This window comes from Gastrolobium bilobum, unplaced genomic scaffold (assembly GCF_033153095.1).
Source record: "Gastrolobium bilobum isolate Gb01-03AN ecotype WA unplaced genomic scaffold, APGP_CSIRO_Gbil_v1 utg647, whole genome shotgun sequence".
Taxonomy (NCBI): Eukaryota; Viridiplantae; Streptophyta; class Magnoliopsida; order Fabales; family Fabaceae; genus Gastrolobium; species Gastrolobium bilobum.
Window position 1 is genome coordinate 5,804 of NW_026899122.1, and position 72,089 is coordinate 77,892.

The following is a 72,089-nucleotide window of genomic DNA, read 5'->3' on the forward strand; positions in this document are numbered from 1 at the left end:
TAGAAAAGGACTGGATTCCTAATATATAGTCTTGCCTCTGACATTCTAACTTCACTAAGCTAAAATAATATAAATCCTCATGCGCTAATAACCCTCCAATAATATTCTCCAAAAAAAAAACCAACCATCCAATAATATAAATATTGAAAATATTCAAGTGTGAGTAGTGATAAGAAAATCCTACATCAGTTATAAATTGTTAAAGAAGTATACAAACCATTAATGAGCTTAGCTCAAACTTAAACTAAATCATAATAATATAAGGAAATGGATATTTACATATATTCTTTCCAATAATAAAGATATTCTTTCCAACACTCTCTCTCAAGCTGGAGCGTATAAATCGTAAGCACCAAGTTTGTTACATATAAACTTTATTTGAGGACCCCTCAAAGACTTACATGTGGGTGTGTATAAAAATATATATATATGTTAATTGATCATTAGAGGGTACAAAACTAGTTGTAATTTCATCAGCAAGGACCTTCTCTCGAACAAAGTGACAATCTATTTCGATATGCTTGGTTCTTTCATGAAACACTGGATTGAAAAAAATGTGTAGTACTACTTGGTTATCACAAATGAGAGTTACTAGTCTAATGTTTTCAAACTTAAGCTCTCTAAGAAGTTGATTCAGCCAAATGAGCTCCAAGTAGTAGTAGCCATGGAATGGTATTCTGCTTTAGCACTTGATCTGGCAATTACATTCTGCTTGAAAAAAATGTGTAGTGCTGCTTGGTTATCACAAATGAGAGTTACTAGTCTAATGTTTCCAAACTTGAGCTCTCTAAGAAGTTGCTTCAGCCAAATGAGCTCCAAGTAGTAGTAGCCATGGAATGGTATTCTGCTTTAGCACTTGATTTGACAACTACATTATGCTTCTTACTTTTCCATAAAATCAAGTTGCCTCCAATGAAGACACAATATCCATTAGTAGATCTCCTATTAGTAGGACAATCAGCCCAATCAGCATCAGAGTATCCAACAACTTTAACATGACCTTTATCTTCATATTCAAGGTCTTTTCCTGGATATGCCTTGATATAATTAAGAATACGAATGACGACATTCCAGTGTTCTTGACATGGAGTGTTAAGAAACTGACTTGCCACACTAACTGCAAATGAAATGTCAGGCCGAGTATCTGTGAGATATTTCAGTTTTTCAACCAATCTTCTATACCTCTCAGCATCTTGAAAGGGCTCCCCCTAATTTGGTATAAGCTTGAAACTTGGACCCATAGGGGTATCAACAGACTTAGAATTTAACAAAACAGTCTCATTAGGCTTTTGGATTGAATTGGTTCTTTACATGTTATCAAAGTCTCATGTCCCGGGTTCAATCCTCACTGCCCCCACTTTCTCTTTTGGAATTTTTTAGCACAAGTAGGTGGGTTTGTGCATTGTCCACCCTTCAAGCCCAGTAGGCTTTCGTGTGAGGGGAGCGTGTTAGAGAAGTATATAAACTATTGATGAACCTTCACCTAACCGCTTAAGTTTTGGGTTGAATTAGTTCTTTACAGAAATAAACTTAGTGATGATCATATAAGTGCAAAAGACCCATAAACTTATAGCGGTTTTAGGTTTAGATATGGTGTCAACTCATTTATTGTGGTTTATTGCTTGGCCCATTAATAGAGGTTTCCTTTGTAAGTGTTTCGGGCTCCCCCATACTATTCTCAACAATGAAGACCTCTACTTATTGTTTGGAGATATTCTAATCGGTTCATCGCTTTTCAGGATGAGTCCCGGGATTAAGGCTTTAAAACCCTCCCAAAGATGGTACTGAGGAGAATCGAACACATGTTCTTACCCTTATCTGCTCAATTTCCTGACGCCAAATGAGATACCATCATTTGGTAAAAATATCCTACTTATGTTTGTACAATATTCGATTGGTTATTATTAGGTGCTAGGTGGGTTAACTAGTTTATATAATATACACATTAATTTATTACGCATAGTTTACCATGCGATTAATTTTAGTTTATTTCTCATCGCCCACCTCCCCCTACCACCAAAAAAAAAAACTTTTATCATTTTTTTAAAAACTTTTATAATGTTTCTTTAAAAAAAGTTGTGAGTTGACTAAGTTTTAGTTCTATCACATACATCACCAAACACACACATACAGACACACAATAGCCTCGGTGATGAAGAACTGACTAAACCAAGCTAATTTTAAGAGAGTTCTTACTTGATGATTCCATTATGTAATTTATCTACTGTCTGTTTTTATTCATTTAATCTAATAATGAAATATACAGTAAAAAATTAACAATTAAGAGAAAATATATTACATTCAAAAGAGATATTTTTTTTATATTATAATTTTTCAATTGAATTTAAAGATAAAAAAGAAGACAGAAATAAAAGGACATCAAATTTGAATCCTGTTGTCGTTCATTATAGTGCACTTTCGGTTCTCTCCCTTTACACCACATGCCCTGTGTGACCGCATGCTCGACTCATCTGTTTATCAACTTGCTTTGATATTCATCCATATGGTCATAAATAGCGCAATTGCATGCATAAACCAAACTCGGCCCTTCGAAAACGAGTTTTGGATGTGTGTGTGAATGAGAACTGGGGATGACGACGTAAGGAAAAAGAGAGAGAGAAGAAATCAGGGTAGAAAAGGTCCATATTGAAAGAAATAAAGCAAAACTGATAGCTCAGAGTGTACGTGCGACGGGATAAAAGTATATGCTGATTTCTCTTTAGTATTATTTGGAAAGGATTTAAAGCCCGCTCCAAATAGAATTACCTCACATGAAAGGACACTTGTGATTTATTCAAAAAGAAAAAAGAAAAAGAAATAAAGCACGTGATATTATTGGAAAAGTTATACATACTATCAAGCAATGTTATAAAATTCGGACCGACCGACCAGGTCGATCCGGAAATCGGTGAACCGGTTATGTAATCGGTCCGGTTTTCATATTGGACCAGCCATGTTACAGAACCGGTGTGACCCGGCCGATTTTCGTTAAAACCGGTGACCCGGCCCGGTCTATAAAAAAAACTAATTTATTTTCATAAATTAATGTCTTCTTTTTTTACTCCCAAACAAAATATTTGTTTTCTTTTGAAATATTTGAGAGATTTGTAGCTTATTAACTTACATAGATTATGTACCTACAACACTAATATTATCTTGATTATGCAATATGCAGGAAATTTTGATTTGATTTATAGTTAGAGATGTCGTTTACTGAACCTGAAACATAGTATCACAAATATTATATGTTTGATTGTTCTTTAGTTGGACAATGATATGTAATTTATTATTTTCATATTAAAATATTTGAAATCGGTATTTTTTTTTTACAAGTATTTAACTATATTTATAATTTTTTTAATATAAATTGTAGATTTACATATACTTTCTGAGTTATGCGGTTGCGGTTGAATCAGTGACTCACAGATTGAACCGATAACCCAATAATTTAATACCTAGATCGGGTCAATAAACGGGCCGAATTTAATAATATTGTTATCAAGTAGGTTTACAGTTTATCAAGTAGGTTTACAGTTTACTATCTGTTAATGTATTGTACCATCTTTTTCTATATTGTTTATAACCGTTGAATAGTGGTCAGTAAAATATAATAAAAAGAGAAAAGTAAGAGAGAACGGGGATAGTCATTGAAGAGAGAGAAAATCTTATATCAAATGATATCCCTTGATTTGATTTTATATGACAATTATAAGAAAAGTAGTAAAAGATGATAAACTTCCTTGGTCTCTCACCGGTATTATTGCCAAATTGTGAACACGATCTTAGGGTTATCTATATAACTCGAGTACGTGACCATGAAGGCCACGCCATGTCTTGATTTGTCATGACACTTTGTCATCATCTGCATATGTTAGTGCCGAGAGAGAAAGCACTTTAAACGCCATCGATTATTTGATTTGAATTTGTGGGTAACTAGAAAGAGAAGAGAATGGTAAAGTAGACATCATAAAGTGGTCATCTTTCGAGGACTTTGATATGGATCCGAAAGATACTTTTTTTTTTTTTCAAAGGACGAGGGTGGATTGGAACGTTGTGGCATTCTTTTTTGGATGCTTTCTGATGTGGAATAGTTTGGACAACAGACAGACAAATCTCTAAAAGAGATTTGGTTCTATGCATTTATTATATATAGCTAACGATATATACAAAAATGGAATCATAGTTGTTTGTCCAATGAGAACAATTACTATATATTCCAGAACTCACTTATGATGCTTCCAACGAAATCAAATCATATGTTTATTTTTCCTTTTTTCCCTTATTCAATTACAATTATCAGAGAAAATATTATTATTTAAAGAAGATAAAGTTTTTACTAAGATACCATTTTTAATTGAAAGGATACAAAAATGTAAATAAAACAGATGATTTAAATCTCTTTTCAGGTGGGGTTAATACTTTGATGATTGAAGTTGTCAAAAAATAAATTGTGATTGTATTCAAAATAATTAATATTAAACATAGAGTTTAGTATTTATCTGTCACATGAGATAAGATTATTTCCTATATAATCTTAAAATAATATCATTTTGAAGTTAAAAAACATACACGATATTTTGAGAAAATTAATATTGTAATCTGCATTTTTTTTCACGACCCTAAAATTATATTATTTTCAAGTTGGAAGAAATAACTTCTTTTTTAGTAGGTTGGAGGAAATAACTTTACCCGTGGAAAAATACTTTTTCCCTCAATTATATATGCAAAAGCCAAATTTATCCTCTTAAATCAATAATTAATAACAATGTTACTTAACTAACACGAATGCCACTATCAAAGGCATACAATGGGACTCCACTGCATCAGCTTCCCCTTTAAATTAATTGTCGGCCATTTGTCCCTTCTACCATATGCCACACGTCACATAGAATTTTTCTTCCCTTCAATTTATTTCCCTTCTCCTTCAAATCATTTATCGTTGTTACCATGTCACATAAAAAGCATGGCATTTTTAAAAGGAAAATTTCTTAAAAGAGTTGCAAAGGGACAGTCTAACAACAACTGGGGACATGGTGCACTGACTGATGGACTTTCAAGTACAAAGGAAAGTTTGTTTGGTGAGTAATTGTTCTACATGACAATGTTTTGCTTTGTCTCCTATATGATATGATTAAGCTTACTTTGAAGCCGCGCGTGATCGCATCACTTAATAATCTTCTTCTGGTCCTTGCCACGATCACATAACATATATGGACAAGGGGCTTACTTAACATGTTGGTGTTGATAAGGCAAAGGCTCAAAACCATTCAATTCATGCAAACAAAAACAAAAACTAAGTAGTCGACTATTGAAAAGTACTATACAAATTAATATACAATGAAGGAGTCTCGGTCTACATTGGAACATCGATCAAAATGTTATTGTTCACCAAGTTTTTTATCTAAATGTCATGCGAACAATGTTATTTTCCAATCTGCCACGGGGGCAAGTTTGCTACCTGGTGTAGCGAACTCAGTTTGCTGATGTGTCACATTTTTAGTGGATAACAAGTATAAGTTTTTTAAATATATATATATATATATATATATATATATATATATATATATATATATATATATGAAGTTCGCTACTCCGTGTAGTGAATTTGTTGTCCACTAGAAACGTGACATGTCAACCAACCGAGTTCGCTACACCGGATAACGAACTTGCCCTCGTGTCAGTTTGGAAAATAATACTGTTCGCGTGATATTTAAGTAAGAAACTTGGTAAACTTGGTCACTGTTCTGTCTATACAACCAGCCACATGGTCGAGTACTGGACTTTCAATCAAAGTCAAAAGTAGTGTACAAAACATAAACCCATCATTTCTAGCTCCTCCTAGAGCTATACCACTGTTACAGTTTTGACCTTTGAGAAAATAAAAACTTAACCTTATTCCATATACAGATGATAATATAAATAATAAGAATAAAGCATGTGTCTCCTTCATATACTCCTCTCTTTTTCCATTTAAAGGTAGATCTCATGAATCAACAAGGAAATTACTCTGCAATGAAAACACTGAGTCACGTGCCTTATCACCACCGTGATAACCTAAGTATCCTCTCTTCTCGAGAGGCTCCTCCAAGTCCAAGTACACCATCGCAGAATCCACGGGAAAAGAAACTGCAAACTGCAGAGGAAGAAGAAGAAGAAGAAGAAAAGAAGGAAACAAAGACAGATACTTTATTGGATCTGAATGTCCCTGGCGATGAATCTGCTATTGGGTGCAGTCAACAGCACAATCTCATCAACTTTTCGGACATGGATTTGTCCAAGACTTCATTAGAAAGCCCTTCTGGTTCTGAAGCAGAGCCACGAGTCTTTTCTTGCAACTTCTGCCAGAGAAAGTTCTACAGTTCTCAAGCGCTTGGGGGACACCAAAATGCTCACAAGAGAGAGAGGTCAATAGCGAAAAGAGGTCAGAGGTTAGGAACAGCCTTTGGGGTTCCCTATCTTCATAATCACCTTCACCGCTATGCGAGTATGGCGTCTCTACCCCTCCATGGTGCTTGTAGTAATAGACCACTTGGAATTAAGGCTCATTCGATGGTTCAGAAGCCTTCTCATCATTTTTCATCCAATGGATTTGGAAGCACTTATGGACATCATGGTTGGTCAAGACCCCTTATTGATCAACAACCTCGAATAGGGAAGCTAGCCATGGAAACTTTCCACAAAAGAGAATTATCATCACGAGGCAGTACTGTTGGTAAATTCCAAATGGTAAACACTACCATGCTCAATTCATCAGCCAATGAAGATATCAGCGGAAATCTTGTTAGTGAAACTCGTTTGAAGACTGACCAAGAAGAAATTAAGCACCTTGACTTATCCCTGAAGCTCTAACTCAAGCGTGGGCTTGTGCTGTATGTAGTTAGTAGTACTTTTCGATCAGTTAGGGATTAACATTTTGCCGAATTTATTTCCCCATTGTTTGTAATAATATATATATTGTGTAAATCTGTTTGTGGGAGGATCAAAGTTCTTTATCTGTTAATGAATTCTCAATTATTCAACTCCAGTAAGTTCGGGTGTGCAATGAGTTTGAGCTTTTTAAGTTTGTTAAGTCCTTAATTTCCTTCCCAAAATACGTTTATTTTCATTTTCTGTTCTGTACATAGGTTGATCTAAAAAGGGGTTTAACTTCTTATAACTGGTCAGTCTCAAAACTGATACAATTAATTGGTTCAAATTTATAAATCAAATTACAGCCCTACTAAAATTATCCACGATTTGAAGTCTAATCTGTAAAATAATGCTAGACTATAATCAATTCCCACTGTGTTAGCGGTTGATTAATCGATTCCCATGCACTGTGTTTTGATCACCCACGTAGGATCACAACTCATGTGTCTGGCCAATTGCTAAACGACAGATATATATCTGGTTAATTAGACTAAATTGTTTCAAAAAATAGATCTGATCCAATAATTAGAAGCACATCCATATGTACCCAAAACCCAATTTATCCTTCTGATAAGAAATCCATCAAATGGTATTAGAGACGCAAACTAACTAATTCCTATGATAAATGTACAATCATAGTGTTGTAGACCCATATAATGGGGCCTTCCAGCCATATAAATTGGGCCTAATCCGTCAGCAGGTAAAAATCTTGTTATATATTAGGGGTGTTCGCGGTCTAGATTGGATCGGTTTTGAAAGTAAAAATCATCCGATTCAATTCCTTCGGTTTGATCAAATAATCATCCATTCGGTTTTGATTTTTTTTCAAATCCGATCCGATCCAATCCAATTTTTTTCGTTTTGGATTGGATCGGTTTTCGGTTTTTTGAAAATCCTAAAATTTATTTCATGATTATTGTGCAAATAACATCTTTTACATCTATTGGCTTTGTAATTTTTTTTTTTTGAAATACAAAAGCAATAGTAAACTATAATATAGTTTTTTCATTTTTGGCAATGAGATATGAAGCTCTACAAAGATAAAATTTTGTTGATGAGATGTGACTAGATTTTTTTTTGAGTTTAGTTGATGGGTTAATGAGTCTTGAGTTTAGAAATTTTTAGGCTATGATTAGAGAAAGACCCAAGTAGGTAGAGGGAAATTAATATATTGGATTGGATCGATTTTCATCAACCCATCCAAAAACCGATCCAATCCAATTAAAATTTGCAGTTTTTAATCGGTTTTCGGTTTTTCGGTTTTCGGTTTATTCGGTTATCGGTTTTTCGGTTCGGTTACCGCGGTTTGGATCGGTTGATGAACACCCATATTATATATAAGTATAAAATTAAATCTCATAGATATAGATTTTATTGTCACTGTACACACACTACATCACATTTAACTTTATGTCTACTCGCAATGCACAATAATGTGTCATAATTGGCGGCCATTTCCTCCATAGACACGGCTCAACTACAGATCCTACAGTAACATTGATCTTTTGGGATCAAATACATAGATTCATAATATATTATTATGAAAGTATAACAATTTAAAAATAAAAATTGCTATCTCGAATTTGAGTATTCTTTAGAATTTAATTAGATTCAATAGTTATTCCTTCTTGAACAATATATGGGTCTGCAGATTAATTTCATGTATATATAACTGAATTCAGAAGTGGTAGGGCAAGGGCAAAGTAATACATTTAAAAAAATATTATTATAACAAAAACCAAACGAGTGGGTTGGACTGGATAATATAACAGGCGTACGTATATTATCTGATTATAAACAATGGCTGATTGTTTGTCCGCACATGGAGCAGTAGATTAGACTTGCTCTATATTAACGTAGTATAGGAAGGCATGTTTGTCCCACTTGCTGGTGCATCTACTCGGTCTCAATCATTATATGATCTCAAATCTTGGAGAGATTCGTGTGTTTTCATATTTAATAGTATAACGATAAATCTAAAGAATAAAATTGCAACCCAATTGCATTAAAGGACAAAATCTTCAAGTTAAATAATTAACTTGTAAATTAATGTGTCTGTTAGTCATCAAAGCCTACCGTCCCATATTCTCACAGCTGCAAGCAAACCAGATAGCACATGTTTATTTTCACATGGCTCATTCCTAGTTTTCCACTAATTTTTATTACGGACCCCGCCAAATCTACAAAAGCATACTTTTTCGTGATTTATCTGATTCTGTTAGGACATAAAAATCTATCTTTCTGATCTTTTAGTCCCTTTTACAAACAAACATGTAACTGCAAACAATATTGCTATGAGGATAGGTCAGGCATGTTGTTAATGAACCTTGAAGCAATTGTACAATCACTATTACAAGCTGATCCCTTGAAGCAAAACTATAACATATGAAAAGGAGGAGGTTAACATTGAATATATAATGTTAGTTTGCATAATATATCATATTTATAAATCATAAAATAAGAATATGATAACTGATGTTGGGAATACATGATTTTCATAAACACATAAGAGATAAAGACATACCCGGAAACAATGACGAAGGATTAACCGCATTCATCATCTTGTGAGCAATTGTGTTGGGCTCTCTCTAAGCCTTCTTTACTTTGATATTTATTCTTATGGAGAGAATCACATTAGGGTTGAAGGGGAGAGAAGACCATCCCTAATATATATATTTCATAACTTATAATCTGGTACATCCATCATATACCAAATCATTGATTGAGATTAAATGCATCAGTACTTAATTGGGTCATATAACGTTTAATGGGTAATATCAAGAGTCTTAATATTATAATTATAATAAAATTCTTTTAATATTATAATTGACTCTTAATATTTCTAACATATAAAGCCTAAAAAAAACTAAATGATGATAGTTCAGTTGGTGCATAAGAGCTATAGGTGAAGGTGAGAACATATATTTCATTCTCCCCATTACTATATTTGAGAGAAGTTTAGGGCTCGTTTGGTGAACAGGATAGGATAAGTGTAGGATATGATATGGGGTTGATGAGCCCATATCATGTCCTGTGTTTGATGAGCACCCGATTAGCAATATGATAAAATTATGTAGAAGGAAAAAGGAGAAAGAAAAAACAAAATATAATGCAATAAATACAAATATATTGGATAGCCTGGGAATATATTGGGTAGCCTGGGAATATATTGGGTATCCAATATTGGTATCCTATCATGTTGAATCCTAACCCAGCTCTCCCCGTAGGATAAGAAATCATGTATTGGATAGGATAAAATGAGATAAAAGTTAATCATATCTTATTGACCCACCAAACAAGAGATAAAAGTAGGATATAATAACTTATCATATCTTATCTTCTTTATCAGGTACTCCAAACAGACCCTTAAAGTCTTAATTCTGGATTCGTCTGAACATGATTACCTCTCGTTCTCGTGAAGAATATATATAATTTATCCAAAAAAAAAACTACTAAAAAGAGTAAAAAGGATGAAAGCTCTCTCTCATTTTTGGGCCTGTTTCTTTTTTTGAAAATATTCCATCGGTTCATCGCTTCGTGACTAGTCCGATTCGGGGCGGGTCCAGGATTAAGACTTTAAACTCTTCCCAAATATGGTACTGGGGAGGTTCGAACACATGCCCTCACTCCCACCTGCTCAGCTCCCATGCGCCAACTGAGCTACCACTATTTGGTTGTGCCTTGTTTCTTTGAAACGGGCGATGATGAGCCTACTACATGGCTTCGGCTGCAGAACCAGCCCAAAAATTGCAATGGAGGATTGGCTTCTGCGTTTATATGCCGTTATTTTATAGCAAAATAAAACCATCCCAATGATCAATGACTCCCTTTACCCCTTTTTCTAGCTTTTGCATCACTCCTCCACGACTGCTCATATCTCTGCCTGATATCATTTTTTTTACCCACTATGCATTTTATTTCACAATTAAAAATAGTATCCATATTTTTTTAATTTAATAATTTAAAAAAAAAAACTACTAAATTTCCTGTAACACTATTTATTTCATTTTTAAATTTTTTTCCTTCAAAATAATAAAATAAAATAGAAAAGAAATTCGGATAAAGGAATATGTGCTTTTAACCTATTTTGGCAATTGACTATCTAAAATGATTTGATCAAAATTATCCAAACAACATTACTTACGCTAAAAATTACTTTTCAGATAAAGATATCCAAACATGAATTACTTCACTTTAACACATTTTTAACAAAAGTTAATTTTGTGAAGTTTAGATCATTCAAATCAAGTTTGTCAACGTTCACCCAAACACACTAAAGCGACATACATCACAGACAGTACATGTGAGTTTGCTTGTGACAATTAGAGAAAGAATCAAAACAAATTCAAAGTCCAAGCGGTTGAGTTGGAGTTCTTCGCATACATGACCAAAACTATAATAGATGTATACTTCATGCAGATGATGAATTTTTATTTTATTTTTGGGTTGGGGGTGTGTGTGTTACATTTTGGGGGGTCCAAAGAAAGATAGATTACAACAGGTAGACCAAATACTAGGGGCATTCTAGCCCCTGCATAATCATTATTCACCAGCTAAATAGAGATGGAAATATCAAGGAGAAGTCATCCATTTCTTAAGCCTAGTTTCACTGGTGAAATTCTAATTAGGTTAAATGTTATATTAATAATTTTATATTATATTTTTCTAACACATAACTTCACACAAGTGTTTATTGGGCTTAAAGGGTAAATAATGAATCATGTCCTATTAGGTTAAGCTTTAAGTTAACAAGTGAATGTCTCATTAATAATTTTATATTAAATTTTTCTAACAGGTCCTTTTATACAATAATAGTCCAACACATTCACTCACATAAGAGTTTATTGATTTTAAAGGGTGAATAATGTATCAACACTATTTTTTGGTATTAAAAAATTCCATAATATTTAATTATTCATTTAATTGAATATGGGCGATGAGTATGGAATTTATGACCACCTAATCTTTAATACCATGTAAACAACTATTTTTTTTAATATGTAAACAACCAATTTAATCCAAAATAAAGAATACATTTATATTTTTTTTATTATATTTCTATAATAGTTGCAAAACGGTACATGAAAAGGGGATTATTTGGTAATAAATTAAACACCTAATCATATGTGTAACACTCATCTCTAATTTAGTCTTTATTAAAAAAAAATTGTTAAACTGGTCGCTAGGCGAAAATTGTGCACCCACTCTACAATCGTGATAATTTGTTAATACGCACTACTTATAGCCGAGTTTCTTTTATTAATCTCTTCCTTTAATTGTGACTTGTGAGTTTAAAAATGTCATAGGAAAGAATTGAGGATTTTCAGAAAATCTTTCAAAACCTTTCTTGTTTTTAAAATTAAAGATTCTCCAATTTGGAAGTTTGAGGGGGAAAAATATTAAAAATTACTTATCTATCATCAGCTTTAAAATGTGAAAACTACATAAGTGTGAATCATTTTTTAAATGTGACACTACTAGAAAAGTCCTAAATACCAACAGAATTTGTCTACAGAAAATCGTCTGTCTAAAATAGTGACGTAATTTATAGAGACAAAAAATTTATCATCGAAACTAAAGACGAAATTAGAGACGGAACAAGATTTGCTCATAATTACTTACAGTAATTTTTAACAAAAAAAAAATTCCTTCAAAACTCTTGATAGAATCCAAATTTCGTTGAAACTTTTCCGTCAAATTTTTCAACGAAAAATATTTTCATCAAAATCGACGGAACACATTTTTGTTTAAAATTTTGAAAGAAAGAAATCTGTCAAGAATCTAAATTCCTTCGAAAGTTTCGACGAAAATATTTTTGTCGAATTTTTCAATGAAAAATATTTCCGTCAAAATTTTTAACGAAAAATATTTCCATCAAACCTGTCGATGGAACAATTTCCATCAAAAAAATTCAACCTAAAGCATTTACATAAAATTTTTTAAAAGAAAATAACTTCGTTAGAAATTTTGAAGGAATTATTTTTTTCATCGAAACTTTCGATGGAATATTTTCTGCCACAAATATTTAAGAAAACATTTTTGTCAAAACTTTTGACACAAAATTATTTCTTTCAAAATTTCGTCGGATAACAATTTTTGTCGCCTTTCGACGAAAAAATTTCGTTGAAAACGTATTTTTCGTCGTTTGAATGTAGAAATTTCATCAAAAATATTATCTTTTTTAGTAAGGGGAAAAGTAAATAAATAATTTCTTTTAAATTTAAATTTATTTGTAAAAATAAAAATTATATTAATTTTTAAAATCACATTAACCTCTCATTCTTCTTCCTTGTCATTTTTTTAACTCACAAACAAGGGAAGATAATACCTTCCATTTTTTTTTCCCTTCCCTTTGTTTGAGAGTTTGAAGGGGAATGAAAGGAAGGATATCAAAAAATGAGGGAGGAGAAGGAAGGAAAGCTTCCCTTCTTTGAGAGTTAAAATATGGTGAGGGACAAAAATTGAACGTTAAAGAGATATATTTACCATTTTAAAAAATATTAATATAGAAACAAAGTATTAACAAAATATTTATATAATGATTTTAGTTGAAAATTTTCACGTGTATTGATAACATGTATTTTTTTAAAAAAATTGAAGGAAAAAAAAATCTATAAAATTTTTTCAACTGCACAGTCCCATAGGAATTTTTGATAGAAAACAAATTTCATCTAAAAGTTTCACGCGGATTGATAACATGTTTTTTCAATAAAAAAAAAAAGATTCCAATTGAAATTTTCAACAAAAAAAATTTCGTCAAATTATTTTACGAAATTTATTTTTGTCGAAAATAATTTCTTAAATATTTTCGACGGAAAAAGGAATTCCATTGAAATTTTTAGCGAAAATGTTTTCCATTGAAAATTTCGACCGAAATATTTCGGTCGAAACTTTCGACGAAATTTAAATTCTGTCAAGAATTTCAACGAAATTTTTTTTTTCATTGAGTTTCTGTCAGTGGTTATGACCAAATCTTTTTTCGTCTTTAATTTTGATGTAATTTTTTTTCAGAATATGATTTTCGTCAAAAATTCTGTCACTATTTTCGACAAAATATTTTCCGTCGATAAATTATGTTGGTATTTGGAAATTTTCTAGTGGGGTCATATTTTAAAAATGATTAACACTTATATAGCTTTAACATTTTAATGCTAAGGTTAGATAATTAATTTCTAATATTTTGCCCTCGAGAACTTTAATTTTATGAGTGAGAAGAGTTTTGGAGAATCTTACAAAAATCTACACCTTTTTCCCATTTTTTTAAACTTATAAACAAGAGAAGGTATAAATAAAACCCTCTTATTTCTTTTCTTTCGCTCCTAAAAGTGACTTCCAAACAAATCCTAACGTTTGTAGCGTGTCCTTCTTCCTTGACTACAATAATTTTTTTCGTTTCCCTCATCTTCCCCCACAAAGAAGAAACATAAAAGCACTGTTTGGTTATTTGGTTCACCGTTAGACTGCAGTTCTCATTACTTTTACACTTGTTGTGATTACATTGGTTAAGAAACACAGCACCTCAAAAAAATCAAAGATAATGAAAAATCCTTCGCTGGCGAAAAGGAAGAACAACGTTGAAATGGATGTGAAGATGGAGAGAAATTAATGTCTTGATGCACAGAGATGCAGTAGTACACACTGGAGTAGTTGACCAGTAACAATTGACCATTCTTGGTAGTTTTGATCTCATAAGAAAAAGTCTAGATAATTTTTTTACAAAGTTTTTGTGTTGTTGATTCCTAAACTTAGTACTTCTTCCTCCGTGGTGCCTATTGGCAATAGTGGAGTAGGGTTGGGCTAACTCCATAAGTATAACCTTTCACTTAATATTATAAACTTAAAATTGAAGCATATCAAGCTACATTAATCGGAGATACGTGACATGATGAGAGATTATTTCCCTCGAAACAAAAAGATAAAAACCCTCCACACCCCATGTGAGATTTATGGATTGTACCCTTCTAGTTAGTCATAAGGTTCGAACACCCATATTCCAAGACCATAAATGCACCGAAACCAAAACAAGCCACCCTTGCAACAACAACAACAAAAAAAAAAAAAAGTGGGAAAATGTTTCAGTGACACATGAAGACGCTGTTGGGTGGGCTTTGCAAACCCAATTTAGTTCCAACACAGGCTTATTTTCAAACCAAGGGAGAGAGGCTCATCATCTATAATTATCAACCCAATAGTAGCCTATTTAAACGCGTGAAGCATTAGCATATATATTCCGTTTAACTTATTGTTTCTGTGTTTTTTATCTTTTGCTTCATACAATCAAATTGATAGAGTATTAGAGTTTCTCGTCAAACCGAGCAAACAATATCATGTACAAGGACCAATTTGAAATTTTTTTCACATAAGAACCAAATTGAAAATAAAGGTTACTTATGAGGATCAAAGTTTAATTTAACATACTTAGTTAAAAAATAAACTAGTGCCACCTTACAATATGATAATAAAGTAGGATGAGTAAATAATGTGTTATCAAGATTATGCACTATAACTAACAAATTAAATTTTTTGAATTTAGTGATTGATTTATCAATTACTCAACTAATCCAGTTCAAATTGGGTAAAATTGTCAGTGTGACAAAGTTTTCCTTTACCAAGTTTTTAATATAGTTGTGTGCTTACTCATGACTCAAACTCGATATAACTAATTAAGTTAGAACAAGTAATTAATTTTGCATATGGGATATGATTCAAATTTTTTTGGTGTAGTAACTGAATTAAATAAATATTATGTATAAAATTAAAAGTTTAATTGATCAAAAAAAAAACTAATATTAAGATTTTCACCATCCCTTGACTAATGACTTGGCTAATTGACATTATATATCTTGTCTCATTAACATTAATTTGTTTGTATCCAATAATTAAAGTCCTATGATATAAACATGATAAATGATTAAGATTAAAAGTGCAACTTGCACTAGTATAAAATGATATTGCCTCTATCATGATATATTTAAATATTTGTTTAAAATATTTTTTAAATGAATAAGTAACTATATATTTACTATTAATTGATTGAATTCATTTTTTATTTTATTTTTAAGATTTTTTTTCCTGTACATTTGTTGTCATCGTTCCGAAACCGAATCTTAAAAGTTAAAACTCTGCATTGGTCCTAATTAGAAGTCCATAAAGTTGGCTGTTACGCTTGGCCCAACAGCCAACACTACTTAAAATGCGAAGAGGCTTTTCATGTTTTGAAGAGAGCACAACTGTCATGGGGGAATCATGACTCATGAGCTAAACAATGACACGCATGATAAGATTTTCTTCTTGTTGCTGGGTTCAAAAGTGAAAACTATAAGAAATATTATATTTATAAATTTTTTATTTACAGACTCTTATAAATTATATTAAGTATGATCAGTCATACTTTAATTAAGAGTGTATGACTGGTCACACTTAATGTTATTAGTAAAAAAAGTTTGTAAATAAATATTTCCCCAAAAACTATATAATATATGAGAAATATATCTTTTATATTCCATGAAATAACTTTATCTTGTGTATATATAATAAAAGGAAGAATTTTTTTTTCTCTTCTTTTTAACGGGTCTCATATTTGTGTGTGTTAAGAGAAACATATAACATATAATATAAGAGAAAACACTTTCTCTATTAATAGGAGAGTTGTTTTGTAATGTCAGTGAGAGATCATTTTGTGTGTAATATATTTATTTATTTTGTTTATAGTGGGACCCATTTGAATTATGTATGTGTAGAAATTTTTTTAAACTCATGTTAAATGAGAAATGCAAAGCCCAAAATATAATACTATTTTGGATATGTAAAAGGAAAAAATGTATGTCATTTTAGAGGATGTAAAGTTATGTCATTTTTAAAAAGAGAAAGAGATAGATAAAGGAAGAGAGATAGTTGACAAAAAAAAAAATACGAGTCCCACTTTTTATGAAAATAAAAAGATATAAATAATGAGTTTTATTATTCTCTTTTTACATAAGATAGGTATCTTATGTTGTAGAGAGAAACTAGGTGAGTCCCACCATTGCAAGAAAAAAAAAAAAGTGAGGTGCGAAAATCGAAGTGAGAGAAAATAAGATAAACTACCTCATGTGAAGACTAATATTTCCCATAAATAATATCATTTAAAAGAATAAACATCTTTTCCTAAGCGAAAACATCATTTTCCACCAACCACGACTCCACATAGTTATTCTGGGAAAAAGCTTCTAACTTCTTTTCTCCAAAAAGAAAAGATAACGTGATGGAAAAGAAAGAAAGCATCCATTCCTATTGGTACCAAACGATTATTTTTTTTGAAAGTACCAAACGATTATTAAAGTTAAAAGAAGCTGCGAGGGAACGGACTCTTATTATTTTATTTTATTTTTGGAGAATTACGGAGTCTTATTATTTTATTTTATTTTTGGAGAATTATGGAGTCTTATTTTATTTTTATTTTTTAGTACACTTACGGAGTCTTATTTTTGTTCTGAATGATGAGGATTACTGAAAGGATAAAATTGAGTTAGTTTAGGTTACTTTTTGTCTTATATGAATTTAATTTAAGAGTTTAATCTGTTCACTTAACATGGTCTTTTTGTTAAGCTTAATTGTTTTTTAAAAACTGACTTAACACAAAAGTTTATTTTCAAACTTATTTTGAATAAAAATTTTAAAGAGACAAACAAACATACTTTTAAACAGGTTAACGAATTTAAACCAGAATAATAAGTATATTATTCGAAATATCATATAAAAATTTAATACAATAATATTATTATATTATTGATATTTACTTAATTAAATAAGTCCACCAGGTTTAAAACTTATTTAAATAACCTAAAATCTAAGTTTTTTTAATCAAATAGACTTTTGAAAAATTAATATAACTTATTTATAAATAAGCTTAAGTCAAGTTTGTAAATCGAATTATTGATCGGAGTGCCCGCATCCTGGATAAACTTTTTTTGATACATGAGAAATAATAAGGACATACTTTTTTTTTTTTTAAGCATGAATGTAGGTTAAGACAAAAAGGTTTGATGAATTTGGGGCTACTACCCCTCCTAATCCCTTTCATTGCTAGCTCACTAATTTTATTTTATTTTAAAAACTTGGAGATATTTATATTCAATTTCTTTTTGCTATCTTAGTTTCGGAGTACGACTTCAAAAATTACCTTCTCATTAAAATAACTAGTGCATTAAGTTATGTTGTCTGAAGAAAAATGAGTCTAATCTGCTATTGAGGGAAAACTTTTTTTCCTCTCGTCCCCAAAAAAATTTAGAATTGTTTGGACCAAAGATCAAACCTAGACTAAGCAACCCTAAACTCTCAACTTTGCTGGTTAAGCTACACTTAGCGGTTCTAGTTGACTAATTTTTAACTACCCACAACTTATAACTAACTTGATAATTGCTCTTCAAATACACTAATGTAAGTTGGTTTATTCTTCTTTAATTATTGGAGTCAATGTTATTTATTTATTTTTTGGTGGGGGGTTTGGTTTACTTGTAGGTATATATTTTCTCTTACCTTTTTTTTTTCTCTATCAAATTTATATTACTTTTAAAGGTGTGTAGGTATGTTGTAAAACTTATCAACAATTTTTTTTTAAACGGTTGTTGAATTCCTTACTTTTATTTTTTTAATCATATATCGTTACGTTAATGATGTATTTTTGAAGGGAGAGATCCTCTCAATTTTCAGTCATGTGAAATTTTTGTATTTATTTTTCTCTTCACATGCATTAAATAGATTAATCAAATTATTATTAATGAAAACAAAAAAACCCAAATGAGATAGCTCAATTGATTGTATGTGGATTAAGCAAAGTGAGAACAAGAATCACGGTTTGAATCTCATCAAATGTCACGTCAGAGAAGGATAAGAAATAGCATAATTTCAAATTAAGGCTCCAAACTTCGGAGTAATTTTATTGGTGACTCAAAGAGTCAAATTCATAGAAACATGAGATCTAATTCATCTCAAAAAAATAATTATGATCGATTATAAAAAAGAAAATAAAGAAAATAAACATAAAAATTTAACATCAACAAATCATATGAAATCTTAATACGCGACGAGTCGTTTCTTTTTTAAAGTGTACCACACATGGCATGTAGTATAATTCAACCAATATTTTTTACAGAGCGACTGAGCCCCATTTTGAGTACGGAATAATTCCAGAAACCGTAATAATGAAGCTTACTGATAAATTACAATGGATGCTTTTTAAGATAAGATGATTGTTCCTAAAAAAAATTCTTGCATAGATATTTTACATAATTTCTATATATTAAATTAATAGATATTTAATATATCATAACTTTATTAAAAGATTTTATAAATTATGTAATAAGTAATTATTTTATATTAGAAATAATGATGTATGACTTATTTCTTTATTAATGTAATCTACTTATTTTCTATAAATTATATTTGAAAAAAATGTGTGTCATTTTAAAGGATGTAAAGTTATGTCATTTTAAGTGAGAGAAATAGATAAATCATTGGAGAGAGAGAGTGGAAAAAAAAAAGATTTGAATCTCACCTATTTATGAGAATAAAATGACACAAATTATGTCATTTAAAAAGACAAACATTTTTCCTATTATACTTCCCCAAAAGTTTATCTAGGACGAGGGCTCCAAACCCCTACAACCACTATTTAATAATTCAACCATTGTTTCAAACTTCATCATCACACATCATTGTAACATGCGGCAATCATTAAATTTAGCAATTCACCACTTGGTTAAATCTGTGCATACAACACAAACCGATTGAAAAGAAGTTGAACATAAGTACGTGTGTTTAAATTTTACATTATACTTTTTTTTTCCCGATTTCTTTGGGCATTTTCGACCATCTAAAGTCAAAAAATAAGTAAATGAATAAATAAATCTTGATGATAATTGTGCTTAATCGGTGAATAAACTTTATATAGGATGACATTGCTTTTCTACTGATTTTAAAGAGTTGAAATTTCAGAATGAAAGTATTCAACTACGACATGAGTCTGACTGCGCCACCTCCTTTTTATAGTTTATCCAAAATTAATTTCACATATTAATATACTTTAAATAAAGACATAATTGAATTACTATTTTGCAAAGCAAATGAATTATTTTCAATAAATATTTAATTTTGTATTTGAAAAATTAGGGAGTCTGATGGTAATCTTAAATACTTGGCACAAAATTCGCACACATCTATATATAGGGATTTATAAGAGTTATGTTGTAGAAAAAGTGATTGTGTTATGTTATAGAGATTCGTTTTGCGTGTCGGAGTTTTTTTTTTTTTTGGTTTCAAAAATTGTGGGTCCCACAAAATGTTGTGTGTGTAAAAAAGTTATTGTGGTCATGTTAAAAGATAGATGCAAAACCCATATATATATATATATAAAGTTGATTTTAGTAATAATTGTATACTTTTGGTGTTTTGGAGACTAATTTATAAAAAAATCAAAACTCTAATATGATAAATAATAATTTAATATTTAAAAAAAAAATTTGAAGAAAAATAATTAAAAAAAAAAGATAACGACATCTTAATTTAAAAAAACAAATTAAGATTGTACTATTATAAAATTACATATAATTTTTATGTAACTGATTAAATTTGATATAGTATTGTTTTTTTATTGTATGATTACAACAATTTTTATATATTATTTTTGGGAAGGTTTATGTTTACAAATTTTTTATTTACTAACTCTTACAAAATATATTATATACTCCAGATAATATATAGGGTTGGCAAAACAGGTCAACCCGGCTCAACTCAGTCCAACCTGCATGCAATCCGAAAAAAATGAGTCGGGATAGGGTTGGCTCGGAAAAAAAAAAACAAGTCAGAAAATTCAACCCAACCCGACCCGAGTCGGGTTAGGGTTAGCTCGCAGGTTGGTTCAAAAATATGACTCGTGGTTTGGCTCGAAAATTGGCCTGCGGGTTGGCTCATTTTCAGCCTATTTAAATGAACATGTAATATTAATGCACCAACTATGTAGCTTCCATTAGCTTAAATAAAAGGTTACAAAATGAGAAATAAAAACAAAATATTCTACAAATTTGCACCAACATCAAAAAATAATCAGAACCACTCATTACCAAGTGGATAAGATATTTGAACCAAACAAAGCCAACACAACTTAAGAATATAAAAATGATAGGGATGTGAGAAGATTAGAGACTTAGGTTCAGAGAAGGAAGAAAGACGATGACAGCAAATTAGAACACACAGAAGAATAGTAAGACGATAATACTCTAAGAGTACTAAGAATAAAAAAAGAGTGTACTATCATACTCATGCTTCTTGCATAAATAAAAAACGAAATTAATCCATTTATTTCATTATACATTCCTTATATTATTGATTATTTCATTATATTTATACTCTTGATTCTTTTCTTAATATTTTTTTTATTATACTTAGTATAATTATTCAATTTTACTAAGTATAAGTATATATAAATTCGATTGATTATAGAATATAGATTATCTTTATAAAAAACAGGAATAATCAAAAAGTTAATAGAAAAAAATATATTAAAAAAACAGGTACAAATATTAAATGAGTTTTATAAGAGTTATATTATAGAAAAAATGATTCTGTAATGTTATAAAGATTCGTTTTGCATGCCGTAATTTCTTTTATTTTTTTTCTACAAAAAAATGTGAGCCTCACAAAATATTGTATGTCTAAAAAAATTTGTTGTGTCATGTTAAATGACAAAAGTAACCGCATATTAAATTAGGTTCCCATCCTATGATAAACTTTCGAAAATATAACCTATTTCGTTATCTTCACGCTGTTGCTGCAATGTGCATGCCTCCTGCCTGCTGCATCCTTGCCCTCAGCGTCTCAGCCGCTCACGGAGCATGCGCCTTTGACTGTAGGAAAAATCGAAGTCAGAAACCTGTGCAAAATTGAACTACTGTTCCCTTTTAGTTGAACAACTGATTTTTGAAAATTGTGTATAATCAAAGTGATATCTGTTACCTATGAATTCCTGGAAATGTTTATTATTCTCTTTTTATAATCCCTAGACGGAAACAAACACTTCTTTGCATTCGCACTCGTCCTTTCCAATATTTAAAGTCCTAGCCCAATCTCTTTCGTACAACCTCGGAAGGACCAAATCGCAGTTTTCAATATTTAAAGCCCACATCCAATTTCATATTCGCAGATTTTAGAGCATTTCCCCACCTTTATTTGAGCGTAGTTTTAGCATTAATGTTTTACTCAAGCGAGCGATTGATTAGACAAATTAGGCAACACTCACTGAGAATCATCATAAAAAAAGGGAAATAATAATCTTATGTTACATAAGATTGTTATCTTATGCATAAGACACAAAGTAAACGTGGGACCCATTTTAATTTTTTTTCTCTTCCTTATTCTCTCTCCTCTCTCTTCTCTATGTGTGTGTAGGAGATAGTTTTTTTCCTATGCAACATGAGAAAAGACAATCCCTAAAAAAAATTTAAAAACGGACACAGAGAATTTAATAGCGATGAATCTCATTATTTTATGCTTTTGCTACGTTAAATGCCCTGATAGTTTTAACTTTTAAATAATAAAAAAACAATAGTTAAAATAGTCGAAGTATAAGAAGTAAATATAATTAGGAGTTTGTAACACCTCAGTAATGTTACTACCAATTAATTCTATCGTTAGATCAATTATTTGATCCAACGGTTATATTTATTTTTATCCTTGTATTATGATTTTTCATATTTAATACTTTATATTTATTTTTACTTTTGTATGGTTATGATTCCTCATATTTAATGTGAAATCATAACCATATAAAGATGAAAATAAATATAATCATTGGATCAACATAATCGATCTAACGATGGAATTGATTAGTAGTAACATTGATAATAACACTACTTAGTTGTTACAATATCCTACCTTATATAATTAAATAAAAGGGTTTAGTGTTTGTCATTTTAAATGACATAAGTTATATCATTTTAGGAGAGAGATAGACACAGAAAAACAGAAATGAGAAAAGAGAAAGTGAGTAATTTTTTTTAATTTAAAATTCGAATTTTCTGTGTGTATATATCTCTCTTAAAATAAAAAAACACTTTTTACATGAATAAAAAGGCATTATACACGAAGCCAACAAGAATTGGAGGATAGTTATAATTACGATAATAAATAAATAAAAGCAACAAAGATAGATAAAGCAAAGCGCTTTCGGCCGCCGGTAGTTGCCACTTGCCAGAGCTGCACCCACAGCCACACAAGATTCTTCTTCTTCTTCTTATTTTAATTTTCTTTGTTTGTTTCATTTTCATCCAAAGTGAAAAGGTAGGTAGGTACCCCATATTCTCAAGGAAGTTGAACAATCTATAATAATTTCACCTTCCCAATCTGCCCTTGGGTTTCCTCTAAATTTTCACATAAGCACGAACAAATCAATATCATAATGCTGCGTAAACTGGTAGCAGTGCCAAGGAAGAAGAAATCTGGCACCGTTCCGGTTCACCTAAACGTCTATGATCTCACCCCGATTAATGGGTATGCATATTGGCTTGGCCTTGGAGTCTACCATTCAGGGGTTCAAGGTAATCAATCACTTATTTAACTCAAAGTTCCCTTTGCCTGCTGATAATTAAATAGTCTTTCATGTATTTATTTTATTTTATATTTTATTTTTGTTTGTAGTTCATGGTATTGAATATGGTTTTGGAGCGCATGAACATGACACGACGGGGATTTTCGAAGTGCAACCTAGACACTGTCCAGGGTTCACTTTCAGAAAATCAATTTTCATTGGAACAACAGATCTGGGCCCTAAAGATGTTCGGGCATTTATGGAGAAAATAGCTCAAGAGTACTGTGGGAACACCTATCATCTCATCTCCAAAAATTGCAACCACTTCTGTAATGATGTTTGTCTCAAATTAACCGGAAAGTCAATCCCTCGTTGGGTTAATCGACTTGCTCGACTTGGTAAGAAATACATCAAACTATTTTCTCATTCGTATTTAACTTGTTATCTTTCACCCTCTTTGTATGCGTTGGTTTTTCACTCATATCTTGAGAAAATTTTCAAGCAACTATGATAAATGTTAAAAAGAAGAAAGAAAGATATTTTATCATAATCTATTTCCTGGCTAAAAATAAAATTATCAAGCATAGTTGTTATATTGAGTTATCAATGCAGTTGCTCACCAGTCACCTATAGAATGTCCATGTCCAACGTTCCCTATTATTTGTCACTTGTTCATTGTCTTCCTTATGCTTGATAAACTTTAACAGCTCTTTCCTTCATTTTTATTGCAAATAGTATACTTTAAACACGAATATCAGCTGTGAAAAACATTAATTTACATTTTTGTTGTTGCATTTCTTTACAACTTAAAAATCACTCCCTGTTAAACCCGAACTAGCGAGTGTGGGGTGGAGGAAATCCTTGTACGCAGCTTTACCCTCGCATAAATTGCAAAGAAACTGTTTTCTGGATTCGAACTCATGATCTTTCAGTCATAAAAGAACAGTTTTACCACTGCGTTCGCCCCCTTACAACTTCGCAATATTTAATTTTACGGTAATGATTGTTGAATGTTATGTTTCAAATTAACGTTTTCTTCTGATACCTCTTACTAGATCCTAATTATTTCCTCATGGTTTTTCTTTTTTCAATTTTGTTGGTTATAAAGCTTGCAGTGATTATATTAATTTAGTTGATGGTTAGTAGCTCAAAATTCATATAGTAAATAAGAAGCATGTTTAAAAAAGGGCGAGCCAGTGCTAATACAGCTCAAGGATTTCCATCATACCCCCAAAGATGGGGTTTCATGCGTTTAATGGGAGTGGTTTGGTTCACAAAGAAGCATGTTTGTTCCTGCAGCAAGCATCTATTGACATATTTAAATCATTGGCTGTTTTTGATTATGCTACAATTTTCTTTCCCCATTTAATATGTACTTGTTATATGATTGACGTTTCTATGCTGCACCTTTTAAACAAGATTTATGAGCCCCACAAACAACTAGTAAGCATGTTATGATTTCTAATTGTAAGTTGTGCTCCTCAATATAAAGGTCTTCTCTGCAACTGTGTTCTTCCCCCTGGCATAAATGACACAAAGATTCAGCAAGTTACATTAGAAAGGTTTCAGGAAGGAGAAAAGAGGAAAACGAGAAGTCAATCCAGCAGGCACGAGGCTTCCTCCAATCCTCCATTGTCGTCTTGCCCTGGAGGTTCAGCAATTAAAAGTAGTAGCCGAAGACATTGCCTTCCTCAATCTTCATCTTTGATTAATGCTTCTTCAACCTCAACCTCAACCTTAACAGTAAAGTAAAGCTTTGAAAGGAGACTGGCTCTGAAATATAGGGCTTTAGAATTATGTAAGCAACCTAAGTTGAGCAGGGAAGGAAGTTGTTTATTTGTTCCATCTTTCTCTTTCATAGTCTGGCAATAGCTACTATGGAATGGTTGCTCTGTTTTATCTGTTCTTAAAATGCTTTCTTTCTTCAGTGAATGGAAAGTTTCTTTATTTCTAAACTTTTGGGGCTATGTATTCTTGAATCTTGATTAATCTTACTTACATTAGCTGATGTAACATATTGTAATATGTTCGTTGTGTAGGGTAGTGTACATCTAGTGAAGTCCGGCAAGAAAGCAAGACTGGAAATACAAGAGGGATAGTGAGTTGAGAGTAACACAGAGTCTATTGGAATCCAAATTTCTGAATCTTAAGATGCTGAATCTAATTAGGGATCCCAATTCCATCCTACAGGGTCTTCTTATTTATTCTGAAATGCAAGTTACGAAATGTTTTGAGAAATAGAGATCTCGGAGTACCCATCCTATAGGATCCTTTTAATTTGCATGGTTATATAGCATGTTTGGCTGGGTTGCCTAGTTAGGAGGATGAAAATGGAGTTTCATTCTCAAACTAATATATTTGGCAAAATATTTAAGTTGCATATTGTGCTTTAGTATGTTTTTAGTATCAAACCATGATACGAGTAAAAGTGACAAAATGTTTTTTTATTAGGTCAGCAAGAAAAATTTATTAGATAGTAAACTATATATCTAAACGTTGTTAGAAATTTAAGGGAGATACTAGAAGAAATAATCATCATCAAACCGAGAATTTGCATGTTCAATCATCCAAAGTTTGAGAAAGACTAGACGGGAAGCTCATTAAAACGTAGAGTATCTAATAGAAGAACTTATGGATTCTTAATCTTCTTAGTATCAGATGTAAATTTCCTCTTGAAGACCAAAGTGTCTACTTTTCTATTGATGAGACGTTAGAAAAGGAGACTGCACTTGGGATTTTGGGATCATATCTTTTTTTTATAGTACGTACAAATTCTTTTATGTTGAGTAGTAACTTTTGATTTTATTTTTTTGTTCATAATATAATCAAATAGTCCAAGTTGAAAGTGTTGGAAATATTTTAAGTATGAATAGTGGTGTGAAGTTTTACGTTGGCTAGTCATAGATCAAGTGAGGATTATATAAATGCAAAAGATTCATAAGGTGTTGACCCACTTATTGTATGGTGTTGACCCACTTATTATAATTTGTCATTTGGCTCATTGATAGAAATGTCTTTTGCAAAAAGGCGTTGGGCTTTCCAGGACCATTCTTAATAGAAAGCTGGAATTTCCAAGACATCCGATGGAGGACATGCCCATGTACAGATCTGCTAGCCTAGGACTGAGCTTGGGCAGTTGGACTTTTGATGTTCTAATCGTAGATTTTGGAATTATTAAAAAAAGTTCACAATGAATTTTCCACCAGCAATTAATAAAAATTTTAAAATCATAGTCAAAAGGTGTACTGAGAATTGAGAAATACTCTCATCGCTTTGGTCTTTGCCTAAAAAAACTCCAACCGCTTTAAAAAACTCAAGTTGTCGGTTAGTTCAGGGAGCCAGTCCTAGCTAACAATACATGCTTTTCGCTTTCTTTGCCCTGCTGTACTTTAACATGTAGCTTTGATGTAAAGAGTAAGCAACAGCTGCAACACCATTCGTTTTTCTTTTCTTTTCAAGTCTCTCTCATTTATATTTATTATTATTACTATTTGAAAACTTTCACTTTTAGTCGTGCCCACACAACACGCGCCTTCCGCTGTCTTTAGTCTTTACGCAAGTTTAGGAGTTTCTTATTTTTCATATTTTTTCTATCTTCCTTAATCTTATGGACTAGGGAGTAGGGAACCAGGGACAATGAAAACCCCCCAAATAATAATTGGGCTTTCGGTTCTCTACAGCTCTTTACATGTTGACTTTATTTATTTATTTTTTGCTGATTAATCACATTTAAGACCCACTAAATTATTCACATGAAAAAAAAAAAAAAACATGTCAAATAATTAACCTTTTCTCTTCCTATCTTACCTGATGAAAAGGTAAGGACTAAGGACTTTGCAAATCAATCTCCTTAACGACTAGTTAGGGTGTATTTTTCTTTTTATAAATCATAGATATCCTTTATGGGAAGTAATTTTATTCGAGGTGAATTCAGAATTAAGATTTTAAATCTCTCTAAAAAATAATACTGAGAAAGATCGAACACATATTCAACTCTTGTGCGGTAATTGAAATATCATCATTTAATTTAACAATTAGGGTGTATTTTTAAGTCAGTAATTGAGAAATTTATAGAAATATTTTACCATTGGAATCTCGCTCTACACCCTTTAAAATAATATTAAATTCATTCCCTAATCCCTACCGTACTTGTGAACATTAAAACTCTTAACCTTTTTTTTGCGTTGCACTTCAATATTTACAAAAATAGAAAAAAGCTCATGAAGTAATCCTATATTTTATATATATTTTTTCTACCTTCAACTTTAATTTTATTTTAATTAGTTCTTAAATTTCAATTATTGTGATAATAAGTTTTTCCATTAATTTGAAATTAACTTAATAAAAATGAATAAATCCTAATAGTTCATTGTTCTTAAATTTGAAACATCGATTCGTATTTGTAATAAAAAATATAGTATCTTATATTTTGATTTCTTAAATTAAAAAAGACAAAGAAAATTTTAAAAAAATTATATAAAACTTAACACGTTATGTGCTTCTTTTCTTCTTCTTTGAACCAAGACAAAAAACACAAAATTTGAGATTTTTTTATGTCGGTCAGGAGAAGAAGAAGACTATAATGTTTCAAGCTCTGTGTTTTTCATTTTTTATTAATTTTTAATTTAAGAGATTTTTTTTGGAAAAAAGAAAGATAATGAGTGTAAAACCTGTAAGAAAATAATTGTGTCTTGAAAACAAGATAGTATAATGTATTAATAAATACTAAATAGATTTGATATATTATAAATTATAAAATATATTAAATAAGATCATCTTATTTTCAACAAAATGCTAATATATTAAAATACCGGTTTGCATGTATAAAAAAAAAATCTGGCTTGTACTAGCTAAAACAGGAGAAAATTTTCAGTGCTTCAAGACCATAAATAATTAGGTGATTCTTTTTCTAAAAAAAAAAATGATTCCATTTAAATTCTTCTTTTTTTCCATAATTTTCTATCAATCTCTCCATTTTATTTTTATTTTTAGAAGGGAGCATGATGTTCTCAGAGAAAAAAAAACTCTCCTAAAACAGGTAAAGTACCTTCAATATAATGTGAAATTGATAAGCACTTATACATTAAAACCAAAACTTCAAATTCATGGCTCATGGATTTTATTTTATTTTTTACTATACCTTGTTATGGCTTAGGGGAGGCTCCGTCACCGGAGTGGTGTCTTGCGAATCTCAATTATGAAGCTATTAAATATTATAGTTATTTGAACTATTATTTGACAGGTCATTGTTATGTAATTAGTGGAAACCCACATGTCTTGTAGATATAAATATGTCTGTATACGTGGGTAACAGACACAAGTCTCGTTTTACTTTCTTTTCAGTTTCAATGAATTTACTTTTCTCTCTCTCTCATACTTTACTCTTCTGTTGTAATATGGTATCAGTTGATAGTTAATCTTCCGTTTCGTTTGCTCTTATCCTTCAATTTGCTGTGTTTGGTTTTGTCTTCTTCATACCCATGGCGACTGAAACGATTCCTCCACTCACCGATGCAACGAATTCATCAATGCATGTTCGTTCTGAGGTTGAGAATCCATCGTCACCTTTCTTCCTTCATCATTCCGACAACCCAGGGCTTGTCCTAGTTTCGCAATTGCTCACTGGTGACAATTATAACTCTTGGAGTCGTGCTATGAAGATCGCTCTTTCTGTTAAGAACAAATTGGGATTTATTGACGGTTCAATCCCTAAACCTAGTGGAAACGATGCTGTGCTTTTGGCTTACTGGACCAGGAACAATGACATCGTTATATCGTGGATCTTGAATTCTGTCTCAAAGGACATTTCAGGAAGTATTCTGTATTTTGAATCTGCTCTGGAAATATGGATCGATCTCCAAGACCACTTTCAACAGAGAAATGGACCACGGATCTTCCAGCTTCGCCGCGATTTGATCAATTTGGCTCAAGATCAGACCTCTGTAAGTGTCTATTTCACTAAACTCAAGTCTATTTGGGAAGAACTTAGTAATTTTCGTCCTTCCTGCAAATGTGGGAAGTGTACCTGTGGCGGTGTTCGTAATCTTGCATCGTATTATCAAATGGAGTACACCATGGCTTTTCTCATGGGACTCAATGACTCATTTGCACAAGTCTGTGCGCAAATTCTCCTTAGTGATCCTCTTCCACCTATCAACAAGGTTTTCTCCTTGGTGACTCAAGAGGAAAGACAACGTCAAGTTGGTTCATCATCTGTGTCCTACTCCACTACGGCAGCCACTATGGCTTTTGCTGTGAAATCCGATGTTCCTCCTAAAGGACTACGTAAAGAACGTCCTTTATGTACTCACTGCAAACTACTCGGTCTTACTGTGGATCGTTCCTATAAACTCCATGGATATCCACCAGGATATAAGCCCAAACCCAAGGTACCTGGAGGAAAGTATAATGTTGTCTCGGTGAATCAAGTCTCCACCAACTCTGTGGATAACTTTCTTCATGGATTAGATCCTACAAAATGTTCTCAGCTTATGCAGCTGTTGTCTACACATATGGCAAGCACAGTCACACTTCCTGATTCACTTGCTGCTTCTGCATCCTCTAACTCAGGTACTTTGTTTTCCACATCCTTCCCAAGTGGTATTATCGATCCACATTTATGGATTGTTGATTCTGGTGCTTCACACCACATATGTGCATATCCCCATTGCTTTATATCCATGCGTCCAACACATGGTTCCAGGCTCACATTACCTGATAACACGACTGTAGAAGTACGCTTAATTGGTGATGTCCAGCTTACTTCACATATACTGCTTAAGGATGTATTCTTTGCTCCATCTTTTCGGTTCAATCTTTTATCTGTCAGTGCAATCAGTTCAGATTTAAGACTCGTGCTCACTTTTCTACCTACATCATTTGTCATTCAGGACATTATCAGCAAGAAGATGATTGGCAAGGGTGAGAGATTTCAAGGTCTATACATATTTGATTCTACTTGTAATAATTCTGTTTAATGTTTTGCTCTTGTAAATTCTGTTTCCATAGATACATGGCATAACAGACTTGGCCACTTGTCACATAGATGTCTTTCTCATATGAAACAGTCATTGAAATGTATTGATTCCTTTTCCAATAATAAAATACCTTGCTCAATTTGCCCACTTGCAAAACAGAGACGTTTTCCCTTCTTTTCACACAATAATTTGTCTCAATCTTCATTTGATTTGATTCACATTGATATTTGGGGACCATTGCACACCTCTTCATATTCTGGTTTTAGATATTTTCTCACACTTGTGGATGATGCTACACAATTTACATGGGTTTATTTTCTCAAGAACAAATCGGATGCCATCTCTATATTTCCCAAGTTCTATACCATGGTGCTCACACAATTTGGAAAGCCTATTAAAGCTATTAGATCTGATAATGCTAAAGAACTAGCTTACCATGACTTCTGCCAAGATCATGGAATTTTACATCAGTTAGCTTGTGTCGAGACTCCTCAACAAAACTCAGTTGTGGAGCGCAAGCATCAACACATTTTGAATGTGGCACGTGCTCTATACTTTCAATCCAGACTTCCTCTATCATTTTGGTCAGATTGTGTTTCTACAGCAGTGTTCCTTATTAACAGGACTGTATCTGCATTTCTCAACTACAAATCTCCTTATTCACTTCTTTTTAGTAAGGATGTTGATTACTCTTTTTTACGTGTATTTGGCTGTTTGACTTTTGCATCCACTTTAGCAGCACACAGGTCGAAGTTCCAGCCAAGAGCTCGAAGGTGTATTTTCATAGGCTATCCTCCTGCTATGAAAGCCTACAAGTTATTTGATTTAGACAAGAGGCAAATTTTCATTTCTCGTGATGCTGTGTTTCATGAAGATATTTTTCCTTACCACGATTCTTCTCATTCATTAGTGGTGGATCCATTTCCCACTTTGGTTCTCCCTCACAGCAGTCTTACTCACACTTTGGTGGATCCCAACCCATGTTTACAAGATGGTACCCCTCATGAGACAGTTTGCTCAGCACCTCCTATTTCCAACACTTCAAATAATGAAGTTGATTTGTCTAATCAACATAATTCTGCTCCAACAGCTGAAGCTATAGATACATCTTCACTTCAGCAGCCTAGGAGATCTACAAGAGTTTCTAAGCCTCCAACATACCTACGTGACTTTCACTGCAATCTTATTACTGATTGCATTCCAAGTGCAGATTCAGTTCCCTATCCATTATCCTCAGTCATTGCATATGATTCTTTGTCTCCTTCACATAAACATTATGCTCTCAGCATATCTTCTCACTATGAGCCACAGTTTTATCATAAAGCTGTTCAATTTTCACATTGGCGTGCAGCTATGCAAGATGAACTTTTAGCTATGGAAGCTAACAACACTTGGTTTATTGTCCCTCTTCCTCCAGGAAAACATGCAATTGGATGTAAATGGATTTATAAAGTCAAGTTTAAAGCTGATGGCTCTGTTGAAAGGCACAAGGCACGGCTTGTGGCAAAGGGCTACACACAACAAGAAGGAGTGGATTTTATAGATACATTTTCTCCCGTTGCAAAGGTGGTCACTGTTAAAACTTTGCTCGCGGTTGCTGCTTCCCAAAATTGGCATCTTCATCAATTGATGTCAACAATGCCTTTTTAAATGGGGATCTTTTTGAAGAAGTTTATATGCAACTTCCTCTTGGATACAAATCTGGACAATTTCCCACAGGATCTAAGGTTGTTTGCAAACTGCATAAAGCCATTTATGGTTTAAAACAAGCCTCTAGACAATGGCATTCTAAGTTTTCTACTGTCCTTATTTCTCATGGGTTCACACAGTCCAAATCAGATTATTCTCTATTCACCAAAGGTTCAGGTGACAATTTTCTTGCTCTTTTGGTGTATGTGGATGATATATTTTAGCCAGTCCTTCTTCTAACAACATCTTGGCTATAAAATCCTTTCTGCAAAATCAGTTTAAGCTTAAAGACTTGGGATGTCTTAAGTATTTTTTAGGACTGGAAATAGCTCGTGCAAAGAAGGGAATAGTTCTCTCTCAATGTCATTATGCTTTGCAATTATTAGAAGAGACTGGCTTCCTTGCTGCCAAGTCTGCCCCTGTTCCTATGGATTCCAAGTTGGTGCTTAATAGTTTAGATGGTGATCCTTTGCAAGATGCCTCACAGCATAGAAGGTTGATTGGCAAGTTATTAAATTTGACTCTATCCAGACCTGACATCACATATGCAGTCCATAAAATGAGTCAGTTTGTTTCTCAACCTCGTACTCCTCATTTAAATGCAGTTCATCAGCTTCTCAGGTATATCAAAGCTCATCCAGGTCAGGGACTTCTTTTTCCTGCTTCATCATCATTTCAGTTGAAAGCTTTTAGTGATGCTGATTGGGGAGCATGTCATGATTCTCGAAGATCTGTGACTGGTTTTTGTATTTTCCTTGGTGACTCCCTGATTCCATGGCGTGCTAAGAAGCAAACCACTGTTTCAAGAAGTTCTGCTGAGGCTGAATATAGGGCCATGGCTGCCACAGCTGCTGAAGTGTGCTGGCTCTCACAGTTACTAGTTGATCTTGGTTTCAGCCATACTTCTCCAGCCTTAATGTTTTGTGATAACCAAGCGGCTGTGCACATTGCTTCTAATCCTATTTTTCACGAGAGGACAAAACACATCGAGATTGATTGCCATTTTGTTTGGGAACAAGTTACTTCCGGGCGTATCAGATTAATGCCCATACGGTCCCATAATCAACTTGCAGACCTGTTTACTAAAGCTTTACCCGCTTCACTTCTTTTTCCTCTTTTGTCCAAGATGGCAGTGTTAGATATCCACTGTCCATCTTGAGGGGGAGTATTAAATATTATAGTTATTTGAACTATTTTTTGACAGGTCATTGTTATGTAATTAGTGGAAACCCACGTGTCTTGTAGATATAAATATGTCTGTATACGTGGGTAACAGACACAAGTCTCATTTTACTTTCTTTTCAGTTTCAATGAATTTACTTTTCTCTCTCTCATACTTTACTCTTCTGTTGTAATAGAAGCCTAAGAAGGAGGATAAGAAGTCATTAAAATTGGTCGTGGTCTAATGATAAGGAGATAGAATACTTTGCATGAAATTATAAATTCAATTCAAAACTTTGTCGCATGTAAAAAATAAAAAATAAAATGGAAAAGGAAGAAATATTTCATTTTCTAAGAAAAGCTTACAAGTAAATATTTTAATCAAGTGACAGGATTACACGACACGCCCCATAGTTCTATGTCCCAATGGGTCGGTTTTCTGTCAAACCCTCTATAACAACTTCGGTACAAAGTACAATATTATCATCAGCATAATTAATCTATTTGATCAACAAAATACTTCACATGCAATATAATATTCACCTTTCGCCTCTTGCCCTTAGCGTAACGAATAATCTGGCAAGGAAGGGCCAAGGTCTTGCTAGAGTGTACAAATTTTTGAACGAAAACGCTCTATCTTTTACTAATAATAATGCTATGATTGATACTAAGTCGTATTGTGGACCACACGAACTTTTAATCGTATTTGCCAACAATTAAACTAAATATATAAACACTTTTTTTTATTAATTAATTAGAATTAGAATTCTCATTTGGGTTCTAAGTAGCTCGTGAAAAATCCAAACAAACAGTAAAAAAGTCTTAGTTGTCGGCTTATATTAAAAGAAAGGAAACGAGAATATTACTTGGTGTACTTTTCAGCAATGATTCAAAGTCATTGCTGCAAATACAACTGCAAAGCAAGGTAACCGAAAGCACCGAGTTTTGAGCTATACGCTTGAAATGAAATGGCTCCAACTTTGACTTTATATGCATGCGGGTGCATTGCTTATTTCCCAACTTTTAAAATTTTGCCCAAGTGAAAAGTATCTTAATTTTTTAAGTGCAAAGAGCAAAAGTTGTTACTCTAACTGGCATTCACAAATTTAACAAGTTGACGTTTGAAATTTTAAACTGGTAAATCAAATATTTTAAATTAGTTTATTTTTTTTTTAAAAAAAAACTCTATTACTATTTATTTCATGAATTCAATGAAATTATTATGGGGCTATACATTAACTAATGAGGTCTAACGGTAAATAACTACTTCCAAATATCCCTGTTTTTTTTATATCGATTGTTAAATTGAATTCTTTTTTTTTTTTTGGGGTGTAAAAATTGAATTCTTTATGTGTGATCTATTTTTCATTAGTTAAAAGAGGAGCAAATCAATTACAAATACGAGACGCGTATTTTATTTTATTTTTTAAATGTTAATTTATATGATAATGGATTTACGAGTTTAATTTTGTTGTATTGTTAATATAATTTTTTTTACACTATAATATAAAATTATGATAATATATCTTTTAATGAGCTTGACTATATTAATAATTAAATGTAAATGTAAAACTTTTTAATATTATAGATCAAAATTAATTTATTCATAAAATTTAATTAATAGTTTTGTCTTTGCCTATTTCAATTCGAGTTCGCAGCATATAGTTATGTTGAAAACACGATAGGGAGAACTTTGTCGTCTTTGTTATCCTACCTTAAGCGGATTAATCAAATAATCATTTTTTATTGAAGAAAAAAAATTCACATGGTTAGCGAACACATTCAGATAACGTTAATGGAGTTATAGCTTCTAACTATTATTATAATTATTTCTTTTTAAAATTTTACAAAACATTTCCATTGGAATTATTATTTACTTTCTAAACACAACGTTTCAAAACAGAATTAGATAATGTATGGATGGAAAATATCAGAAATTCGCATCATTTTTTTTTTTTTTTCAAATTCGCATCATTTGATATACGAAGACATTGATTTTACATCAATTCAATCTCTGGAGATTTACGAAAAAATTTATTTGGATACCACCTTGGTTGGCAAAAATTTGAATGGTTGAATGAGCCATCAATACGAATATCGTCTGTGTTCCATAACCCATACATAAGATTTATGCCTTAACATAAAAAAAAAAATTGAAAAGTGTTTTCTTTAAAATTATATCATTTCACTTATGTTGTTCAATCACGGACTAAAATTTGTAAATTTAATTCGTAAAGCAGTAATTATTAAGAACATAAAAATGTAAGTCGCCGTGTAAGGTGCAGATCAAATATTCATTAAAAATAATGTTAATATAGATTATGTTGAATTGTATAATCACAGCATATTCATCATTTAAAATATGATTTAATATTATAAATATATGTGTATTATAAAATTCAATGATGCATATGTTGTCGTGACTCATGTATATGATTCACCATAAACCTGAATTTATATTAACACTACTCATTCATCAATCCTTTAACTTTGTCATTTGCATACAGTACTGTACTTTTTTCTTACACTTTTCAATTAAAATAATATTCAAAACCTACTAAAAATTTATGAAGAAAATTATACTTACATCCTATTTTCGTTCTAATTTTCGCCAATCAACGAATTTTTACAAATCAAACTTATTAATTCACAATAAATGATAATCGTTAACGGATGGAAATCAACAATTAAAATATGGTTGTAAACAAAAAATAAGATGTAATTATAACCTTACACAAAATTTATTTATACTTAATTGTTTTATACTAACTTTTTTAATCAATATTTAGAATATGAGCTAAAGACACGTTATTAGTCTATTATCCAATCTATATACATGTTAACTTTGATAAATTATTGTTAATCGTGCGAACAAAACGGTTGAACGAATCATTTTCGTCAATCATTAATCATCTGATTCAATAGCAATCTAACGAAATAATTTGCTGACCGAAACTCCGTTGATAAGAATAACACGGTGGAGCGTATGGAAACTAGAGAGATTCCTAGACATCCTGATTTTATTGTATAATAATTAATAACCAGTGCTTAATCACCCTTAGTTACGAGATCACGAAACTACATGAAATATATATAAAAATGCTAATGACATTGACCTAGTAAAAAGTTTCATCCTCAACAAAAACCGCTGGGCTGGCACACAGCCATTTTCACAAGACTAACAGAGAGGAATCATCATCCGAAAAACAAACTCATGTGGTCCCATACCACGAACAACCCACCCTGTAGGCAACGCAACCATCAACTGCTTTTTTATCCCATTTCTTGTGCAATTTCCTATCAAAATTAAAACAATATTGGTTGAGTTGTCAACTAATATTAACCGTTCAATACAATTGAATAATTGATTTTTGGTGGACTGGGTCAACCAACTTGACGGTTAGTATCGGTCACGCAAGAGCTACTCGCCTACAACCTTAGCTGCCATTTGCAAATGCACCAAAAGAAAAGAACAAGTCCTACCTCACATGTCATTTGGTCGAACATTTGGAATGCACATTACGTTTACAATTCCCAATCAAAACCTAATTGCTAAGCACACCCAAGGGAAACTTAAAATAACACTAGTCATAAAAGGAAATCATTAACAACAAAAAGAAAGCAATTCGTTCCATCACGCATTATTCTCACAACATGATAGCTGCAGTAATCAATGAGTGACGAAATTTCTTCATTAAAATGCAGTAAGTTCCACATAAAGCCAAAAATAAAAAAAAATAAAAAAAATAGCAACGAGGTCCAACTGGTGTGGTATCATCTTCTTCCCCCATGTAAAGAAGAATCTGTTAGATCTATTATCGAGTTCGAATCTACCAATAGATTCTCAAATGCTTCTAAAATTCTCAAGTAGATTTATTCAACTTGTATGTTCACGAAACAAATGGGTTAGTCTGGAAATATAACTAAACTCTAACAAGTTAGCAGCACTAATCAATTGCAGAACATGAGAAAAACACCCCAAGAACAAGCACACTTCAGCGTTTCCAAGCATAAACAAGCAAAGAAAACCCAATGGGAACAACCAACTCATTCTCCTCCACACTGGACCATTCCAACACAGAGGAACTTCCACCGAAAGAACCAGCAGAAGATGTTAACGACACCGACGAAGACGACCAGCTCTTACCCATTTTGCCCCAATCATGAACACCCAAGTTCCAGTTTTGGTGCGTCCACAGATTCACCAAATTCCTGTCCCCTCGTTGTTCCACGTACTCTTCTTCTTCGAATTTGAACATGAAAATGGCGTGGCCGTCACTGTTTCCCTTCTCAAAGAGCCAATTATAGACGTCCCACGAGATTTGAATGGGTACCCCATCAACTTCCACTCTCTCATTGCCTCTGAATTTCCACTTCAATCGCTTAATCTGCAACACCTTTTCGCCATCCACGCTGAAACAGAGCCTGGAATAGTCCCTGCCACCGCAATCTATCTGAATCTCTCTCGTTCTGCCACCGAATCTCGCTCTCGTGCTGTATATTTTGTTGGCGAAGACGTGCTCCCTTTTCAGCACGAGAAATTGACTGTTCTTGGGTTCGTGTGCTTTGGACTTGGCGTAAGCGTCCTTGCTGGAATCACCGACTAGAAGGGTCATCTCGTTGTCCACCACCACCGCCACGTAGAACCCGGAGTTGGGTTCGGGTCCCGACCCGAATTTCGCTTTCGAGAGGTTCCAGAACAAGTGGGTGTTGGGGGAGAGCTTCTTGGTTCCGTGTTTTTTCCAGAAGATGAAGGGCTTGATGTGGAGGTGGAAGGACGCGGATGAGAGAGAAGGAACAGGAGGGGAATCAAATGCGTGATGATGGAGGTGAACGTGGAGGGAACGACCCATAATGGAGCGTGACCACGTTAGAGAAACCATGCCTACGTCGGTGTGGTAGAGATAGGTGCTTAAGTTGGGATTGGTGGAGATCGACGGCGGGGGTGGCGGCTGAGGAGGGTGGTGGTCGTCGGTGGTTGGGGAGGGGCGAAAGCAAGAAGGGAAAGGGGAAGACATTTTTTTTTATTATTATTTTTTTGGTGCAGTGGATGATAGGGTATGGAGTTTAATAATTTGATTGTTGATTGTTGATTTTTGAGTTTTGGGAATGTGAGAAGAGAAAGATAGTGACGAATGGAAAAGAATACGAAGGGATGGGTTGGCTTTTATGGATGAGGGAGGGACCGGAAGACACAGACGAAGACTCTGTCTCTCGCCTTTGCATGTATTATAAGATTCGGATCCTTGGGAGGAAGGGACCCACTCCACTACAGGGTCTTTGGTAAATCACAAATTGGACCGATAAAAATCATTCACTGCCACTTTTCACTGCCGGCGCAAAAGATTGGAACACTGATTATTTTATCACAAAAAATTTACCAGACTTCACGTCAACAGTAAATTTTGTCAAACTGTCATGCGGCATAATTCGCTACACAGTGTAACGAATTATGCATGCAAGTAATTCACTACACAGTGTAGCGAAATATGCTACGTTAGAACCAAAAAGTGTCATGTGTCAGAATTGTTGAAATTCGCTACCCTATGTAGCGAATTTCAACAATTCTGACACATGACACTTTTTGGTTTTATGCATTCTGACGTGACATATTTTGCTACACTGTGTAGTGAATTACTTGCATACATAATTCGCTACACTGTGTAGCGAATTATGTCGCGTGGCAGTTTGAGAAATTTTACTGTTCGCGTGGCATTCTGGTAATTTTTTTGCCAAAGCGTGATATTTTGGTCACTGTCCCCAAAAGATTATCAATTCTTATTCAAGACAAGATCGGAAAATGACTAAGATAAAATAAAATCATTAAAAAAATACACATAGAAAGGGGATACTTGCCCGAATAGAGTATTAATAACAGGGAGGATTTTCGCGGTTTGAATTGGATTAATTTTGAAGGAAGAATCATTCGATGTAATTCCTTTAATTTGATCATTTGATCATTTAATCATTTATTTGGATTTTTTTTTAATTCGATCCAATTCAATTTTTATTCGATTTGAAATGGAATGATTTTCGGTATTTCGAAAAGTTTAAGATTTCAATCACATAGATCATTAGCTATATTAAAATAAAGTCATTTAAAGTTACAAGTCACCGAAGAATTCAAGTCTTCGAATTAAAACAACATAAGCATACCCCTGCCAAGCTACGATGTAGTACGTGTGGTGCGAAGCAACAAAGCAACTCCTAAACGACAACAACATTTTTTTGCCTTGGGTAACACGTGCAACACAAAAGTGCGAGATCAATTGTTCTAAAAAATGGTTATGCTGAGGGCAGCAGTGAACCTAGTGCAGTAAAATTGAGATGTCTTAAGCTAGAGAGCTTCAAATTGAGTGAGGTTTGTACCTACGTGAAGCTAACACTAAGCCTACAACTCTACTAAATCTTAGGGCCATTGGATAAGTGAATTAATCCCAGTTTAGTTTTAAAGTCGCTGCCCTATTTCTAAAAATTCGCTTTGAAGCAATTAGCTTGTAACAGACGTATCTTGAGTTATACAAATCCAATTGAGGCTTGTAATGTGTCGTTGGGAAGATCATGATGTCTAGTTTAACATAATAAAATCTTGAAATTAATGGTAAGGTGATGCAATACCAGTTTTTAAAATGATAAGAACAATTTAGTACCAAACACGCCAATAGAGTCAATTTCTTTAGATTGTTCTTCAAGGAAATGACTTATAGACTCTATTGTGATAAAAAAGTGATGTTTTAAGGTTATGGGACCTTAAGGAAGTTGACTTAGCTCCTCCTACCTTGATTTGATGTTCCAACATAAAGATTTACTACTTAAAAGACAAGTAACATTGTTTGCCTTACTTAAAAATGAAAGATGATGCCTTAAGGGTTCTTAAATAATGTGACGCATTCAAATATGTTTTACATTATCTTAGACTAAATATAAATAATTATGAATTATAATTACTAGTTGATAATTGTGGTATGAATTTTGTTATTGATCATACTTGCACCTTGTGATAGGTGATACTAGTAAGAAACTAGTGTGGATCGTGTGTTGTGAACAGTTGGTTGATGTCATGAGTTCGAAGTAAGCATTGGATAGAAAGCTTCAAGGGGTAAGTAAGCTTTCGGTCTTTAGAGTTAATCACATGTTTGTTCCATTTATATACATGGTATGTTTTTGGAAATTGAATTATGATATGATGCATTAATATTTATGTTTGCTTATGTGCCACACGAGATGAGTTTCCTTGTGTGAGACATAAGATGGGTTTCCTTATGCTTAGTATAAGTCTGGCTTCCTTGTGCAATACATACATATTGTATTCTCTGGCCAGTAGAATTTATTATTGCACACATGCATTGATATACATATGATAATGCTTTATATTGATTTTTAATGTGGTTATACCTGAAGTGAACTTAGGGGTGGAGGAACCCGGCAAGGACCTCTAGTTTATTGAGATGATTGTCTCATCCTGTGTTATGGGGATTTCATTTCAGGTGTAGAGACTGATGATATTAGTGCATCATATGGCAGCAGGCCAGGATACAATTCTATCATATAGCACGAGACTTTTGATTATTATTTTGTTGTAGATGATATATAATCAAGCCTATGTGAAGACTATGTATTTTGGAGAACATTGAGAGTTGCCATGCATGTTTTGTATAAACCTATGTGCATTGACTTAGATTAGCATGTATATGTTTATTTATCATTACCAAAAAATTATATAGATATAGAGGCGAAGCAAATGGCCCAAAATAATTATAATCAGTTACAAAATCCATGGCCAAAATAATTTTCAAAGAACCCAATTTTATTTGCTGGCCTTTAACATCCTAAACCTAAGTCACTTTTGTTAACATTTCAACTTTCAACACCGCCACTCTATCTTCTTCAACGCCTCTTCATCATCTTCAGTGTTACTTTATCTTCTTCGGCCACATCATTTGAAGTTTCTGCTATGTTTTTTCGCTCTTGATTCATACAAGTGAGTGATTTTTTTTTTCAATACTTCATCTTCTTTATCAACATACCTCATTTTGGGTGGATTTTTTTTCTATCCCACCATTTATGTGATATTCCTCGTCGATCCTACGCGATATCACTAGCTTTCAATCTAGTAGTCATTTCGGATCTATTATGGATGAGAAGATCGTAACAATGTACGATCCTACGATCTGGATCATGATTTTGACAACTATAGTTAGAATTAAGTTTTCCCTTGCCTTACGATAAAATATAGACAATCTATAAGTTGTATAATAAGGATTTATAAAGGGATTAATGTTTCTCATATTGTAGGAGATAAAATTATCTTCTACACATAAATAAGAGTGTGTGGGGCTCATGCGAAGAGAAAAGAGATAAAAAAATAACATTTGCCTCATACATTTTAATGTGTGTATACTGTATAGAAAATAAAATTATCTTCTACAAAATATTAATCCTATTTATAAATAAGTATGAATCTGTTTTGCAAAATGCTAACATAAGCCGGCCTATTAAAAGTTTGATTTGACCAAAACCTTATTTAAATCCCCACATCAAATATAAACTTTCAAATATGTTAAATGCATCTACATGTTTGTTTTACTATTTCATAAACGTAAAAAAGAACTTTCGTTTTCTTTTGTTTACCGTGTTATAAGAAGCGTAAAAGAGCTGATTGCGGTCAAATAGATCTTAAAAAAAATAAGTTTTAAGAAGTGTAAAATTCTAAATGTTAAAGTAGTTTATAGTTATAGCTCTTAATAAAATTATTACATCATGTAATAAAATAAATATATAATAAATAAATCATATTAATTATATAACTAAAGATTAAGTAATTAGGCCCACCTGATAAGCCAAGCAAATTATTTTAGGAATTTAAGTGTTAACTTACTTAATTAAATATTTTTTTTAAAAAAACTGAACTATATTTATTTAATAAATAAATTAAAATAAAGAGTAAACACCCTTTTTAGTCTCTGTCAATATCTACGAAGTCCTTTTTAGTCTCTGGCAATAAAAAAGGACCAAATTGGTCCCTGAAATTACAAAAAAGGGTCATGTTAGTCCTTATGTCAACTCCCAAATATGTAGAGTAGCCCTTTTCTTGTATTTTCAGGGACCAATTTGATCTTTTTTTATTGCCAGGGACTGAAAAGGACTTCGTAAATATTGTCAGGGACTAAAAATGATGTTTACTCTAAAATAAAACAGACAAAAAAAAAAAAAATTAGGTTACAGCCTTTATAAACTGATGGACCTTTTTCTTCCACGTTACGGTGATGCACATTATTCAAATGGTCAATTCCCTGAAATGCCGAAGAGAGGCGCAGGCCAAGCGGAGATCCGAGCGTGTCACAAGTGTTAGCTACATAATTTAAAATAATATATTGCCTATGAGTAATGACATATGACTATTATTGATTGGATGTTGTTTAATTAATCATCTGTTTGAGTTTGACTACTAGCCATAGAACATGAGCGGTACCCTGGTACTCACGGGTACACACATTGTGGGTCTATAGCAAGTTAGAAACAAAGACTCTTATCTATATTAAGTTGGGAGACCAAAATTAAATGTGACACACCAATGTGCTCCTTAATCCGAAAACAGGGGTATGTGAATGGTACTACTTTCAAATGGATTGATTGAACTCAACATCCGTGTTAGAATCTATTAGGGGATGATTCCATTTGTTTTGCCAGACCGAGGATAACATCAAGAAGTGGGTGACAGATGAACTCTGTCTGGTTTGTTAATGAATTAATAATAAATAAGTTGGATCAAGTTAGACTTAAGTAGGTTACTAAATATGTCGATTCGATCCCAGTTTGTATTTTTTTACGCGTTAGCTCACCAACTCGTGGATATTTTTAAGGGCTTCTTGTTTAATTTTTTTACAACTAATTAATTAAAATTTTATATTATTTAAACATTTGGGTCATTATTATAATCATTCAAATTTAATTTTTTTATTATTGAGAAAACTAATGTAAAAACAAATAATACGTAAAAAAAAGCTTAACAAGTTGACAAGTCACAATCTATTCAATTAGCAATTAATGATTTGAACATGTAAACCCGCATTTAAACAAACTTGAAAAATGCCTAATTCTAACTTACGTAAATTTCAGGTTAAATGAATTAATTGACTTGTGAATCGCAATTTGCATATAGTGCCTTTTTTTAGTTTTTTTTCTCTCCAGAAATTACGCCAAACAGATTTTTATAAAAATTCTTATGATAAAAGAAATTTTTTTTCATAATGAAAAAAAAGTCAAAAACAAAAAACTCCCAAGAGGACTTTTTTTTAAGTTGTATTAGTTTTTTTTTTTAAATGAATATTTATTTTTTGAAATGAAAGTTTTTAAGCTAAAGTTTTTATATAATTATTAAATAACTTTTAATTTTTTTTTTAATTTTAGCTTAAAAAAAAGTGCCAAACAGGCATACTCAAATCTAATAATATCTACTTCTGTTGGCATAAAGACTAAGGAAAAACCATAACATTTAAGAGTGAAAAAAAGGTAAAAAATGATTTATGAAGGATAATTGTGTTATATATTGTGTTATTTTAATAAAAATCGATAACTTGACCCTCTTAATATGATTTTAAACACCAAATCTCTTCCTCTTACACATCAATAGGGGTGTAAATGATCAAGCGACTTGTTGAGAACATACAACCTAGTCTGCATTTGGCCTGATTTGACTTGACCTATTTTACAAATAATATATCTTTGAGCTTATTAAAAGGTCTATTTAAAAATCAGGTCACTGACTTATTTTAGAAAGCTTTTCTTTTTTTGTAGACAAAAGGGTCTAGGCCCAAAAAAACATTATTTTAGAAAGCTTAACCTAAGGTTCAAGCTCAATTTGTATTTTTTTAATAAAATAATATCTTATTATTTTTTAATAAAATAAAATCTTGTTATTTTTTAATAAAATAATATTTTGAGTTGTGGTGTAACTTCAATTATTGCACTATTTTGACTTTTTATCAATTTAAATATGCAAAAAATAATAATAATCATAACTTATAGTTTATATAATGCAATATGTCATTTTTTGAAGACTTGATAGGCCAGATCAAACCTTATATTTTTAAAAATAAGACATGCCAACCTATAATTCGGTTTGTATCAAATTAACAAGCCATGTTAGCCTTGAAATATTTTATATGGGGAGAAAGTTCTAATCCAATTCAATTACAAATTCTTACGTGCACACAATGAAACATATCTCTCAAATATATAAGTTTGATCATACTATTTCTCAATCTTTTATTTTGATAAAACTGTGTTACATACTTACATAAATCATTATAATTCATTTATAAATTTTAGTATATAAATGTAGGGACTTATTTATTTTGTTGGAAACATCTTGTCTCATGTCATAACGATAAATACGTGGGTCCCTTTATTTATTTTTATAAAAGATGAATCTCACATGTTTATCTCTATAACATAAGATAAAATGTCTCCAACAATATGATTAAATATTTTCTCATAATTGTATAATACGTAATAATTCATTATTTCTCATAATCTTGCATTTGATTTTGGTGATAATTAAAACTTCAAATTATGGCAAGCAAATAAATCATTGAATGTTTCTAATTTTATTGGACATATTTTCTCAAGAAATACGACTTGAACCTTGGTTCATACCGTTAGACCAGTTATATTTCGAAAAAAATGACAAAAGTCCTAAATTAAAATGTTATAACAAATTACATATGTATTTTAATAAATTTTAAGGGGAAGGATATTGTGGCAACCAAGTTGTGTTACTACCCAGTGACTACTAATTAATCTCACCGTTAGATCGATTATGTTGATCCAACGGTTATATTTATTTTCATCTTTGTATGGTCATAATTTCCCAAATTTAATACTTTATATTTATTTACACCTTTGTATGGTTATGATTTCCCATATTTAATGCTTTCACTTTAAATATGGGAAATCATAACCATACAAAGATGAAAATAAATATAGCCGTTGGATCAACATAATCGATCTAACGGTGAGATTAATTGGTAGTCACTTGATAGTAACACAACTTGGTTGTCACAATATGCTTCCCCAAATTTTAAACAATATATCTATTGAAATATTTGCTTTGTGTCATTTAGGATGAAATAAATATAATTTTAATTACGTGAAAACGACTCTTACGCGTAAGCGTTTAATTTGTTAAAAAAATTGAATGGAACAAAAATAATTGTTTTGATTTAAAAAAATATCATAAGAAAATAAAAGATGAAGACATGACAAAAGTTTAAAAATGTATTACTCAATAAATTGAGGAATTATTTATTTTCTTACCCACAACATCACTCAAAACAAAAGACAAAAATACCGAATCCTTGATAACTCTCTTCTCCTAAGTCCTTACCCCCTTTCTGCCTCAACTCCTGTCTTATTATAAGTTCTTTCCCTGTTATACTCTCTCCAAAATTACAGAGAATATCCACAACTATTACAACACAATAATCATTGTAAGAAAAATAAAAAACAAACAATACACTGATCCACTAAAAAAATTCCTCTACCATCTTTAATCCTTTAACTCCATTGAAGAATGTTACAAATTCTTCACAAAGAAAATCACCACCAAAATATAGCTACCCTGATCGTAACCAAATATAATTATTTAATAACTATAAAAATATAATTAAAATTAGACTAATATTTTTAAATATAATATTTTTAAATATATCATAAATTAAATTAGAGTGTGAAGATAGTTGAATAATAAATATTAAGATAAAAAAAAATAAAAATTCTGTCGTATGTTTTTTTTAGTTCAAAACAAAACATTGAACGATACAAAAAGTACTATAGTAAATTTTATATTATATGTATCAAACAACATAGTACGCCCACTAAACAACACATGATGGAAAATATTTTGTTATAACACAGTTAGTTACTCATGTTGATGATAGTTAAAATTTTGATTTAAATCTATAATTTTATGATTTTTTTAATCAAAAGGATTTCATCAAAATATCAAATGCTTTTAAGTTTTTATAATTTTGTACGACTTTTTTTTGTTACTTTAGGATTTTACGTTTTATGATTTTTTTATTCTCCTTCCAATTTTAGGTAATTTCAATTTTAGGTAAAATTTTAATTTTAACTACTATAATTATGCTATGTTCTTCGATAACGAAGTCACTCAACGAGCACAATATTAACCCATCATTTGAATCACAATTATAGCTTAATCTTGTGGTCCCCCCTCCCCAAAAAAAGAAAAAGTGTAGTGCTGTTTGGACAAGTGGACCCGGCGATAGGTGTGTAACTATCACACTCGCAGTCGCAGCATCCAGTGTGACCGGCATCCAAATCAACTAATTAACAGCGGTAGCCCCAATTTGCTTGATTTAGGTAATCTGCAACGGATACAAAAAAGTGCCCCTCTTTTCCCATTGTCGTTATATTTTCATAAATCCCCAACGAAATGTGAAAGGGGTGGGGGAATGAGAGAACCATCCTTGAATTTGAACGGCCCATATATAAGAGACAAAGCATCCTTCATTGGCTACATCATGCTTTATAGGCTGTCTTCCTAGCCAGCTGGTTCATTTCTTGAGTGCAACATTAGGTTTAACTACAATCCGCGCTCCTATCTTGAATATTATGCTGCTCCCTCCCTTGCTCCCTTCATGTTAGACCAAATTAAATAAGGTTGGATAACCATCCTTGTTTATGAAACTTCCACGAAACCACACAGAGAATTCCATTTCTTTTTTCTTTCTATTCCCAAAATTAGATGTTGCCACTTGGAGTTAACTTTATGTGGTTTATTATGATTTTTTGATTCTTTAATGTAGTTAAATTCAGGTGACGGATATTATTTATTTTTGATCGATGGCACCTATATTATATTAATCTTCACTGGAACCTAGTCCTGTCCAATTAATGGGTCAACGGGTCAAAATTATGAAGCCACTAACGCTAGTGGGTCCCAAGTCTTGAGTCCGAACGCAATCTATTAAGATGGGGAATTGGAGAATATTTTTTTTATAAAGATTCGGTATATTCTTTATTAAATCTGAAAAAAGTAAAGAAATACATATTCTTGTAATATCAAAAATATGCTCCGTGATATGCTCCGTGAATAGGATGGAAGAGCAAAGTAAATTGGCGAGTATATTTGACGCCACTGCCACATTTTGCTGGTATGTTTGTGTGTAATGCGTAGGGATGGTTTGTATTCGGTCCTTTTGACGCATAATTCAATATATATTGTTTGTTTAATTATTTTGAAAAATTATTCATCAATTTAACATGGGTGAAACACACATAGAAAGAGTATATGTTTAAAGGGTTTTATTAATCTCATGTTAAAGAAGATAAATTATCTCATGTCATAGAGATAAATTTGTGAGCTCCACCTCCTGAAAAATAAAAAGAAAAGAAAAGAAAAAAGTAGCACAGTTATTGAAGAGTGTGTAGGAAAGAAATTTATCACATATAGCATAAGAGTAATTTTTCTCATGTTTAAATCATGTATTCCATGTGCAATTTATGTAAAAGTCAAAATACACTTGCCACGTGTAATGCAATGCAAGACGCACGTAGGATGTCGCCTATTGCCACAATGCATATTTTATATTGTGCTGATTTTTGCATAAATAATTATGAATGCAGGTGATGCGTAACTTAAATATGCACATTTTCCATATGTATTTCACTTACATTAAATAGTTTGCCAAAAATATTAAACAAATAATATATCTTGAATTCTAGATCAGAAGCATAGTAATAGAGTTGATGGAAGGAGTAAAAGTAACAGTTTGTGAGAAATTTGAAGGACAAAGTGGGGGAGTCAATTGTATGACTTGTGAACAAAATTTCCATATTCGGGATTTGAGATGCAGAGGAAGTCAAATTAATAAATTAGCTTTTCGTTCTTTAAAGTGAAGAAGATGTATCTCTAAAAATAGAGAAGAAAAAAAAGAGGATAATCTAAGCATATATATCTTGCAGAAGGGGAGTTTTATCTATTTTAATAACTATTTTCACGTTGAAACGACTTTAATCAGTTATTTTTTTATACAAATAGAAATTAAACATATAATTAATCGGTTCATTTCTTGTTACCATTCAATATATATCGATCTAAACAATAAAACGAATTCCCTTCTAATTTCCATTATAGAACACTTTAGTCCACTTTATTAAAATATATTCATCGATCATTACACTATTCTATTTCTCTACCATACGAAAACGTAGCCTCTAATTCACACAATGTGGCTGCCAATTTTGATGCGGAAATCGTAATGCACTGCAAGTTGTATATATGCATTAATGGATATATGGCTGAATTGTCTCGTCTATCGATAACAGTAATAATAGTAATTAACTTGCAGCCCAGATCTCCCAAGCATATTAATATTAACAAACTTAGTAGGCATGCAAAAGCTCAAAATTAAGCAGCAGTTGTGCAAGTCAAATATTATGTTCTGGATGCACCAAATCCGCCCCCGAGTAACAAAAGCAACCAAGAAATATACAAAAGGTTAGGAGTTGAGAATTCTCCCCGGGCCCCGGCCAATCTATAAAGAACACGGACTTGGATTGCATTAATCTATATGACCGGTTTGTCAGATTATATTGTATATTATGTGTTTCATAATCATATAGTTAGTTGGGAGTTGGTGTTAATAGAGAGCAATTCCCTTTCTCTTTGTATGCTATTTTTCATTTGAATAGAAAGTGAGTGTATTTTTTTTCTTAGAAAAATATTTCTTTGCTAGCTGGTTGGACCTTAGCGCATAGGTTAGCAAAGCCTATGAGATGCCTAATTTATTAGAACACAGCAAAGGAGAGAGAACAAGAAATCGAATAAACTCAATCAGAAAAACGACAAAAACAAGCCGGGCTCAGCTAAAAACGACAGGTGCGGAGAAAAGAAAACTCTTTTATATTAGATAAGGCTGGTAACTAACCGACCATATAGACAAATCTGGTTTAATTCATTTTCGGCCAGTGAAAAGATGGAAGTCGTAAAGATTATGTCTTGTGTAATGATTGAGTTTTTTAAATCTACCGAGTTAAGTTTAAATTTGTAATATATATATGAGTTTTATAATTCTCATTTAATATGAGAATTTAAATTTTCCTACTCACCATTCGATTTCCGTACTGACATGGGTCCTACATATAATTTTTTCTAACACCTGGGTCCCACATGTTTTTTATCTCTACAACATGAGAATTGAATTCTCATTTAACATTAGAAAATCAAACCCCTATATATATATAGAGAGGCAGGATCCTTTGACACCAGTGTCAAATTTTAAATTTGACACCTCACCTGAGAGCCATTAGATCAAAAAAGATCAACGGTGTCACATACTTGCAAATCATAGTCGTTGATCTTTTTTATCTAACGGCTCTCAGATGAGGTGTCAAATTTCAAATTTGACACTAGTGTCAAAGGATCCTACCTCATATATATATATATATATATATATATATATATATATATATATATATATGAGAAAGATCATTTGACTCTAGAGTAAGATTTATAAATCTTACTTCCTATCATAGCCGTTGATTTCTGTCCCTCCCTCCAACGGTTATAATTTAGGAAGTTATATATATATATATATATATATATATATATATATATATATATATATATATATATATATAAGGGATATGATCATTTGATACCAGTGTCAAATGTTGAAATTTGATACCAAATTCTAACCATTGATTTCCGTCAATTAACGGATATCATTTATTGGAAATCAAACTTATTAATTAATTATTATTTCCAGTAAATGATAACCGTGGATTGGTGAAAATCAACGATTAAGATTTGGTATCAAATTTCAAAATTTGACACCGGTGTAAAAGGATCTGCCCCTATAGGAGGTAAGATTCTTTGACACTAGTGTCAAATTTAAAATTTGACACATCACCTGAGAGTCATTAGATAAAAAAAAAATCAATGACTCTTATTTGTAAGCATGTGACGCCATTGATTTTTTTTATCTAATGGCTCTCAGGTGATGAGTCAAATTTCAAATTTAACACTGGTGTCAAAGGATCCTACGTCTATATATGGTGAGCCCAAAACGACGTCGTTTTGAGCTCACTGGAAATAACTTTATATCCAGTGACTGGAAATAACTTTATATCCAGTGACTGGAGAAATACTTTTTCCTATATATATATATATATATATAATCAGGATCATTTTACACCAGTGTAAGTTACACTCTCGATCTTGTCCGTTGATGTCATTTATATCCAAGGGCTGTAATTTTTTAGTAATGTGATCCATTGGATACAAGTGGATCAATGATCAAGATTAAGTGTAAGACTTCTAACTCTTACACGGTATAAGAATATCCTGCCCCATACATATATACATATATATATATTTATATATGGGAATAATATTTCAATAACTACTTGATATGAATTTATCTCCACCACCCCTTATAACTATGTACTCCTGAGAATACATAGTTACAATATCAAAGTTATTCTTTTTCTCCCCATAAACTTGTCGGCTGAAGTGGAAAGAGAAAAAAATAACTTCGACATTTTCACTATGATATAAGGGGATTGCTGAAGAAATATTTTTCCATATGTATATTTTATTCAAGGTAAAACTAAGAAATTATATTTTTCATCTCATCCGTTAATTTTTGTCCACCTAATAATTGTTATTTAGTTGGAATTAATAATTAATTAATTGATATAACTCAATAAACTACAATAGTTAGACGGATAAAACTCAATGGCTAATATGAAGAATAACATTTTTTAGTGTTACAATTAAATCAAAAGATCCCTCATAAAAAAAATCACTCCTCATTAAATCTCACACACAGACACATATATAATTTAGTCAAATGAAAAAAAAATCAAATGCTAACAAATGTAAGAAGCATGACTTATTCAACAAAGGGAAATAATAACCTCATCTTACATGAGATTATTATCTTATGCATTAGATACAAATTGAATGTAGGATCTATTTTAAAAAAAAATTCTCTTCCTTATTCTTTCTCCTATCTCTTCTATACGTGTGTGTAGGAGATAGTTTTTCTCTTATATAACATGAGAAAAACAATTCCCTTCAACAAATGTGTCAAAAATTCCCGCTCATTAATCCATTAATACACCGAGTTTCGGACGAAAATATCTTTGATACTTTCGGGATAGTGAATATTTAGTATTAGGGGTGTTCATCAACCGATCCAAATCGATTCAAACCGCGGTGACCGAACCGAAAAATTGATAACCGAATAAACTGAAAATCGTAAATTTTAATTGATTGGATCGATTTTGGGATTGGTTGACGAAAACCGATCCAATATATTAATTTCCCTATACCTACTTGGACCTTTCTCCAATCATAGCTCAAAAATTTCTAAACCCAAGACCCATTAACCCATCAACTAAACTCAAGAAAAAACCTAGTCACATTTCAACAACAAAATTTCATATGTGTAGAGCTTCATATCTCATTGCCCAGAAAAAAATTATATTATCATTTAATGATGTTTTTGTATTTCATAAAAAAAAAAAATTTAAAAACCAATATATATAAAAAAATGTTATTTGCACAATAATCATATGAAATAAATTTTAGTATTTTCAAAAACCGAAAATCGATCCAATCCAGACTGCAAACACTTCTATTTAGTATATCAGTTGTTAAGACAGAAAAAAATAATTCATTTAATTTTACCTATTTCACCCACTTTTTAGGGTTAATAGAACCTGAATCTAAATGTTTCCTTGTTTTTTTCTTTCTTTTTGGTACATTAAAAGTATAGATTAGGATAGCCACGACCCATGTAATGTTATGGAAGACCACTAAACTCAATAAACATAAAGTGGTAATACATTAAAAGAGTTCTTACTCAGGTAGCAGTGAAAATATGCATTGACTCGCAAAGCTGGGACTTTAACCATGTTGCCCCATTCCGCCCCCCGGTCACAAACAAAAATTTTATCTGAATGTTAAAATTTTCTCAAAATGCTACGGTAACACAAAACAATGGGAAATATTTTTCTCATTTTGTTGGAGATAGTTATCTCATGTTATACACTCATCGAATTTTGTACCAGCTTTTTTCATTTCTTTTTCTTTTGATTTTAAAGTGTAAACCTCACATATTTATCTCATACACATGATAGAACTATCTCAATCAACTTGAGATTAGTAACTCCCTATAACAATAGGGCATCAAATTTGCCGTCAATAACAACGAGTTTAGTCTAAACTGCCACTGGCAATGATTTTCGTTTAAACTTGTTACAAGTGACAATGAGTTTGGTAACTTATCTATTCGTACCACGTCAATTTTAAAAATTTTATCGTAAAATTTCAAAAGTTTATAACTTTTAGTTCGGTATCCAAATTAGATTAAAAAAATTATTTTATGTAACTTTTCGAGATTTATGCTCTATATAGTCAAAAAAAATGCTTCCTTGTATGCAGTTTATATTTTATCCATGTGAATAATATTATTTAATTTTATTTTATTTTCACTTTTCAACATTAAAAAATAATCCATCAAAAATTTATGAGCGTATAAATTTCAAAAGTTATATGAAATAAAAAAAGTCACCTACTTCGAACACCCAAGTTAGAATTTATGATTTTTTAAAAATGAGTTGACTTTTAAACCAATATACTAGTAAGGAGTCTCTATTATTCTGTCACGTGTCAACTAAAACTCGCTACAACTCATAGCGAATTTGTCAATGTGTTGTTTTGACAAAATTTTGAGATAGCAATCATAGCATGATATTTAGATGATTTTTTTTTGGAAAAACATGACACGTTGGTCAATGTCCTCGCAAAGCTCTACTATTCGTAGGAATCAACACGTGGAGAATAACTTTGACCGAAGCGTCATGACTTACGACCATGTCTTTTGTGTAGCTATCCTTTGACTATGCCTTTATCATATCAATGAGAAATGCCATGATCACAAGATGAGAAATTCCATGTTCAACTTATTCAGCAATTAACATCTGCAAGCATGCGACTATGTACAAATGAGTTGCCGCATGCTGGTTTATTATATTCCTCTCGTATATACGTTGCATCTGTATGCAAGTCCCCTTGTCTTTTGTTTGCTTATGGCTTGCTTTTCTGGAATATTCCTGCGTAGCCGTACCTCTTGTTACGTAGAAAATACATGCAGTAGAGAGTATAGAGGCCGGCTATTTGCTTGCTGTACGTAGTACTCCCTCATCAATAGTCTATATATATACTTCAACAATCATCACTCACTTGATCAAACGCACCTCTTGTGCGGTCTAATGTCTAACACCAGTACTACTGTTCTAAGTTTATTCAACTTAAAATGCACATGGAAGTATAAACTACTCTCAAACAATAGATACTTTCTTTTTTTTTGAATAACCGACAATAGATACTTTAGAAAAGCCAACTTGATATGCAATTTTTTCTACCTAGCAAATCCTCTTGTTACCATACAAGTGTGTTTCAGATTTAGTTTTCACAAGTTATTTCATATATAGTGTGCGTAAAGGGTAATTGGTACATTATGCCCTCAGAAATTAAAGTGCGCGCTTATATTTTCACTCTGGTGAATAAGTAACAACCATGATAGTGGATTGAACGGTCAGTTGCTTGACTGCACGTTCTTTTTTCTATTAGAACATTAAGCATGTTCATTTTTTATCTAACTTGATTGTCATAGAAATAAACTGGGATACCAGTTAAACTTAACTTGGAATGTTAGGAATTCAAATTCCAAGGCTTTTATTTTAGGAATCTTTACTTTATCACCACTCTGACTTAAATTAGGGTCAGCAATTGCTTAAAAAAAAAAATGCACGTCCTTTTTATTTTGTTTGGTTTGTTGTATATATTGCCTGAAAGATATTAACGTATCAATTTTCCTGGAAGATTAGTTACGGATTTCTGTGATTAAATTGCTATATGTTAATATAACACGAGGTATAGATAATAAATTGATAATGATAATAACCTATTAGAGTGTTTATTAATATAATATGGCCTTCAAATTTGAAAAAGTTTTTCATTCATATTGGTGAAAACCTTTGGTACAAGCCTTTGTACGTATTTGGTACATGAAAAATATTACTTTCTTTTTTACATAAGATAGCTTCTATCATGTTTTTTCATTTCGATTTTTGTACTTTATTTTTTTTTTGTAATGATGAAATTTATTTATTTTCTCTCTACAATATAAGATAACCTATTTTATGTGAAAAGAAAATAATAAAGCCTTTGCTATGTATGTATATATAAACGAAGTGTTTTATAAGAATAACGTTGCAAGACAAATTTGTTATGTTATGCAGAAGGAAAAAAATTTTGTGAGCCCCATTTTAAAAAAAAAAAGAAAAAAGAAAAACTACTAGTGAGAGTTCTCAAGCATGTGCACGACGCGGAATTGTTTTTCTGTAACGTGAGGGTACAATTCCCCATAAATGAAATATATGGAGAAGACTAATATTCAAAGTAAACGCATATGAGGGAGTTTTATGGGTTTTTTTTTTTTTTTTATGTTGAGTTGAGTACTTTTTTGACCTGATTTATTGACCACTCGTTTCAATTGCCATACGGGATCTATACGCTGCCCGGATCGAGAAGGAGTTAATCAACGGTATAATATTAATATGAATATCACATGTATATAAGAAGACAAAATTTTCTCGCCTTCGTCCAGTTATGGAAAGATCGAAAAACCAAGGTCCTTTCGGTATTTAACACGGAATTTTGGGGATGTAGAAAAAAGTTATCTCGTATAGTAAAAATAAAATTATAAATGAAATTCACAAATAAGAAGAGAGAAAAAAAATAATAAGACTCATTGTGTGTGTAAAAAATTTGTTTATTTCATATAAAATAATATATATATATATATATATATATATATATATATGCAAAAGTTAATTGTTAAAATGTATATACTCTCACTTTCAATTGCGGCACAGTCGACTATGGAGAGCACAGTATGCTGTCAGTTATACGAAGCAATACACTGACCGTTCTTCAGACTTTATTGAAGAATGCATACTGAGAATTGCACCATTAGTTGGAATCACCTTATCTTCTAGCATATGTATGAGGCTTGTTATAAATTTATGCACGGAATATATGATTTTGTTAATTAACAGAAGTAAAAATTCGCCATTTTTGTGAATCATAACCATAATTACATACTTTTTGTGAAATGCTTATTAGTTATTACACCTAATAACTTTAGTTATCGAATTATCGCCCTTTTCAATGAAACCTATCATCTTAAAAAAATACCACAAAGGTGTAAGTGATTTTAAATGAAATCATAAGAGGGTTTTTGAGTTTTTCCCGTAATATAACGTATAATAAGAGCACTGAGTGCTTATTTGACAGTTTGGGTAAAGTCAAGTCAGACTTTAATAAAAGGAAGCTAGAGCTAGAGCTAGAGCTGCTAGACAATGCAATTTGTCTTCCTTGGTCATCTAAAGGGCTCTATCTGTAAATCAAAATAATTGCTGTACGTGGGAGTGGCCTATAATGAGTAATGACTTTCTTCCTTATGATCTGGATCTAATGGGCCACAACTATACTTTGGGAAAGAATGTATAGACTGAAAACTCAGCCCAAACATATTTATATATGTATAGCGGAGATTTACTCCACAATTGACCTACGATTAACATGCTCTTACGGGGCCCAAAGTCCAAACCAATTTAGGTCCTACATGCACTCACAGTGCGTCTAAAAAAAAGAAACCGCAATCACGTCTACCCAATGGTTCGTGCACTGGATTAGAAGATAAAATACGACAGTTAATTTATTTATTTTTGGTACACTAAAAACGACAATTAATTGATTTTCTCCTCCTAGGGGTTCAGGCCTATACGTGGGTGGGTTGGTTTTTTCTTTGCCACGGGTCTCCTATAATGAGCTTTGGCTTTCTTGTGCTCTTGATATAATGGGCTAAAGTTGAGCGAATCTGCTGCCTTCATACAAGAAAATTCTAACAGCTACAAATTGGGTTGTTCATTTTTTTTTTTTTTCGTCAAACCTGAACCAAATCAAATCCATGAATAGTCGTTGATTTGGTTAAATCGGGTTACACGTTTGTTTTATTAATCTCATGTCAAAGGAGATAGTTATCTCATGTCATAGAAACAAATTAGTGCGCTCCACCACTTGAAAAAAAAAAAAAGTAGCACAGTTATCGAATGATGTATAGAAGAGAAAATTTGTATCATGTGACATGCAAATAGTTTTTTTTTTTTTTTTATATATATATAAATCCTGCCAATACAACAATGCAGCTAAAGTGATAAGACATATGCCACGTTAGTAATTTTATACGAGGAAGGTTATACTTATAAATTTTTTTGTTTACAAATTCTTATAAACTACACTATCTTCTCTCGGGAAAACACTAGAAGATAGTGTAATTTGTAAAAAAAATTTGTAAATGGATCCTCCTCCATTTTATATTATATTTTTCATTTTTATGCAAATTTGACGACACAAAACAAGACGAAGAACAGAATAAATGTTTTTATCTTTCAGCAACAAAAGGACAGGAAAACCAGCACGGCAACATTAAGACGCAGCAGGGGACATATCTGAAGGCAGGGTGAAAGACGAAGACCAAGAGCCAACCACAGATAAGGGACAATTAGGTTATTGGGCTGGATATGGGGTTATCAGATTCCAAATTAAGAAACCAATATCCAAACATTATTAATAATCATGAACCAATCCGAACCATCTTCATTGGTTCGATTTGGTTTTTTAAATTCATTAAGTTATTCCATACCAATAATAAACATCTCTAGCTATAAGTATAATTGCATGTGTTGAGATATATAGTCCCACATTGGTTGTATGAACAATGTGGAGTTTATAAGATCTTGAGCACTCCCACCCTTAGAGCTAGCTTTTGGGGTGGTGTATCTCAAGGTTCTTTACATGGTATCAGAGTCTCACTGCCCCCCACTTTCTCTTGTGGCGTTTCTTAGCACAGGTAGGCTGGGCCTGTTGTATTGTCCACTCTTCAAGCCAAATGGGCTCTCGTGTGAGGGGGCGTGTTGAGATATATAGTCCCACATTGGTTGTATGAGCAACTAATGTGGAGTTTATAAGATCTTGAGCACTCCCACCCTTAGAGCTAGTTTTTAGAGTGGTGTATCCCAAGGTTCTTTACAGTATGTGAAGCCAATAACAACCAAAACATTTGGGATTTATAATTATAGTTGCACGTGTATATTTTCCTCTCATTTCTTCGTAAATCATTAGATGACAAGTGTCTTATTATAACGTTTTTTTTTTCAAAGGATTCATATTCAAGTATTCAGCATAAAATATAACACGAGCAATGCTCTCTCTCACAAACAGATACATACAAACACTCTCTAATCATGCCGGCCACATGGAAATCCTTGAAATTTTGTCATGGTTATCAGTACTTTCACTTGTTAGAATTTTTAAAACACCGGCATTGTTTCCACTTCCGGCCTGAGACAAGACAAAAGAAAAGAAAACTAGTCCATGTAAGGTGGACCCAAGTGACTTTGTCTGTTTGCTCAGGTTAAGATAAGCGTGGTTGGTTTAGGGCCATGTGAATGGATTTAAGTGTGCACATGCACTCGACCACGTTAAGGGATGAGGAACGACAAGTAGCGGAAATTCGAGACATGTCTTGTGTTGTATAATCTAAAACCAAATGTCACGGTATACTATTGAAGTTTATCATAGTGCGTTTGCCTGTCCTTGTGTTCTGCAAGCTAAAATATCATCTTCCACTCAACTTATTAAAAAAAAAAAAAAAAAAAACTTCTTATTATGCTCCAAAACTGCTCGCTGAAAGTATTTTGGCTTTTCAGCAGGGTAGGCCACCAACCTTTTTTTCCCTCTCTTTTTCTTCCAATAAAACCTTTTTCCCTTTTTGGTTTATGCACGACTCACCTGATCCAAGGCACCTAAAAAACAAATAATTGACCTCTTAATCAAAATAATTCTGTAAAAATTTGATGGAGGGTTTTAGGTAAGAAAAGGGTACTAGGTCTTGTATGATTGTCCCTCACTCAGCATTTCTACCAGAGATTCTATATATACACCATGATTGGGTGCAGCATGATTGGTTTTGACTGCTTTTTATTCTAAGAAGATCTCACCTTTGACTCCTTCACCTACCTTTCTTTTGTCACTCAAATTGTTTCCAACTCAGTATGATGCCTTCTAATGAAATTTTGTACCATGACATTAAATCGAGAGAGCCTTTTCTCCTATGGTGTTTTTCACCACACTTCACCTCAGAGCTGGCTACAACTTGCAAAATGATAGACCTAGCTCGTTTGGAAGTACTTTATTTTATTTTTTATGTTGTTAACTATGAATCTAGAATAAAAATCTGATTAGGTCCACTTGTGAGAGAAACAACAGGAAGAGCTTAACCTTAATTCTCGAAATTTACATAAATTAAGCGGTTACCGTTGATGATAGTATTAGTACCGTTAATTGGGAGCTAGAGGAAATGAGATTGAATATATATATATATATATGCTTCACTTGAACGGGACATTCATAATTCCCTCAAACTTCGAGATTGAATCTGAGATTCTTCATGCCATGAATTCAAGCCGATATACCTGCCCAACACGGCGATGAATTCTATATATTCATGAAATCAAGACCACTCTTTTAAAACTAATCTAAACAAAGATGTTCAACTGTTTCTGACATAGAAAATCCACTTCAGTTATTAAATATAACAGAGTATGCGCAAAAAAATATAGCAGTAATGATGACAAGTCAAAGTGCCATAGTGCGTCCAATTCAAGCCATCAATTCATGCACGGGCAATTAATTAAGCTAATCAACAGGAATTCCTAGATAATAGACATGCAATAAAGCATTTTACCCTTTCTTTCTCTGTTCGTTTCTGAGAGGGAGAGTAAAGTAGACCCCCGTTTAGTAATTGTTGGTCTTGCCACCTGTACGCTAAAATGAGGAATGTGGAGGGCAGAGTAAACCTTAAAGTGTTCCTCTATAACACAAGATTCAAACTGTTAATGATGAAAAACTCACTTAGATGTCATGATTTAACCAACTTTACTGATTCAAAAGTAAAACAAAATAATGAGACTAAACAACTTTATTATTTGATGGTTGTGGGGAACAAAATCAATTCCAAAACAGGTGAATAATCATGAAGTTTCACTGATAGAGATGGGACACCAAAACACACAAACCCCTCACATTTTATCTTAAAGTCTTGAAGCCTGTGAGGCCTGAATATAGGAATACCATGAAATAAATCTAAAATCTAAACTATTAGTTAGATACAGACTATACTTCTAACATGTCTGGAGGGGTATTTTATCTATGCCATTAGGAAGAGGAAAAAACCAAGTAAAATTAACGACAGTTTCATTTTCCCCCAGAAAAATTGCAAGGATCTATATAACATTTATATATTTAATTTTTTTTTTTGTTTATTTGTTTCCCTTTCTGGAAAAAACCAAATACTTCTGTTTAGACAGTAAATAAACATAAATTGCAAGAACCCTTCAATTAAAATGTTGAAAGTATGATACATTGTTTTGTAATCTCAGTAGGCCAAATTGATTGTGTAATTTTGTCCATTTTAACTTGCTGGGAAAAAGTCTTACACATTGCCAAGAAAAAATAAGGCATAAAATTTCAAAATCATGTCAATAGCCTGCCTAGAGTAGTTGATGGCAGGGGAAAGACTGCCTAGAGTATTCCCTTCCCCAGACACTCACGAAGTGGGTATTTGAACTGGGTCGGCCCTTTATGTCAATAGCCCTGCAGATAGTCAATTTTGGATAGTATAAAGAACCGATTCAACCCAAAAACTTAAGCTGTTGGGTGAGGCTACATTAATGATTTTATATATCTCAACATGCCCCCTCACATGAGAGTCCATTGGGCTTGAAGGGTGGACAATGCACAGACCCACCTATCTGAGCTAAGAGAAATTCCTCAAGAGAAAGTGGAGGGCGGTGAGAATCGAACCCGGGACACGAGGCTCTGATATCATATAAAGAACCAATTCAACCCAAAAGCTTAAGCTGTTGGGTGAGGCTACATGATTTTATATATCTCAACAGATAGAAATAATAATCATAATCACCTTTAATTTTGCTATGATTTGTTGCTCTAGACCATAGAACAACTAAGTGAGCAATTTCATTAAAGCCATAATTATACTGCGGAGATTAGAATTGCAACTGTGAGAGAATCTAGAATTGACTAATTATAGTGCTAAACTGAACTGAATAAGATCTGAAGTTAATGAAGCTGACATGAGGTTATCAAAGATGATTAGGATATCTACCAAATTTCACACAGCCAAAAGCGGTTAAAATTTGCAGTAGATGTGGCATGAAAACGACATGCATGTTCGCTTTTGAAATGTATAAATGTAAAATCGTCAGCAATCAAACTATTACACACTCACTGATAACACACTGTCTCCCTTTTAGGATAACTAAATTGATCTAGTGATTTTGATATCACTATCGTTTTCATAGTTGTTTTTAAACATGTTCAAAGATTCTGGTTAGGACTTAGGATAGTGAATTCCTTTAAATGAAGCAACACAGAAATAGAAACTGGAACTGGGCTTTATTCTTTAACACTTAAAAGAAAAAGATAAAAAATTATTCTTCTACTGCTCGAAGCAAACACTATTTTTTTCTCTGAAAAAAAAAATTGAATGTCTGTATGAAACAAACATAGTGAATTTAGGACTTGTTTGAATGTATTATAAAAAAGAAAAACTTTTACGTATTGTTTTTATAAAAAGAATTTTTTTCAAAAGTTAAAAGTATTTTGTATTTGGACCAATGTCTAAAAAATATTTTTAAATAAAAAATAATATTTTGACCTTTTTAAAAATTAAAAATCTCGGCTTCCAAAATATATCATTTAGCTTTTATTCTGATTTTTATTTTTTTTCAAAAACTATATCCAAAACAAACACAAATAAAACTAAGGGTTTGTTTTTTTTTAAAGTTACTTTAGATAACTTTATCTAATGTTAATCAAAACGACGTTGTTTTTAGACAAAAATCATAATGTTTTTGTAATTTTAATTTATTTCAACGTTATAATATTATTTATCATTCTAATTTTTTAATTTTTTAACCCAAAACGGCGTCGTTTGGATAAATATTAGACAAAATTATCTAAAGTAATATTAGATACTTTTTCTTCTAAAACGAAAGGCATTGTCTACCCAAAAAAAAACGAAAGGCATTTTTATTGTGATAAAAAAAAAACAATTTCTTGGAGAAAAAATGTATGCGTAACTGTGATAAATTGAAATGAATGATTGTAGGACATGCTAAACTCCGCTGGGACCATGATATTATCGAGAAGATGCTATGAATTTCTGAAAATTATGTAGTTTGATCCACTAGTGGGGGAGGAAAAATATGAAACAAAGCGTGAGAGCCAGAGGTAAAGTTCGCAGAAAAGAGGAGCTGCAAAAATGAACCTTGAAAGACCCTTCACCCTTGGATATACAAATGGACCCTTACATAAATCATTAGAAGATCCACTCGATCTTATTCAGTGTCCATTCACTCTAAAAGCAACAATGCCCAACAAATTAAAAAGATATCATTCTTCGCCCAAAATTGTTAGAAAAATAATGTTTAAAATAATTTAGAGAGTATAATATTTGTTAGAACCCAAAATGGGTTGGCCAGTTGGCTTAGTGGTGGTTGACTAGGCTCAGGACGTACTATTTTTAATGAAGTGTGAAATGTTTGAATTGTGGAGGCATTCATTTGAGAAGGGCTTTACCGTAAACAATCTCTCCCTCCAGAGTGATTATATACTATGCCACCATTTTAGTTACTGCAAGAAAAAAAAAATCTCTGTATCAGAGATTATTTCAACAACAAATGCAATTCCACGAGATACAGGGAAGGAAATCAAATCATGCAATAATATGAAGTTAAAGTGCACTGCATGGAAATATATGAATGAAAAAGAAAAATCTGAGCCCAGTGTTTCACACTGTCCTTAAGACAATTTTACTTTTTTTATAGTGCCCAATATTTGTAGACAATTATCTTTCAGGATAAAATAGATTATCTCTGTTACCATAAAAAAAATAAAAATAGATTATCTCTATTTTTGTAGCGACACTTCCACATAAAATAGCCTCATCAAACTTAAACTATGTTTGACTAATCGCATTAGAGCAGAAGAAAAAAAAAATATGTACAAATATTCATCTCTTAAAATTCTGATTCTTTTTTTGTAAAAACGTAAAGTCACGATTTAAATAACACTCATGATGAAACAACGCATACGCGACAAAATGACACATCTTTTAAAATTAAAGTTTTATTCATAAAATAAATTTAAAATTTAATTCCCAAAAAAATTCCATCCTACACTGCAACAAGAACCATATTTGGATTCCTTAAGGTATATACTTCTTGGCAAAATATGAAAATAATTATTAAAATGTGAATATTATTTACATACTATTCCTAAAGGTAAAACAAATAAGAAATATTAAATTATACGTAAATCAAATAAATATTTCGTAAATTTTAAAAAATCATTTAAATAATTTTAATATAACATACTTATCTAATATTACCGTTCAAATATTTAACTAAGAGTAACAAAGGATGCATACATTTTAAATCAATTGTTAATCTGATTTAGTCAATATTCGATTTCATTATGTGAACGCAAGTGGCGAAATGGTTTAAAAATCCACTTTTATTAAATAAATAAAAAATAAAAAATTCACCTTCTGTCAAATGTCCGTTTGAACACATCCTGAATCTAAAACAAATCAAGCTTTAAATACTTGATCACATAAAGTTAATCACAGACTAATTAAACCAACTAATTTAATTATTAAAAATGATATAACTAACCTATTTATTTAACTAATTAATTATTTTTCCATGTCATATCACTCGATAGATTACCCCCCCTAAGAATAGGATAAAATCCACCGTAACAAAGTATCTCCACGGGTGACAGTTACTTTAATAGTCAAGAGTAAAAAAAAAAAAAAAATCCCATTCGGTACATAAGATATGAAAGGGATTCTGAAGAGAAATGTCAGATTCTTCATTCACGTAGTCAAGTAATCCCTGCTAATTTTATTGCTGTAGCAATGCAGGATAAGTTGGTTTGTTTTAATCTAATTAAATCAAAGGATTTTTTTTTTCAAATACTTGTGTCAGAATTGAGAGCAATGTCAGTGCATGAAATTACAATCTTTGAAAAAAGGGTTCTAGCCAGTTGTCTAAAAAGCCGTGCCTTTTGACAAACCTCCCCTTACATTTCAGATAAGAGACTGATTCTGCAATCTAGAAATGCAAATTGCAGAGGTCATGATCTTAGAAGAAAGAGCCAGAAAAGATACATAATATCACAGATTACAACATGGTTGGCTATACATAGAACATTGTCCAATGGGTCACTTAGAAGATATCTAGGACCTAGATAGGAGCTAAATTAAAGCACTAGTACTATTAGAGACTGCGATTGTTGAAGAAAATTAGTAAAATTAGCAGAATAAGAATGTGAACCAGCAAAATGCTCAAAATGTTTATGAATCAATGAGCTTGTTGTGGAATAACAGAGCAGAGCTCAATAGACCCATAATGAAGAAGCTCCTCTATCATTTGCTCTATATGTTGTTCTTCTATCATTTGCTCTATATGATCTTCTTCAAGAGGCTTGAATTGCTGATCACTTTCCAGTTTAACCTTCTTGAAAACCCAATTCCCCTCTGATTCTTTCTCCTCCTGTTGTCTCTTTTGTGGCAACATTATATCAGTCTCGCTACTTTTCATGGGAAAGTTGCTTGTTGAGATCACATTTGGTGAAGTAATTCTCTGAGGCTCTGGAAGTGATGGCCTAGTCATTTGCAACGAAGCCATATAACACCTATGAAGTTTAGCGGTCAAAGTTGCTGAAAGAAGCTTCGAAGATGAAGATTGAGACCCATTGGGGTTGTAAGGGAAGTTTGTTCTTGCTCTTGTACCACCCATTAGCCTCGCTGCTTCATCATAGGCTCTAGCAGCATCCTCAGCAGTTTCAAAAGTACCAAGCCATATCCTAGTTTTCCTGCACAAAAAAGGAAACGTTTTTTTTTTCTTTTGCATTTAATACCCTGAAATGAAGGTGCTTCTAAAGACAAGTGAAATGTGCATGGGAATGAAAACAAAAGGTGCACTTACAATATAGGGTGCCGAATTTCAGAGACCCAAGAGCCCCAATGCCTTTGTCGGACACCTCGGTATCGCTGTTGTGGTCTGGCCATGTTAGGGAAAAGAAACGTTTCTTTTCAGAAAGTGTTGGCGAAAATGTTGAGTGATAGAGAATTGTGGTACCAACTGAAGTAGGAGGAGGTGGAGGAGTGGTGGGTTTATGTAGTTGGGCTTGTTCCAAATGTAGCACTTTTTCTAAACAATCTGGCACCAATTTAATCACAGTGGGGGTCCCACATGGGGATTTTGAGGTCTTACCTTCTTTTTCTTTACCTATCAGCTATAACTTGGCTGTATTGCAATTTGCAAGTCATGATTATTGAATTAGTGTTTCAAGAAACAATTCACATGTCTTTCAGTCTATGCTATGTACTATTGTTTCAAATATATGTATATAGTCTATTGAATTATATATTTGTTAACATTATTATTTTATTTTTATAAAGATATTACAATTAGTTCATTGCTTTGCTACTAGTTCGATTCGGAGTGAATTTTGAGATTAAAATTTTAAATCCCTTCCAAAGATAATACTGAACAAGATCGAATATATGCTTTCATTTCATCTGCTCAATTTCCTGAACTACCATCATTTGATTATTAACTTCATTATTATCTGTTTCTTTATTACCCTTTTTGGACGCCAAGAAAATTCTAAAATTTAAGATCATAGTCTATAGATTATTCTCATGTGAGTACTGATCGATAGGGAGCAAATTGTAGATAATGACTAGTTTGTAGTCCCCTCTTGCGTGATGTTTGAACTACAAGATCTTTGAACATATCATTCTCAAATGCATATTAAGCCCCAATTGCAGTAATGATTTATCTTTTTTAATATCAATTTGAGCTTCTGTGTCATATTTTAGCAGATACGATCCCATTTCAGACCTTGGTCGCGACCAAGATAACGATCATATGTTGCAATTATTTGTTGGTGGGATCAGTCTTGCCACAAGACAAACATCGATAAATACTGTTTACCATTGCATTTTCTGTATCAATGTATTAGCATCAATTTTATAATTGGGTCAATCCCAAGTTGGGACACATCGGTTTAAGATCAAAGATTCTTGAACCATCATAATTACCCTAATACGTCAAATCATTTGATCAAATCTCCTTCACTATTATTATCATTTCACTAGCATATGAGAGCAACAAAATCCTCTCCTCTTTTCTTTATTTTCTGTTGGGGATGATGGGGGCCTAAATTGAAGGGTACTGGTCACGGAGAAAAAGTATCGGTACTTGGGTCTTGGGACAAGTTATAAACAATTCTATGTAGCTTTTTATTAAATAAAGTAGTTGAATTTTTCTAGTGGTGTCTGTCACGGAGCTTTTCTTCGCTCTCAAGCGTATGGTAGAAGTACAATACACACATAGTTGATCAGCAATGAAATTGAGAGTTCCCTTTTGTATCGATTTATTTTTGGATTATATTTATCTTATGTTGCATAATATAAATAAGTTTCTATACATACAAAGTGAAAGTGGATTTCATATCTATATTTTCTCTCTTCTCTTACATATGGATCCTTCTTATAATTTTATTTATATAACATGATATAATTATTTTTTTATAATATAAGATAAATATAACCTTTTATTTTTATTTTTAGGGTAGTTTGTTTACACGTAATTGATAGCTTAGTGCTTAGGATGCTTGAACGGGAAACAGTACGATATGGGGCATGGTATGAATAAGGACATCAGCAGCAGTATTTCACGACTTTGGTTGGTAACGGCCGATGTTCGTCTCTTAGTTACTGTTCACCCACGTGCCTAGAGTTCATTCACCATGTTATAGATTGTGCTAAATAAATTCAAATTTCCTTCAAGATATAAAACAATCTTTTTGTGGGGATAATTCTCAGAACGAAAAATAAAATATTAAAATTCCAAAAACCACTGGGTAAGTTAAACAAACACCACTCCTTTCTTTCTTTCTGCTGAAAATGCAGCAGTTACTTATGAGTGGTGACTATTGCATGCTTATTTATGTCTCATAAGGTACAGGAAAGATTCATTTTATTGTGTTTTACTACAAAATTTGTTTGTGTCATTCACAGAAGAACTGAAGGGGTAATTTTGGTCACTCTCACCCCATCTGTGATCAGGAGAGGAATTAGGGTGTTATGGTGCTCCCTTCTCATAAATGGGAAGGATAAAAAATGAAAAAGGAAAAAAAAATATGAATAAAAAAGAAAGAAAAAATTTTCTCCTGATAGGAACCACTAAATTTTTCAGTCGTGCTGCATCACTATACATTTTTTCATGTGATCAGTCCCATGTGCTAAACTACTGACGGCAAAAGACCTTATTTGAATAAAACAATGTGGGGACCACTCTGCAGAGGGTGATGTTCTTCTGTCTATGTGCCACGTGTAGCCAACAATTAAGAAGATGGTCAATTTTGTGCTGTTTTTTTCTTCATGAAGAATCACTTGTATTGAAGAATCTTTTTAGCTTAGTTTTATGTTGGCTTACGAAGCTATCTATGGATTGAAAGGTAAAACTATTCTGCTTTCTAAGTTTTGGTATAGTTTTGCTTTTTGTTTCTTCCTAAGCTGAAGCAAAAAAGAAGAACGTTAACAGTCAGTAAAAAGGAAAAGAAAAAATAAAGACAGGAAAAAAGAATAGAAAGGGAGACAAAAGAACAAGTAGCATGTATGTCATGGATTGAAAGATTAGGAGCTTTGTAAATATCCCTATCTATGTCTCTTATATTTTTTCTTTTTTCATTTTTGTTTTTCTTTAACGGGAGCTTTATTTTTGGCTTACAGCTAACATCAAATTAATATGCATAAAAGGTCAAGAAAGTGAAATGTGTATAATTGTATATACTGGTTAGGACCCACCCGTGCATACGCGTGAAATGGGTCCAAAAAGATAACATGGGTGATGGAAGCAAAAGCAGTGTTTATCTATTTAATTAATTTGTATTCGACGTATTTCTCTCCACGGTTGTTTGAGAAAAATCCTAAACCTCCCATGGTTTTGTTGCCCTCATCTTAATTCCATAACACCCATCATGCCCGTGTCATGTCTGGACTCTCTTTCTCCTCACGAAGCACACTGCTTCACATGCCAATTTGCATAATCCATTGAATTTAACTATAAAAATAACAAGGGTCAGCTGCGTGGCTTGGGGATAAGTACATAACATGGGAATTTCTCTAATAAATTGAGCAACTTTATGTCTTTTTCTTTATGTTGAGTCCTAACTTGAATATACACATGCATGCACATATGCGATATTCCTTTGTCAATTGTCTTTTCCTGGATTTGTTTATTTTCTTCCTAAGTTCCTATTGTTTGAGAAATATCTCTCTTACACACTCCGTTATGCAAATGGGAGGTGGTATTATGTAAAGAATCAAATTAACCAAAAAAACTTAAATCATTAATTGAAGGTCTACCAATAATTTTATATTATATCTCTCGTACATCTATTATTAATTGAATATACCATGGAGAAGGATTGTTATTGAAGACAATGGGTGATATTATATATCATTAATAGATTTGACGGTTCAAGTCGACCTAGACCACCGATTGACCAAGTATATCCGATAGGTTTTCACTAGAGAAGGTTCAAAGGTAACTCCACCTATCTCGATGCAGTTGTTTCTCGTTGAGGAAATTACATTTTGCATTTATATTCTTACGCATTCCAGTCACGATGAATTGACTTCTTATCCATGTGGGGGATTGTTGGAATTTATATATATAAATTGTGTAGACAATCTATTGGTTATGAATAAGAAGTTTGGTTGTGAAAATGTGTGTCTTTTCATCGACAAACAGGTGTATCTTTTCATCCTAACGGACATGTTGTTTCATCCTTGAATGGGTGTCTTTTCGTGTTGAAAGAATGTGTCTTTTCGTGTCCAACGGATGTGTTGTTTCGTCGTCGAATAGGTGCCTTTTGAAACGTGACCTTACGTTGTTTATAAATAGACACTGACACCTTCAGAAAATGAATCCAATTTTTCCTGCACTGAAACTCTGCCGGAATTTTTCTCCTTCCGGTTTTGCATATTCCTTTTCATACTCCAGTGTAGTTTCCTCTGGCATTTAGTTGTGTTCGTTTGGGCTGTTGACTGGTAGTGCCGCCACTCTTCAGACGAAATCAGCTCTATCCTGGGAGACAAATGTCCATCAACCTTTGACATCAGTGAGGGGACAAATTGTCTTAAGGAAACACGTTCTTGGGCTCGGATTTTATTCCTCTGATACTGCATTTTTTCATTCTTCTGATTCTGTCTGTTTCATACATATCAAGTAAGTCTGTTTTTAATATTTATAATTGTACAGTGATAATTCTAATCATCTACCTCCTCTACTTTATACATGAGTTCAAATCTATTAGTGATATATAATATCACTCATGGTCTTCAATAACAAGGTTTACCCGCCGGAGATATTTTTTTCCTTCAAAGTATTTATACAACTTATGAGTGTAATATATATTAACCTCCTTCAAGCATGAAGGAAACAATTAAGTTTTCCCACACGTGGCATCTCCAGCGCAAAACAATGCAACCCAACTCCTTTTAGGTGAAATTATTTTCTTGTACTTAATGCAAAATCAAAAGCTTCCATTTTTGACCAGTGGTATACATCTTTTACGTAGAAAGTAGACGGGATTGACAACTAATTCATGCCTATTACTTCAATGAAACAATTTTCATTTAAGAAATGAACAGCTGGAAATGAAACTCACATATTGCTCTGTTCTGAACATATAATTTGTTTCTTACTCACAATTTAATGGTCAAAGAGAATTTCTTCATGAGATCAAGCTTCTATGCATTAACATATATGCTTTTCTATCGTGAGTCTTGACGCGGTTTCGTTGCTAAGCAAGCAAGAAAATGAAGGCTGAGCCGTGAGGGTGAATTAAGAGATGATGTGACTCAGTCCCCACCCGCCCGCAGTCAATGGGTGCCATTTTGCATATCGGACACAATTTTTGAAGTATATTAAGGACCCCATGAATAGGGATATACAACTTCCATGTGCATGTTCCAATTTTGCCTCCACCATTAACGTGTATGTACACATATAATAGAATGCTGTTACTATAAAGAATGCTGTTTGTACCAAACATTTTATCAATCTTATTCAAAGTCCAACTACTCCAACATCGATAATACAAAATTTGTTCAGTATCTATCTCTTTATTATGGTTTTTTTGTTGTTGGTAAAATCTCTTTATTACGGTTTTAGACTATAATAGCTTCGAATTTAGAACCTCACCCTTGTTTAAGGATACAATAAATTCTCATGCATATTAAAACGTTTGTGTTAAAATTTTCAAAATGTTGAAATTTTGATAATTTCGGTGTTGAAATTTTATTTGTGTTAAAATAGACATCTAAACAAAATGTTCAAAATGTTCAAGATGTTAATTTTATGGGTAAAAGATTTCTCCAGTCATCGGAGATAAAGTTATTTTCAGTGAGCTCAAAATGACGTCATTTTGGAACGGAAATCAAGATATTTTTGTAATTATAATATATTGCAGGGTTATATTAGTCTTTATCATTATAACTTTTTAATTTTATAAACCAAAACGACGTCGTTTTGAGTTCACTGGAGATAACTTTATTTCCGGTGATTGGAGAAATATTTTTCTCTAATTTTATATATTACTTTACGTTTGAAAAGTAAATAATACACGAGTCCACTTACTTGTACTAATTTTTTTATAATATTAATTATTTATTAATAAAATAAGGATGATTAATATCGAATTCGTGACCATTTAGCCACATAAACTCCAATATCATAAAATTAAAACAATCATCTTATCTAAAAACTCAAATTGTTAAATAAGGTACACTTTAATGGTTTGGGTTTATATTGGTTGTATATAATACTTATGTAACATTATACTAATACTTTGTCGTGTGGCATGTAGTTCTTAACCCTACTGCAAGGCACCTGGTTGGGGGGGATTAAATGTGCTAGAGACGTAGTTTTTTTGTCCCCATTGAAATTAGTCAAGATGAAGCACATGCTTGGGGGTACTATGCACAACTGCAAAATGTCAAGATTTGGGGGTAAGCAAACCACAACCAATCCATACGGTTGGCTTGCGCATTAAATAATATTTCTGTATTTACTATTCTGTTTCTAACATCTTCTACCTGTCAAAATCACTATAACGTGATTATGTGATCATGTTATTTGATCACAATCACTCATTTAAAAATTTTACATTTTTCTTTCTCTTTCATATCAATGAGTGATTGTGATTAAATAACATAACCACATGACTATTTTTCCACATGAGATGATTCATTCCCCTGTAAGGTTAACAGACAATTACAAGATTAAGCACCTACTTTTCTTGGCATTTAAAAGGAAATTAACCAACAAGGCTTTAAATTACCTATGGAAATGGTCTATTCAAATATCCTAAGTAGATTTGGGAAACAGAAACCATGAGACAGTTTCAACTTACCTATTATGTGAGAAGACAGCTTCTAATAAAATGGCTTTACATAAAAAGGCAAATTTTGAAATTAGGACTAATTGCGATGATTGAGGAAGTCCAAAGACTAGAATGAAGTCCTGTATAAATTACCTATTGTCATGTGACTTGATGTGTGAAGACTATTATTGAGATTGAATGACAAACAAGAAGGAAGCAGGCAAGGTTTCTTATTGGATGGTACGAGTCACTGTGTTGGTGTTGATGAAATTGATTTATCTCATATGCTACTGAATGGATAAAATTTATGCATAGATAAGAGTGTGAAGTCATCAAGTGCCACTATGTCAAGCTCAAGCGCGGGTGGCCTTTTACACGATTGCAAAACATCTTTACTTTAGGCCCGAGATTGAACAAGTCGAGGCCCACTTACAATGTAGTTTGTGTTTTTTTTTGGGCTAAAATAAACAATAAGTTGTCACTCGATTTAGATTTTGGTAAGTATAACTTATTTTGAAATATCAGTTCATATATTTCTATTTATTTTGATTTTGATCCTTGTCATAAAGATATATATTGTTCTTTGTATTTTTTATTTATTTTATTTTTAAAGCATATTTTTTTCTTATTAAATTATTTATCCTTATCCTTAGGAAGAATTAGTCTTTATAATTTTTCAATTATTAATGTATTCATTTTTGAAGGAACAAAATCTCATTAAGTGAAATTGTAAAAATTGATATTGAAAAAAATAAAGACCAAAATGAAAATTGGGTACAGCTAGAAGGACTACTTGTTTATTTAATCTTAGTCTTGTTAGCTCATCATATAATTTGTTAAATCATCTTTCATCTTTAATTAGATGGCTTTCAAATTAAGGAAAAAAAAATTCGGGATGAAAATTAAATTCTTTTTAACTTAAGCCCCTTTGCTTTCACTTTAGCTGCCTTCTTTTTTCTAAAATAGATACTGGACATCTTTTGTTAAAATAAATAAATAATATGATATTAAAGTAAAACCTCGAATTTAGTAGGACACAATATAATTAAGCCTGAAATATGAGTCTATTTTTCCG

At 32.2% G+C, this 72,089-nt stretch overlaps 6 protein-coding genes across 7 annotated transcripts; 3 read left to right on the forward strand and 3 right to left on the reverse strand.

Moving 5' to 3' along the window:
- Positions 1 to 800: 800 nt before the first annotated feature.
- Positions 801 to 1,855, reverse strand: LOC133287389 (secreted RxLR effector protein 161-like). Its single transcript, XM_061484982.1, has 2 exons — positions 1,850 to 1,855; positions 801 to 1,208 (listed from the first exon to the last, which is right to left on the reverse strand). The coding sequence occupies exons 1-2, from the start codon at positions 1,853 to 1,855 to the stop codon at positions 801 to 803; spliced, it is 414 nt and encodes a 137-aa protein (XP_061340966.1).
- A 3,994-nt stretch (positions 1,856 to 5,849) lies between these two features.
- Positions 5,850 to 7,017, forward strand: LOC133287445 (zinc finger protein 1-like). The gene has a single exon (XM_061485065.1). It carries the CDS (start codon positions 5,986 to 5,988, stop codon positions 6,847 to 6,849), a length of 864 nt encoding a protein of 287 aa, XP_061341049.1. The 5' UTR covers positions 5,850 to 5,985; the 3' UTR covers positions 6,850 to 7,017.
- A 16,063-nt stretch (positions 7,018 to 23,080) lies between these two features.
- LOC133287396 (deSI-like protein At4g17486) lies at positions 23,081 to 25,504 on the forward strand. Of its 2 annotated transcripts, XM_061484996.1 has the most exons (4): positions 23,081 to 23,480; positions 23,581 to 23,868; positions 24,963 to 25,107; positions 25,138 to 25,504. In XM_061484996.1, exons 1-4 carry the CDS (start codon positions 23,342 to 23,344, stop codon positions 25,220 to 25,222), a joined length of 657 nt encoding a protein of 218 aa, XP_061340980.1. In that variant the 5' UTR covers positions 23,081 to 23,341; the 3' UTR covers positions 25,223 to 25,504. The 2 variants fall into 2 exon arrangements, with proteins under 2 accessions (XP_061340980.1, XP_061340979.1); XM_061484995.1 differs by having other exon boundaries at positions 24,963 to 25,504.
- A 6,619-nt stretch (positions 25,505 to 32,123) lies between these two features.
- LOC133287401 (uncharacterized mitochondrial protein AtMg00810-like) lies at positions 32,124 to 33,295 on the forward strand. The gene is made up of 2 exons (XM_061485003.1): positions 32,124 to 32,313; positions 32,361 to 33,295. The coding sequence occupies exons 1-2, from the start codon at positions 32,124 to 32,126 to the stop codon at positions 33,293 to 33,295; spliced, it is 1,125 nt and encodes a 374-aa protein (XP_061340987.1).
- A 3,719-nt stretch (positions 33,296 to 37,014) lies between these two features.
- On the reverse strand, positions 37,015 to 38,471 carry LOC133287439 (uncharacterized). Its single transcript, XM_061485056.1, has one exon. The coding sequence runs from the start codon at positions 38,313 to 38,315 to the stop codon at positions 37,293 to 37,295; it is 1,023 nt and encodes a 340-aa protein (XP_061341040.1). The 5' UTR covers positions 38,316 to 38,471; the 3' UTR covers positions 37,015 to 37,292.
- Positions 38,472 to 63,735: 25,264 nt separating this feature from the next.
- On the reverse strand, positions 63,736 to 64,668 carry LOC133287427 (protein PPLZ02-like). The gene is made up of 2 exons (XM_061485042.1): positions 64,540 to 64,668; positions 63,736 to 64,426 (listed from the first exon to the last, which is right to left on the reverse strand). The coding sequence occupies exons 1-2, from the start codon at positions 64,620 to 64,622 to the stop codon at positions 63,913 to 63,915; spliced, it is 597 nt and encodes a 198-aa protein (XP_061341026.1). The 5' UTR covers positions 64,623 to 64,668; the 3' UTR covers positions 63,736 to 63,912.
- Between the last annotated feature and the right edge of the window lie 7,421 nt (positions 64,669 to 72,089).

Excerpts from the sequence above, each read along its gene's own strand:
- LOC133287396 (XM_061484995.1), top strand. The coding sequence starts at position 23,342 with ATGCTGCGTAAACTGGTAGCAGTGCCAAGGAAGAAGAAATCTGGCACC. Across the intron at positions 23,481-23,580 it reads CTACCATTCAGGGGTTCAAG|TTCATGGTATTGAATATGGT; the intron begins GTAATCAATCAC and ends TTTTGTTTGTAG. Across the intron at positions 23,869-24,962 it reads TAATCGACTTGCTCGACTTG|GTCTTCTCTGCAACTGTGTT; the intron begins GTAAGAAATACA and ends CTCAATATAAAG.
- LOC133287439 (XM_061485056.1), bottom strand. The coding sequence starts at position 38,315 with ATGTCTTCCCCTTTCCCTTCTTGCTTTCGCCCCTCCCCAACCACCGAC.
- LOC133287401 (XM_061485003.1), top strand. The coding sequence starts at position 32,124 with ATGCAACTTCCTCTTGGATACAAATCTGGACAATTTCCCACAGGATCT. Across the intron at positions 32,314-32,360 it reads TCTATTCACCAAAGGTTCAG|CCAGTCCTTCTTCTAACAAC; the intron begins GTGACAATTTTC and ends GATATATTTTAG.
- LOC133287427 (XM_061485042.1), bottom strand. The coding sequence starts at position 64,622 with ATGGCCAGACCACAACAGCGATACCGAGGTGTCCGACAAAGGCATTGG. Across the intron at positions 64,427-64,539 it reads GAAATTCGGCACCCTATATT|GAAAACTAGGATATGGCTTG; the intron begins GTAAGTGCACCT and ends TTTTTTGTGCAG.
- LOC133287445 (XM_061485065.1), top strand. The coding sequence starts at position 5,986 with ATGAATCAACAAGGAAATTACTCTGCAATGAAAACACTGAGTCACGTG.